This window comes from Lissotriton vulgaris, chromosome 1_1 (assembly GCF_964263255.1).
Source record: "Lissotriton vulgaris chromosome 1_1, aLisVul1.2, whole genome shotgun sequence".
Classification (NCBI taxonomy): Eukaryota; Metazoa; Chordata; class Amphibia; order Caudata; family Salamandridae; genus Lissotriton; species Lissotriton vulgaris.
In genome coordinates this window covers 754,628,741-754,700,829 of record NC_141685.1, presented here as the reverse complement: position 1 = coordinate 754,700,829, position 72,089 = coordinate 754,628,741, and positions in this window count along the sequence as shown.

The following is a 72,089-nucleotide window of genomic DNA, read 5'->3' as shown; positions in this document are numbered from 1 at the left end:
CCTTTAACTCTTTGGGGGCACGTGCTCAGCTGAAATTTCCCGCTTCACTCCGGGTTATGTGGAATAATCACATGCATATCATTCGACACGTGAAGGAAGCGGACATCCTGATTGAGAAAATAAGAACTGACAATAAAGGGTCAAGCGGAAAGGAGGTGCAGTTGGTCGGGCCAGCAGGTAAGGGGTGAGAGATACAGTTGCAGGTACGTAGGGAGAATTTAGTTGGGCAACTAATAGTTAGACCCATAGTGTGTTTCACATTTACTCCAGGTAACACCTGTTACGGTTAATTTGATTTTATATAATTCTTCTTCACATTTTTTTCTTAGAAAATGCACGGGGTGGGGGGAGGATCCGTCTAAGAGCGGAATGCTCAGGAAGAAAAGGAGGGCTCCCCGGGGAGGCATCAAGGGTTTGGAGTTGCAAATCGGGGGGGTGGGGAGGGAGCAGGGGGAAAAAGAAAAAAAAAAGATGCCCTCATCTCATAGACACTCACATAGATCCTTAATTAAACAACAGTGTGTAGAGGCCTGTATCATCATTAAGACAGTGGGGAGGAGATGAGGACTCCCTTATGACTTACAATAGTATGGATTTTATATCCTGGAATGTTAATGGTCTTCGTTGTACAAGAAGACGTAGGATGATTTTAAAGTATTTGGAACAATCTTCTGCTAAATTAATCCTACTTCAGGAAACCCACTTGAGCTCTTGTGAGAGTAAAGAGGTATTTGGAAGACTTAAATGGATTGGAGCCTTCTGTTGTTCGGAGCAGTCGTCAGTAAATAAGGGTGTAGCAATTTTAATTAAGGCTGGCTCTGGAGGCTCTGTAAGGTCATTTATATCAGACCAGTCAGGAAGATGGGTTCAAGCCTTAGTTGATTTCAGAGGAAACGCCATGACTGTCGTCTCTTATTATGGGCCAAATATAGATAACCTTGCCTGCCTGCAGAAGGTACAATTCAATTTGGCAGAAGTGCGCTCCCCGATGATCATCGGGGGTGATTTTAACATACTTCTTGATCCTCTGCAAGATTACCACTCCGAGATCTCGCCGTGCCATGACGAATATGTTACACAAGCTTGGCTTAATTGACATCTGGAGAGCCAAGAAAGGCTCGGCGTCAGGCTTCACATACTTCAGCAAAAAACATGGGCATGCATCAAGACTGGACTATATCTTGACTGATAGAGTCTGTTTAGAGGCCCTGATAGATATTAAAATTCTGCCCAGTATTCTGTAAGATCATGCGCCTATATCCTTCTCAATTAATATGGGAAGGGCTAGGACTCCAATAGGATGTAGATGGACCCTAAAAAGAGCAGCTTTGAAGGATCAAGCCATTGTTACAGCGGTCGGCGCTTCTTCCATCAACTTTTTTTGGATAACATATGTTCCGCCCTGTTCGAATTTGTTTGGGACGCCTATAAGGCCCATTTCCGAGGTCAGTTTCTTAATTTGATCAGCCTTAGTAACAAAAAAGAGGCAGCTAAGTTTAGGATAATAGAAGAGAACATTTCATCCTTGGAGGCTCGGAGACTAGTAGCAAAAGAGGATGTCTTGGCACAGGTGATCGCTGAAATTGAATGTCTATGCCTAGAATACCGAGGACTATTGGATCAAAAAGTGAAAGCTGAGTGGGCTGTATATTCAATGGAAAGTTATGAGTTTGGCGAGAAGGCTGGTGCTGTATTGGCAGGAAAGATAAGAGCAGACCGGGTTAGGAACAACGTTAACAGGTTAATAATTGATGGCCAGGGAACTATATCCTACCTTCAGGAAGATATGGAAAAAATAATGTTTTCCCTCTTCTCGGATTTATATCAAGAAGAGGCCTCTTTAGATTCTATTGAGACCTTACGGTGGCTGTAAAGTAAGGCCCTTCCAGGCCTGGCGGAGGACGGCCGTAATATGCTTAATAGCCGTTTCACAGAAGAAGAAATAAAACTATATATAAAAAAATCAAAAATAATAAAGCAGCAGGGCCGGATGCTCTCCCCGGCGAAGTCTATAAAACATTCCAGGATCTTCTGGCACCGAAACTTTGTGAGCTGTTTAATTATATATATAGCTCCCAGGGTAGAATTCCGCCATCTTGGAAAGAATCTACCATTGTGTTAATCTTAAAACCGGGAAAGGACCCCCTCACGACGGATTCTTACAGACCAATCTCCCTGCTGAACGCAGATTATAAGTCCTTTACTAGTGTTTTGGCAGGGAGATTGGCCAAGCTGGTCCCGCTCTTGATTAATCCGGAGCAGAGGGGTTTCATCCCGGGGAGACATATCCACGAATTAACCTTACAGCTGATCGGTAATATTGATCTTGCCCTGACACGGTCGGAGCCTTTAGCGGTGGCAGCTTATGACGCGGTGCAGGCGTTCGACCGTGTTAACTGGAGTTTTTTGTGGGATGTACTTACCATTATGGGATTCGGAGAAACCTTTATACAGACTATAAGGGGATGCTATGAGGGTGCCACGGCGGCGATCTTATTGAATGGTTCTCTATCACCGCGTTTTAATATCATGAGGGGCACAAGGCAGGGGTGTCTCATCTTGCCCCCTCTTGTTCGATCTCTATATCGAGCCTCTTGCACAAGCATTGAGGCTAGATGATCAAATTACACCCTTCAGAATGAAGGACTATTATTGTCAGCTGGCCTTATATGCAGACGACCAATTGCTTTATACCAGTAATCCGGCAGAGGTCTTCCCCAGAGCTGAGGAGAATATGGCAGAATATGGTCGATACTCTGGGTATTTAATTATTAACACAAAAACAGAAATAATGTGCTGGGGAGTCGACCAGTGTGAGAGAGTAACAACTAGCCAGTTTAGGTATTTAGGTATATTTATTACATCTGACCTTGACAACATTGTGAAAGTAAATCTGAAAAAGGTGGCTAAAGATATTGATCATCTATTTTCGAGATGGCAGAACCTTCCGTTAAGAATATATGGCCGCGTTAACCTGGTTAAAATGGTCATCTTGCCTAAGCTAACCTATCTTTTCAACACGATACCCTTAACATTCCATGATAAAATCTCGAGGAAGATACAGGGGAAGATAGGCAGTTTTATGTGGGCAAATAAGAACGCCCGGATGTCTTGGAAAAAACTGAGAAGGAGACTGTTAAAGGGGGGGCTGGCACTCCCTGATGTTGTGTGGTATGCTTTTGCTTTCCAGCTAAAAAATATCCGTACCCTGTTAAGCAGTCCAGACAATTCTTACTGGGGGCAAATTTTGAGTACAATGTTAGATCAGGAAGGGGGTGGTCCTGGTTTTTTGTTTAAATTTGGTGCACCAAGATATTACAAAAAGGTTTGCCTAAAGGTTTTAAAATCTGCCTTGATTCTTTGGAATAGATCTAAGGGATGTTGGGGTAGAAAATATTACTCAGATTTTGCCCCTATTTGGGACTCCCCAGGTACTCCACTATGTCTCCAGGATAGCCTGTCTCTATCAGTTAGAAGAGCCGGAATAACAATATGGCCAGATTTAGTATCTTCGGATGGGCTACTTCCTTGGGAGGTCTTACGGTCTAGTATTGGGGACTCCCTATCAAGATTCAAATACATCCAACTCTGTTCGTGGTATCAAACTGAGAAAAATAACATCGGTGGAAATTGGGACATGGAGTCGGCCCTTTTGGCCCGGGCCTATAGGAAGAAGGAAGTGGGTTTCCAATATAGGGAACTGATCGAAGCGAATGAAATCTTAGCTCCACCGTTATATTCTGTTTGGAGACTCTCCGTCTTGGAAGCACTGTCAGCGGACCTCTATAATCTATCCCTTTACTATCTATATAAATTTGTTAAATCTGCTTCACTTAAAAAGAATCATTACTACGTCATAAACAGGCTTATAACACCCCCAAAAAAATCACAAAATTTGTCAGCACACCTCCTGTATGCCCCAGATGTGACATGCTAGAGGCCGACGACATCCATGTTTTCTATGACTGCCCTATGATCAGCCCCTTTTGGGCCAGTATTGAGAGGACATTGGATAGTGTTTTAAGATGAAACTTAGTCTCAATGTTGTGAGGGTTTTTTTTGGCCTAGACACTGATCTCATGTCTGGGCTAATGGGGACACAGGTGGCCTTATTTTTTACTTTAGTTCTTATTGCACGCAGGGAAATATGTAAAGTTTGGAAGGATGTTACCCCTCCCCTACATGAAACATGGTTTCAATCTGTGCTCAGAACTGTACGTTTTGAAATGGGTACACCACATAATAGGAATAGTATGGTCTGGCAACCTTTGTTGGAATGGGCTAAAGAAATGAGGTTGGTAACTAATCCAACAAATCCAGAAATAGTCCAATATTTACACCTGGCCCCGGAATAAAGGGGTAGCCAGGTCGGCTCTGGGTACAGCAAGAACTTCAACACGGGCGCCCAGGATGGATCAGGGTTGCGAGTGTTCATTTGCACGTGCCAAGGTGAGATGAGGACAAAAAATAAAAAATATAAAAATAAATAAATAAAAAAGATAAAAACATTTTGGTCTACTCCCTTGACTCACTGTATTTTTTATGCCAGGCAAAAAGTTAACTTACCTATCTCATCATTTATTACCCTCAGCCGCCCATGGCATTTTGCCATCCATGACGTAAGTGCAGTATGGTTCAATTTATGACAGCAGTTTTGGCTGAGCAATTTGCGTCTGCTTCAGTTAATTAGGCATGTACCAAGTTATCAATGCATTGCAAACAAAACGCACAGGGTGTGTTTCCCTTGCCCACTTAATCTGCTCTCATTACTTTACTTCTTTATTCTTTCCTTCTGAGCTACCAAAACATTGAAAACATCCACTCTTAGTATGTGCCACATTTGTAAACCCAAGTAAAGTAATTCATAAATATATTTAATGGTTTCCCATAACAGATTTATGCCTGTTCAAATTTTTCCCTTTTGACTTTCGTCAACTACAGTGACTGAATAAGCCAAAGCTTAGTCATATGACGATGATCAGTGACACACTAATTTTCTATAGCAAAAGCTCTACCTACCCGGCCTCATACCTCTGCCTTATCTTGCAGTAGAGTAAGTCAAGTTTCATTCCTTACTGCCCAGGGAATTAACTTGTTGGAAAAACTTTGGTTGGAGGGTGAGGCCAGTGAGTAAAGTGGGAGTAAGTGCCTGATTTCAAGTTTCCTTAATGGGATACTCTGATGACCATGCCACATACAATCTATATATCCTGTTGATCAGTGCATCATTTCTGCCCCACTGTCTACTTAAGGCATACAGGATTTCCGCATTTCATATGTGACGTGTGTGGCATAGTATTTTATTTATTATTCATCTGCCTATTTGGAGTCACGGTAGAATGTGAAACGCATTTGAAGAAGAGCAGGGACATTGGAATTAAAGTAATTTAACTGTCCACTACAGGTGCCCCAGCTGCAGAGAGCAGCAAAGTACCCGACGTGCTGACTAGCATGCCTCCATTTATTTAAGTACAACAACTTGTACTCCATAGCGCATGGTGCCTTACTCATTAATGAAAGGTAATTTACTTTTATTTTTCCACACAAACATGTTCTGCTACTTGTTCCACCCACTATTTAATTTTAAGCAAGTGTTTACTCAGAGCATATTTAACACTGCCCTCTTCTGAACCCATTTTATAATGATTTGTTTTGGTGGAAAGGACAGTTATTGTTGGTGGAGAGGGTGGGAATGGAAGTGGGACTGGGTGTTTTGGACTTTTTCTTCTTCGACATTGGTTAGGGATGGGTTGATTTGTTTTCAGTAGGGTGGGCCTGTTGAGGATGGAGAGGGTGGATGTTTACTTGACTGTTAAAATAAAAGGAAAATATTTTTTATATCTTTGTGCCTGAAGTTGTTTTTTTGTGTTTTACTTTTACATTGCACTGCAGACGTTTTGCACAGCCTGTTTTTAAGCTATTTTCCAACGTGTATGGCAGTTAGCAGGGTATGCTGCCGTTCCCTATATTGACTACAGAAACCTAGATAAACAGTTAATTACCTCGTCTGCTGTAGAAGTTTGTTACATACTAAGTAAAGTAGTTCACTTCACCCCATAGTTCTCTTGCTCATTAGATGACATGATGGCTAGCTGTTGTTCCCTCTGTCAATCTCCCAAGACCTTACTGGAGAGTTTCCCGAGGTGCACTAACATGGAAGGCATCACAGTGTGGTCCCAATTCCACCTAGGTGATCTCCAGCTGTTGGATCAATCAAAAGGATCACAGGCAACTAACTTGAAAGAGAAACAAAGAGTTGGTAGGTTTTGCATTTACATTTATATCACAGCCTTAGAAAGACTGAGGACTGAATACTACCACCAAAACACATCACAAAATACAACATATTATAACAAAAAGTAGCAATAGTAAATTATTCTGAGCAATGATGAGTATGGAATTTGGATATCAAATTGATAAAATCCTCATTCAGGAAAAATGTACTTCAAGACAAGGTTAAGAGTTTTATTTACACATAACAAATCCCTAAATGATGAGGAATGATGTAGTTACTTATGTGTGGTTGAGTAAATGGGGCTGGTGAGGAATATTGATCAGGTAATAGAAGATCCTGCAGTGGGCTGATTTTACCACATTTGCCCCACCAAGTGTACGATCTATTTGGTGTAAATTAAGACACACCTCCAAACAAATCACACGGCACGGGGTAGAAGGTTTGGGGTTTGATGAATGGATGGAAAAGGGGATTTGGGGAAGGTGTGACAAAGACAAAGACAACACTATAACAATATTCATCAGGGCGATGAACAGCACATCATCATTATCAAGCTGTTGTGAAAGGAAATGAAGGAATGAGTATGACACAGTACAGTGAAATGCATTGCAAACAGTTCTTCTGCCCCAGAAACCCAAGTTATTAGATATCTACATTTTCTGTCTTCTAGGTTTGAAAAAATCAAATTATTGAGGAGTGAATTGAAGCCACCCAATTGCAAAAATATGATTATAAAAATAAAAATGATACTGTATTGCCAAATTGGGTAGTGCATCTGCATTCACTTCTGGAATATCCATCACTCATCGATGCCTGTCTGAACCGGTCTGGTAGGTATTGTACAGTCAAGGAGAAGGACAGAAGGAAGGTAAACTTAATGATCAGTGTACCAAGAAGACTCAGAGTCAGAGCAAAAAACAGGAGGACTCCGAGTTTCCCTTTTGCCACCAGTGCAACACACACACTCAACAGATTTTCCCAAATCAATGCACCTCTCTCCATTCCACGTAGCTGATTACTAGGCCTCAGAGTCATGGTTTCCCTTTGAAGTCAATACATTTCTTCTTCTAGTTGTTGATGAGGTAGACTTGTTCTGAATCCTTCCATTCTCCTCCTGACTCCAAGTAACTGCAACCCAGTCCAGACCCCAGCAAGATAGATGTATTGTGCACTGCTGTTGAAGAACAGGAAGATCAAGAGAATTGCAGTATTCTGTATAGATTTGTGTTTGTTAAGTAAAGTGACTGCTCTGGTGTCTGAAAAACCTAAAAAAGTAGTGGAGGGCCGTACATGTAAATCTTTGCTACTTAAGTTTGTAAAGGCCAACCACCTTCAGGAAAAATGATCACCAATCAGGCACGAAACATTGCAATGCATCAAAATCAAGTTTACTATTAATTAAACAACCTCCTTTACTGTCTACCACCACATCGTAAATATCTGTCACTCATTGCTGTAATAGTTTTAGTTACCTCTTCCAATGCAAGCATGGATAGACAATTTTATCTTTGACGCAGGCAACACATTGAAATTTGGTTTTGACACTCTTGTAAATCAATGATCTCATTGGGCAGCCCTACTTAGCAATACAAAAAAAGTATAGGCATGCAAGGGAGTCAGGCATTGTCCTCAACGTCTTGAAGGAATTGTGGAGGCTTCTTCACTGCACACAGGTCTAACTCCAATCTAGCCATATATGTGACAAAAAATGGTGGGGCAGCATAAATCCGACACAAACATAATGTTCCACCAGCAATATATATTTTTTGCAATGAAAGAAGTTCAATGAGAAGTAATTATTATTTCTATTTTGGCAGTCATTCTCCTCCTCTTTCTGTGCTGTTTTAAGAATGGTGTAATTGTGTTGTATGACATGTTGGTTCCTTTTGACAATGGTCAATCAATCTCTCCACGTTTTGAGGCTAGAGACTGGTCCTTCTCACTATAACAACTGTGCCACCTGCATTGAACACATTCTCAGCAGACACACTAGCTACAGGACAAGCCAGATACATTATTGCCAGCCTACTGAGCTCTGGTCATTGGTGGATCTTCCATTACGAATACATCATAGGGTTTTGATCCACATAGACCTCTTTTGGATCATGCATATACTCCTGGAACATCCCCCTATGTCTCCGTAGGAACTGTTCCAATATAGGTAATTTCAAAACGGGTTCAGAGAAATTACCTGAGAAACTTCAGGAGAAGAATTACCATGAGCGGGTAACTTATCAAGCACATCACCAAGCAAGGAACTACAACAGAGATGTACTTTTGGAACAAAAGGAGAAAACAAGATGGACAGAACAATCTGTATGACTACTTTTAGCACTGCTTTGAATCAAGTGAAGAAAAAAATAACACATAATTGGCACATTCTAAATTCAAACAGCCTAAGAATCACAACACAAGTGTTCTCTTTCAAAGAATGTACAAGCATTAGGGATATGCTAGTGCACACAAGACCATGATCCAGTGTCACTACCCAGGAAATTGGACTGTGGGAACTTCTGCCTGTGGTAGGCCATACCCTATGGGGAAACTGTAGAGTATGCTCCTTGATCAGTAGTTCTACGTTTATATACGTAGGACTAAAACACCCCTGGGTTCAGACAAAACATGCGAATTGTAACTCTGAAAATGTGATCTACCTGATTTTTATGTAGGGATGATGATTCGCATGGTGAAGGTACAAATAACAGAACATATGAGTAACATAAAATGCAAAAAAAATGACAAAAAGTCCGACCCACTTCTTAGAGGTTAACCTTGAAATCAGAGACATTCATGGGACTGTACTAGAAAAACTCTCTATCCTCCAGAAGGTGACGGATATTAAAACCTTTCTCCTCAAAAGAAAACGGAAATCAATTTATAGAATCTGAAGTGATATTGATGGTCTCAACAATGAGATCCTGTGGATCCAATTAACACCTTGGCTGCTAGAGCAATTTTCCTCCAGTGCTGAATTATTTAAAAGCCCCTTGTTCATGACGAGCTCAGCTCGTCATCAGCACAGCTCCACTGTGCCTCATGACGAGCTGAGCTCGTCATGAGCATCGAAGGGGTTAAGCAATGTTTAATTCAGATAAGGTTGTGTAATTGAGAGGTCCCATGGGCAGGATAACAATGTGGTTGTTGCTTATAAACTTTAAAAATCCTGTGTATTAACCCAGCAACCTTAAAGAATTGGATCTTGACAGTGCTAGTACAATTATGAACTCATTTGATCATGATACTACACAACTTTAATCTCCACCCAGTAGCCACTGAGTATAGTGACCGGACTCAGCCAAATACCATTTTCAGTTTTTTATCTTACCCATGACAGATAGATATGAGAACAGAAAATACATATTGAGACTCTGTCAGGAACAGATTTATACTCAAAACAATGTATTTCTCCAATCAGCCCCACAGCATTGTTGAGCCACCAGTGGATTTAGAAACTGACTAGGAATTAAGAAAGAGGCATTACTGAGAGGTTTCAATAGAAATGACACAAACGATTAAATGATCACTCATCCCTTTGGTTTCTCTCTCTTTGTTCATGGGGATATTCAAAAAGGAGTATTCACCTACAAGGACTCCTACATCATTGTCACAGTGGAAAGAACCTAAAAAGGAAACACCTGCGATGAGTAGTGTACTGAGAAGTAAGTATTCTCGAAGAAGGCTACAGGGAGTTCTGTTTTCCATTGTTAGCCTCCTTCCGGTTTGGGAATGACTGTAAGGTGGAAGCACTGCATCGGAACGACATGAAACTCAATTAAGATGGTTTGCACCCATTGGATTCACAACTCCATGCGGTGGCAAGTACGTGACAATTGGCATCCGATCTTTGACGATGTAAGTAGGGGGCCGAGATACGAGTGCTGAATATATTTTCCGAGTTACAATCTAAGGTGGAGTGAGTCCTGTGCTAAATCGACAGGGGAGCAGTAGGAAATAGAGTGCAAAGTAAGAGACATTTTTCACACTGATGAGGTATGAAACCGTGGCAAAGACATGCACTGGGGATTGGGCGCACATTCCCCCAGAGGAATAGAAGAGACTTTCTGAGCAAACACGGAGAATGGAATCATTCATACTGGTGGAGGAAAAACCACGTCACAGTGCTTACTTCATGTTGAAACAAGAAATGCTTTTTCCTGTTTAGTGAACAGAGAATCGAGGAAGTGGTTCAAAAACACGAGGTTTGAAAAACCTTAGAGAATCTGTTTATATAATCAAGAAAAAGACTATTTAGATATTTTTAATGTTTCCAAAAATAAACAGCAGTGTAAAACACAAAAAATGTGTTTGTACATTAAGAGGAAGGCTGCTCCTGTGATTTGTGATTTTCCCGAATACAGAGTGTGAGAACAGGGGAAGGCTTCCGCTTGCACTACATTTTGGGTAACTTAGCTGATGACACTTGCTAAGAGACATTTTGTATACTTTTTGTCCTTGTAAGAATCATTAGTGTTGTTTCCCTGTGAGTTGATAGTGTGATGGGGTCTTTTGGCATGCACTGTAGATGACGTTCATGGAAGTTCCAAGTAACAGCTGACATGCACTAGTGATTAATGAGTAGTTATGAAATACACAGCCCCTTGGGGAGCATAATAGTCTATACATATAGATTCGTGTGTGTTGTGAAAAACGTTTGGTGTTCATGTCCAGTGTTTGTCTTTTCAGAAACACTGAGAATGTCTACATAGAAAGTGAAAAGCAGGTCATTATATGTATTACGTTATTTTAATTAATTATAAAGGAAAATTTTTATTATGATCCACTGTATTTTTAAAGAATACTTTAGACAGGGTTTTGCGTGGAGACCCAATCGTACAACGCCCCTACAGCACTTGTCTTCGATACTTTCCCACCAAGTGTAGTGTTTTTGCGTTCCACATTCATGTCGCACAGCAAAATAGGAATTCTTGCTAATTTGAGTTCATTCGATATTTCATGTTTATCAAAAGTTTAGCCATGATATAATCCATAAATTCATCAATTTTTTTCTTTCAAATTCAAGACTTTGTGAATCCCATTAGTTTCAAACGTTGAGGAAATGCCTATATGGGCAATTTCGAAAGCACGTGGGAGACGCAGCCTTGGGCAGCCAGATTCCATGTTTACCCAATGCATTTCGAGCTAAAATTCACCCTTCTTCAGGGGTAGCTGCAATATTAAAACAAACAACAATATCACAACTTTTTAAACAACTATCTTTAAAAATGTTAGTGATCTTAACGCTTAAGGCAAACAAACTTCAATTTGTAATGCTACCATTCCTTTACATCCTTCTTTGCAAAGTTACATCCCTTTAAACAAAGACTAAAAGTTAAAGAACAGAGAATTAGAAACAACGGCTGATCCCCCTCGTTTCTTAACATTGTTTACAATTGTTTACAATTAACATACTTGTTACTCATAAAAGTGTAACCCTCTAAATAAACACACCAGTCTTCTAATTAATCACCCTACTCCTGAAAACATCATGATGAATACCTACTCATTCATAATATGTGTGATGTTTTGTTTAACTGAGTTATGTAGGCAAAGGCATGCAGGTACTATTTAATTAAACAGCATGGGCAGTTATTTTTTTATGTTTATTGTCACAGGGAGGTTTTTAATCACATGGGCGGTCTACGCTCCTGGGATATTTATTAGAGTAGAATGGCATGTGGAGGTAAAACTGCAACTTTCATGATACAGGTTGCAACGCACAGCAAGGTGCCATGAAAATGGCCATTTTGCCAATTAATGAAATAGGAATGAGCAGAGATTGGAGGACGGACATCAATCTACAGGCCTTCTTTTTGGCACTACTGCAGGTGATGTCTCTTCTTCTCTTGTGCACCTTAAAGCAAACAAGCAACAACACCATGTAGTAAAATGTGGCATTGTAGCACTGTGAATGAGCACAGACTAAGGCAATATTAGTTTGCTTTGTTACTTAGGTAATACAGTGCTTAATTTGTAAAATATTGAGTGCAGGTGCTCTATTTCTTTTAGGAGTCCATGCCCACTTCCCCATGGCTCCACCCATTTCCTTCACTGGCCCCACCCACTTACTCCATCGGCTTCACCCACATCCTCAACTGGCACTGCTGAAAGCCAGATGTAATTGTGCAACATAATCTATCCTGTAACCCTAGGTAGTGTACGGTGGTAGGTGGTGTTCCCCACAAAACTGAAGGTGGGATAGTGGAGTGGGTCAGCCACTGCTTTACTAATAGGACTCCCCTTAAGTGGTTGTGATGGGCACCCTTGAGCAAAAGGGGATAGAGGGACTCCTGCTTTGACTGAGGTGCAGTGTGCTCTGAGGGGGAGCTGAGTGAGTTACTTTCAGGGCTGGAAAGGCAGACACTTCCTGAAAGCGGAGTCCCGGCCACCATTGGAATGGGTTAAATAAACCCTTACAATCCAGTTGCTCAGCCCCTCTGTGCATGTTCAAACCCTGTGACACATACTAGGGGTAGGTAGTTAGATAACACTTTGAACCGCATCACATTTTGGAAAAGACATATGCTAACATGTTCTAATAGTTACGTTCAGTGTTATTTCTGTTTTGTTACCTGCTTGTATAAGTTTATAGTTGTCTTTTTTTTATTGTTTTGCACTCTGAGGCAGGCCACGAGTTGCAAGTGGCGGCGATATCTATAAAACACCACATAACACATGATTGGATAACTGCTCACGAAACTATGCTACGGTCTCGTGTAGGCAAAGTTAAAATGGACTAGTTGCAGAGCTGAGATGCCTTGCTTCAGCTGCTATATTACTTTGCTAGAATGCATCCAACCTTGGGTTTGCAGTTTTTTATACATATTCGCAAACTCGACCTGAAGGTATTGGGGTGCTACATGAGCACCAGATACATTACACAAGGGGACGTTAATTTTTGGTTGGCCCTGGGAGATTAAGTGATTTGCCCAGAATCACAGGATGTTCAGTCGACACCATTTCATTTATGCAGCGCTTAATACCTGCATTTCTCACTTTGCCTGTCGCCCTTCCTCGTCATCTTGCATCCATGATGGTGACACATGATTCATTACGTCATGAGATACATTACTTCATGTATTGCTACGATTACAATATCTTTTCTTACTTACTGACTTTTAATTATTCGAAGGCCTGCTGTACTGCACCCTGTTTGCTTCATTTGCCTAATGCTGAAGCTGCGCACTATGCTGGGGAGGGTGAAAAGAAAGTGGGGACACAGATCACATTGTTCAACTACAAGGAGAAACAGGCTACGAATTATTTGCAAGCAGTCATTGGTAATGCACTAGCGGTACTATGATTGATGATGGATGGACTTGTTATGGTTGCGAAGGCAGGGACCACTCAGGGTGTTTCTAGTGCAATGATAAGGCGGGCAGCTGCTGTGTTAAATTTAAAAATGTTTACACACTGTTCGGCTCACAGCACCAAAACCAACTCAATCAGTGACTCGGTGGTGCTTTTTTTCCACGCAAATGAAAAAAAAATCACCCATTTTTGTGAGAAAGTTTACAATCTGGCAACACTGAACACAGCAGTGATTTACCATGTGTGTGGTATCAGCTCTTCACCGGGAGTCTGGAGATCGTGTGAAGTGAGCTGATATCGTTTGTTACACACATTGCCACCGTGTGAGTTGCCACTTGGCAGGCAGGTATTTTAATAGACTTGGCCCTGAGAAATAAGTGTTGTTAGTAAGCACCGTAAACCACGGGCACAAATTAAGCACTGAAAAGAAGAGTTGCTCTAGGCTACAGGGTTAAATTACATTTGAATTGTGCAAACTGTTTATGCTATTTAGTATTGGATGTGAGCTTAATGCCCAAATAATCTAGATCCAGAATCCTGTCAAGAAAATGACTATAATGGTGCAAGTTGTTTTCAATGAAGGTTTAAAAGAGGTTTTTCATCAGTAACTGAAAATGAAGTTGGTGCATACCTCCTAGTTTTCAGTTAAGTAATCCGCATATAACAATACGTTTCAAAATTAAATCTCAGCACTGGAAACAAGATCCTCTTTCAGCACTGAAAGATGTGTCAACATTACTAGTAATTGTCAGCACAGACAGCATGCTAGCAACCCAACAGATAAAATTGCAAGAACGTTGACAGACTGCTGTACCCAGCTGCAGTACAGTGTGTCACTCACTTTTGTGTGTTACCACCTCCAGGATGCAGGACTGACATTTGCTGCATGAAACATAGGCTCAACACTAGTTTACATTGTGGTGGGTATCTTCATTTTAACAAATGCACTTCATATTATGGTCACTATGTCTGCCTGCTTTCTTTGAGTCCTACATACAGAGCAAGAAGCACCATCCTAAGAACTGTCTTGCCTGACAAGTACAGTATTTGCTTGTTTAGAACCTGACAGGTGGCCTGCCAGCCTGTTGGGTCAAGAGAGGATGTTTGCCCCATTTAGCGATCACTATCCACCTGGTGGAGATCTCTAGGATAAGCCTATCCCCCACATAGGCAGAAGCACCTTCAACACAACTCGTGCGAGCCACAATGTACAACTATGCTACGCTCGCGTATTTTTCGAAGTTTGCGCTACTTAGCACTACGCGAATTGCACGCAGCACAGTGCAAACACGCTAAGAGTAGCCTAGTGTAGTGCAGCGGTCATTTTTTGCTTGCTCGCAGTCCTCAACGTCAAGTTGGCGTCCGCGAGCAAGCAAAATGACATCCCAGCGAGACTTTTTCCTCGTTTGCGATCCGCAACATCAAGTTGCCTATAGCGAGCGTGGAAAATAATCCTCCCGGCGAGATTCTCAACCTGGGGAGGACAGGTTTCTCATTGCAAGTGGTCGCGTATGCTCGCAACCGCTCGCCATGAGAAACTACCAGTCCGTGTTGAGAAAGCTGCCGCTCGAGTAAAAATCTACTTGAGCAGCCGAAAACAACAGCTTGCATTGTGCGAGATGCCGTTTTCAATGATTGCACAGTGCGGACAAGCATCCAGCACTGTGCAATCATTCCTGAACATGCTACTATGCAATTCGCGTAGTGCTCCGTGTAGCTCCCGTAGTGCGAAGTGCACTTCACGTAGCTACACATAGCGCTACATCGCAAACTACGCCCAGGGTTAATTTTGACCAAGTTCATGCTACTCCAAAGTTGGGTGAAATGCATGACGTTTGCATGAATTCCATATGTAAATAGCTTAGCTCTAACATTCATACATGAAATCCTTTCTCACCAATCAATAAGAGCACTTTATAAGCTCTGAACATGTGGCAAGTAGATTATACACTGAACTCAGCAAAGTCATTAACCTATTAAACTATCATACAACATCCGAAAGATTCTGATAAGTAAGGAAGTAAAGTGTGCAGGGAATGCACAACGAGTGAGAAATTAGATCAGAAGTAACCCTATTTGGAACTCCTTCTTGGAGAGCTGTAGCTTGACTATTTAGTAAAGTACTAAAGTTTCTGTTTTCTCTGTATGCTTCTGCTGATTAACACAATTAAAAAGTAAAAAAAGAACGATGTTAACTGTTCTTGTTTTATAAGTAGTCTTCCGGCGGTTCATACCCATTAGCCTAGTCTTTCAAGCGTTTGGAATGAAAAATAATTGTTCGACCTGGAAAGAAAAAAAACACGTATCAACTATCATTCACCAAAGTAGAAAAGGGTAACGGAAAGCCTTTAGGACAAAGTTGACTGACAGTGTGTTTAGACTAAGAAGGTCATGCCTCAAACAATAAATGAAGGATTTATTTAGGACGTACCTTTGCTCAAGTTGGAACAACATGGACAAAGTGTGAAATACATTGCTACGGTATCCCAATGCACATCGGCATGCCAAGGGAATCAAGGGGAACCACGTAAACTGCCTAGTTAAATAAAAATAATAAGCTGGTCAGAACTACAATGTGAACACATCTCGTTGTATAGATGACCAAGGCAATGACCCCAATAGAATATCAAGTTACCTGTCCTTGTTCGAAACGGGCCGCAAGACAAATACTGCTGTGTTGGTGCAAGAGTGAAAACTGAGTGTAAGTGCTGCCCATGGTTTCTAAAATGTCAGATTGCGTAACGTGAATATGATGAAGATGAAAGACAGACAACGTTTGTGAGAAATAGTTAATCAATTGTGGGTGTGAACAGAGTCCAAAAAGACAAAAACAACAGGAACAAAACAGAAACATGCCTCTTGATGCATAGTGACTGCTCTTCAAAAACATTACTACACATAGGAACATATTCTCAAGGACTTACCAGCAAGGTATCTGCACTTTATTGCAGCCAAAAAAACGATAAATGTATCTCCCCATTCACAAACTGGTGCTAACAGCCCATATCACCAGTTTACCTGCGAAAGCAGCCGCAAACAATATTACCACCGAACACCCCGGCAACTAACGCTAATGAGATGCAGAGTAGGGGTTCCTGTGTACAAAGCAGCGAACACACCATTCCACAGCATTCTCAACGATCAGCAAGATCAGCAATGAGATCCCAAAACATGCGATAAGGCGTGTTAGCCGCAGGAATATAACACCTGCTCTGACCTGGTGTAAAGTCGTGCGACAACCTGCACCACAAAAGGGAGCCAGCCCAGAGTCACACATGAAGAACAACAGATGCAATGGAGCCTTCGAACATGCAGCTCGGACACCAAAGAGGGCCACAACACCCAATGCCACCACACACACGGCCATCCCCCCGGAACCCCTCCTGCCCCCGGACTTCCACAGAGGCAGAGCAGACAAAGAAGGCAGACCTAGAGAAAACGCACCAGCCTTACCGACCCACCGCATTGCCACTCTACAGGCTCAAAAGGACAACCCTCCTCCGCATCCTGAACATCATTGCCCACAGGCTGATTGTACCAACACAGTGAACCACCAACATAACACCTCGGACAAAGCTGCTGGCTGTGCCGCATCTGTTGGCTACCTTCCAAACAAGAAGTGCCTGAGTCGGATGAATCACACAGCCAGCCCATCACAGTTCTACTCAACTGGCTCGGATGGCATCTTCAGCATGGTACCCCAGCTACTTCACCTCCCCCACACAGCGCAGGAATGGCTGGAGTACAGGAAAGGCATCCACACCATAGCTGGCTTTCCGCATGTGTTGGTGGCAATTGACTGCACACATGTTCAATCAATCAATCAATCAATCAACGCATTTATATAGCGCACTACTTACCCAGAGGGTCTCAAGACGCTGGGGGGGGGGATCTGCTACTGCTCGAGCAACCAGGTCTTGAGTTGCTTCCTGAAAGCGAGGTGGTCCTGGGTCAGGCGGAGGTGGGTGGGGAGGGAGTTCCATGTCTTGGCGGCAAGGTAGGAGAAGGACCGTCCCCCTGTGGTGGCTCTACGGATGCGGGGGACGGCGGCGAGGGCGAGGCCGGTCGATCGAAGCTGGCGTTTGGGAGCGTAGAAGTTGAGGCGGCTGTTGAGGTATCCTGGGCCTTGGCTGTGTAGGGCTTTGTGTGCGTGGGTGAGGAGACGGAAGGTGATTCTCTTGTTGACCGGGAGCCAGTGCAGATCTCTCAGGTGTCCGGAGATGTGGCTGCAACGGGGGATGTCCAGGATGAGTCGTGCTGAGGCGTTCTGGATCCGCTGGAGTCTCTTCTGGAGTTTGGCGGTGGTTCCGGCGTAGAGGGTGTTGCCGTAGTCCTGACGGCTGGTGGCGAGGGCCTGGGTGACCGTCTTCCTGGTCTCGGTGGGGATCCACCGGAAGATCTTACTTAGCATGCGCAGGATGTTGAAGCACGACGAGGAGACGGCGTTGACTTGTCTGGTCATGGAGAGGGAGAAGTCCAGGATGAAGCCCAGGTTGCGTGCGTGGTTTGTTGGTTTAGGTGCGCTGCCTAGGGCGGGGGGCCACCAAGAGTCGTCCCAGGCGGAGGGTGAGGATCCCAGGATGAGGACTTCCGTCTTGTCTGAGTTCAGTTTCAGGCGGCTGTTCTTCATCCATTCGGCTACCTCTTTCATCCCTTCATGAAGGTTGGCTCTCGCGGTGGCGGGGTCGTTGGTAAGGGAGAGGATCAGCTGGGTGTCGTCGGCGTAGGAGATGATGTTGAGGTTGTGCTGGCGTGCGATGTCTGCGAGGGGGCTCATGTAGATATTGAAGAGGGTTGGACTGAGCGAGGAGCCTTGAGGGACGCCGCAGATGACCTCGGTGGCTTCTGATCTGAACGGAGGGAGATGGACTCTCTGTGTCCTTCCAGCGAGGAAGGAGATGATCCACTCCAGTGCCTTCTCCTGGACTCCGACGTTGCTGAGGCGTTGTACTAGGGTACGATGGCAGACAGTGTCGAAGGCCGCGGAGAGGTCGAGGAGGATGAGGGCCGCTGTTTCTCCGTTGTCGAGCAGCGCTCGGATGTCATCGGTGACTGCGATCAGGGCGGTCTCGATGCTGTGGTTGGCCCGGAAGCCAGACTGCGAGGGGTCGAGGGATCCGTTCATCTCGAGGAGTGTTCCACTTGTGCCCCCTGCATTAACTGCACACAATTATCGCAACAGAAAGCACACGCATTAAATCAATGTGCAGGCAATAGTGGACCACTAGGGACTCCCCACCAATGTCATCGCCAACCACCCAGGCATTATGCATGATTCCTACATCTACGGACAGCCCAACATCAACCGGCCCTTCCAGGATGGCACTTACGGAAATGCTCTGCTCGTTGACAAGAATCAAATGAACACACCACACACCCCAACTCCACAATGATGCAACTCACAACTCTGGGAATGCACACTTTCCAAAATCACATTCCACATGCCAAACAACAAGCCCACCCACCAGACACAACAGCACAACTTACTGTGGTTACCTTGGCTCCATGTACATGAGCCATCACCGGCATGGCACAGAAGCCACACAATAGCAGATTGTGTGGGGAGTTGGAAAACAGGCATGTGCGGAACAGGCATGTGCGGAGGAGGCAAGTGGCCCTTGAATGAGAATGTACACAATGGCAAGTGTGGCGTGGATGTGCTGGCCAGACTGCAGTATGCAGACCACAGACATATCCATGTCAACATACACTGCTGGTGTGTGGACAGTACTGGACAGTGGATGCAACCATTTCACCCCAGCAAGTGGGGAAGTTCACGGAAATTTAGCTTGTTATGTTCCCCCTGTAAGCTTGAGCAGAGTGGGCTGGCATGGGGTATGCCTGGCCAGCGTAGGGGTGTGAATAAAAAGAACTTATCTCTGGGTGTGGTTATCTTCCGGAATGCCCAACGTTTCTACCAGGGAGGCACATCTCACCCCACCACGAGGCTGTCGCCATGAGCAGTGGGGTCTGCGATCCTGTGTGCCTGCTGCACCCTGGGCCGCTAGTCCCCATACCTGTCCAGCCCACCCCTGTGCATCCAAGGCCTCACTGCTGGCACTGGTGTGTGTCAAAATGAGCTCACCACGTGACAGTGCAAGCTCCAAACCTGAAGCCTGTGACCTTGGCAGCCTTCTCAGACCATCACGCTTGCGGCGACACAGACCAGCAGTACTCCTTTCTTGTTCACGTACTCCGCCGGCAGACACAGCAGACAAGTAGGTCATACATTTGGAACTGAGTCTGGATTACACAACGGCCGTAGACACATTATCTGGCAGAGTTTATATCACTAAACTCCCTTTGATGTGGTGCCACCAAGTCTGTGCATAGCATTCCAGCCACACGTGTCCGAGGGCCATTGCTGACTCCTGCCTTCAGCCTACACAGCAGGACAGCAAACCCTGCACTAATCCAACACAGTCTGTACCAGGCAGGACATGGCATCATCGCTGCCTGCACACCCGCTCAGCTCTGGTGCATCTACCTCCGCCAACCGCATATCATCTCCACATGCCATTCCAACGTTGTGTGTCAGAGTACTAGGAGGAGCTCACAGATCAGCAATTGACCCGTGCTGACCGCCGCCTCTGGCCTACACTGCAATCAAGTAGGTCACACAATTGAAACTGAGTCTCGATAACATGGTGGGTGAGTTCATGTGTTTATAGGACGATTGATGTGACTGTACTCCCTTCGATCAGGTGCCACTAACTCTGTGTATAGCATTTCAACAACACGTGTATGTGGTCCCTTGCTGACCACTGGGTTGGGCAGACACTGCGGGCCAGTAGGTCACACATTTGGAACTGAGTCTTGATTTTCCAATGATAGAGGTCATATCATTGCACGCAAGGAGAGGAGTAAGAGGAAACGCATTTCAGTCCGGAATACGAAAGGATCATCGTTACGGAGGTGATTGCACACTACCAACAACTGCTCTGGTGTCACTAATTCTGTGCATTGCAAGTCAACAACACGTGGCTGTAGGCCCCAGCTGGCCGCTGCTTCCGGCCCACATTTTGGTTGAGTAGGTCACACATTTGGAACTGAGCCTTGATTTATTTATGGATGACTTGATATCATTGTACATGCCTCATTGCAGACTGCATCCCCTCAAAGCCCAGTGCCACTAAGTCTGTTTCCCGACATCCATGAGCACTCTCTGGTTGAACTTTGGTGGCGTCTGAGTCTATGGACTGGGGTTTGTTTTCATCCTTATGTAGCTGATCCCGACTTGTTGGCAGTAACGAGGCAGTAGCATTCCACTCCTCCATTTACTGCTTCCGTACACCAACTGCCCTCTGCATCATGCCCTGGAGGACACCTTCCACTGTCCCCTGCTACCCTCTGCCACATTCACCTTTGACATCAATGAGGACCCACTTAGTCCGTCTGGCCCTACCTCAGTGCACCGCAAGTCACTGTCCCGTGGTGGTGTTCCTGTGCCGGCCGCAGTGCCTCCTGGGCCACTAACTCTTTTCAGCTCAAATCATGGCCCCTGTCTGATGAGATATTGGATGGCCTCTGGGTCAGTGGGCGCTGCCTCCTGCCTCAACTGCGTTACACCAGGGCTCACAAATCAAATTGAGTCCTGACCGGCCCGGATGTCGCTTCTCCATAGGAGGCACACGCCACCACCGCCAGGACCACCTCCAACCGCCAACTGCCAGAGTCAAAACAGTGGTCCTGACAGACTAATGGAGTTTTTCACACCTGTAGTGGATGCCATCATCTGCCTGATACCCTGCTCAGCACTCCAGGTGCCACTAACTGAGTGCACCGCAAGCGAAGGACCTTTACTGATTGAGTTTTGTGCCATGGAGAGGTTACGCAGCAATGTCAACTTAGTCAGTGGGGGAGACCTGGGACGATGATGAGGGAGATGATGCAGATGTAACACACCCCACTGCAGCAGCAACAGGTATATTCCGAAGGAACACAATCCTAGACAATTCTTTCACATGAGCACGCTCAGCTATAGTGCCCCAACATCAGTGCACTGCAACTCACGGACACTTATGTTTGCATATTGGGTGACCTCTGTACTTGCTCCGGCTACCACCATGATCCTTCACAGTTGTTTATCTAATGCTGGTGTTTTCTATTTCCATTTTAATAGTGATCACTGTTGAAGTTGTTGCCAGCATCAAGCACTCTGTGAGGGCTGGCTTATACTCACCCCACGCCCATCCAGCACAGGCATCACTGTACATGTGACCCTGGTAATAAAGAGTCCGGGCGCACGTGCCCGTAGCCAGTTCCACAAACTATCTGAGTGTGTCTGTGTGGTCATTATGTATTCATGAGGGCCCCGGGCCCTACAACATTACATTGTGCTCTGTGCAGCGGAGGCAACCATGTCACCCACGCAACATATAGCTTTGTCGTCACCCACTCAAAACGTAGGAGAAGTGGACTGGGCCATTGTAGGCAGGTCCAGCGTGGGTGTGCGTGTACGATATTAGCGGGGCTCTGGGCGTGGTTCTGTACAGGAAATGTGCAAATGCATGTGTCTCTGTTGTAGTGTGGGTATCCTTTGTGGGGTGTAGGTGGAAATTAGACACCCACGTTTGTGTACTATTTCGGCTTTCATGGGCTCTGACCCCACCCACACCTATTCGGTCACCTCCTTTTGGCATTCTGACACATGGCATTGGAATGGTATGGGCGCCTCGGTGATTTGTAAGCCAGGCTTGTTGGTGAGTGCTTCCTGCTGTGTGGTCTGTGCAGGAGTTGGGCTCTTCTCTATGTGGCTTGGCTGCCCTGCTCCTGTGAGTGGGTTGCCTACAATGTACATGAGCTGTTGTAGGGCATCGGTGTCGAGGTGTGGTGGTCCGCTCCAACATCGCTGATGAGTGGTCTGGTAAGCTCTACTGGAGGTGTTGTGTGTCCCTCTGCAATGTGAAGGGAAGATGCATGTTGACATTGTGTTGACAAGTATGTTGGTGCATTGTTTTTGTTTACATGCAGACTGTATGTCAATGTACATTGTGACTGTTTGTGAGGTGCTGGATGTTGATACGGGACATTGGACATTTGGACTACCTGACGGATGTGAGGTTGTACGCGAACATTTCCATCTCACAGTTTCCTGCTATATTAAATATGATTGTCCTGTTTCTGCGCATGAGCGGACCCAGTTGTGTACTCTGTTCTGCAGTATCGGGGTTGCACATAGTACCACATTGTTGTCAATGTGGTTGTGCTGTTCTTGCAATGAGTGTGTGCTGCAGTGTGCCACAGGTATCTGGGACATGACCCAGGGTTGTGGGTGTGCAGTGTGCTACACATCGTTGTGCATCTGTGCCATTGTGCCAATATCCTTCTGCCCCCCAGTCCCTGGTCGTTCCTCACCCTGTCGTTGTTGTGTCAGATCCTATCGAGCTGTTTCTGGACTCCCAACTCCTTGCACCCTCTGCACACTGTTGACTGTGGCCTCTGTTTTCTCCAGCTCTTCCTGTCGGGCAGGACTCCCACCTCCTGTCGTCATTGCTGCCTTATTGTTGACAGTGGGTTTGTGCTTGGCTTGGCTTTTCACATCATGCCAGTGCCTCTTGGCCTACTCTATTGGCCTCCTCGACACTACAACTGCATTCACGTTGGTCTAATTGTGGGTCAGTTGTTGGTAGTGTTCTGTCACCTCTGTGACACTGATCTGGTTTTCCTGTGGACTGCAGCTTGTCTTCCTCTCCTTCTTTTCCTTGGCCTTCCCCGACCCAGTTGTTCCTTGCTGGTGGTCTGTGGGGCTTTTGGGGTGTGCGTTGACCTCTGCCCTCGGTCTGGGTGCATCCATGTTGCTACGCACTTTGAAATTCTTTTGGGGTGTTCTTTTTGTTGCTTTTATGGTGCATTTTCCCACCTGATGCGTGGGATATAGAGGCCTGTCGCGTGTTTTTGCTGCTATGTGTATCAATATTGCCCTCATTGCAACTTTTTTTGCGTTCGTGTTTTGCATTTTTGCAGCATCGTGTTGATTTTATTGCGGACATTTCATGCGTTGCCGTGGGACTATCGCACGGTGCCTCCGTGTTGTGAATACTTAATTAACACAGCGTTATTTTCCCGTGATAATTTGCGTTGTTGAAAGTTGCGTTAAGCTAATTGTGTGATAGTTATCACACGTCCTTGAGAATATCCCCCACTGAATATAAATTCAATGCCACAGAACGCGGTAGAGTTACAACGGATTTGAGAGGGCTCCTTAACATATGTGCACTTAAATGAAAAATACAAACACATCCATATTTGTAATAGACCCGGCACTGAAAAATACATGCCCCGGTGCTAAGCACCGGAAAGCACTGGCACAAATTAAGCACTGAATAATAAAACAACCACTTTAAAGCCAAACCATACCACATCATTCATTCAATTAAGTTTTATTCAACAATATATGTCATGAAAGCAAGTATACAGTTAAGTAAAACATTTTAGCCATAAAATAATGTGATTCTTTTTTTTAAATTAAAAAAAAAAAAAATCATGAATGGGCAATCATAAACATAAGTTAATTAATACTAATTGTGTTAAAAAGGCAAATTCATGTGATAGTGAATAGTAAAACAGCATGAAGGAAGATTAACAGTAAATATAATATACATTAAAAAATGTTTCCTACATTTAAAATATTTAAAGCTGTTAAAATAGCAATAGCTCATAAATAAGATACCAGCCCCACAAACAGAATAATTTTAATTTGTGAGCTTGTCAGAGCGCGTGCTTCGTATGTGCTCTGATGACCCACATCCAACTCAAAAACTTGGCTGCTGGGATTGCGAGACAGGGTGATGGGTCAGAGTGCAATATTCTCATGACGATGCTACTCAGTCTAGTACCCAAATTCCTACAAGTTGGGGTGAGCCATACTTTACAGGGGTCAGCTAAGCAGGACAGACAAACAATATGTGAGCATATGTTTCTTCAAGATCCACGCAAATAGGGCATTTACTGTTACCTGACTAACCCATTTTGCAGTAAAGGATTTTAATGGCAAAGAGCCCACTCTAAATTGAAAGCACAATTTCTAGTCAAAAGGTTTAGTATTCCATGCTTGGCCTAGGTTTAAAGGCTAAGAAAAAACGTCAGCGTTGTACTATCACTTTCCCTGAGTGTACTTTGGGTCACCAAATCCCAGTATCTTTCCTTTATGATTTCTTTTGATGGACACTGGATGCTCGATTGGTTTTCCCACAAATTAGGCAAACCAATGTTGATCAGGGAATCTCTGACGCCACGTAGCCAACTGATTTTGGGAAAATAGTCTGTCCTAATTATATCCCTGAGTCCGTCACCATAGATTGTGATTTTCGGTGTGCAACAAATTCTATGCCAGTACAAAAAGGGGTGTATCCTGGCTTGGTCAGCCAGTGCTTTCCTACCTAAGTCATACAACAATGGCAACATTGGAGTGCTTTGAGGTAGACTAGTGATCTTTTGAAAGAACCTATTTTCTGCAATGGCTAACTGAGTAAGGTTTTTGAAGCCCCAAAGTTCTGCCTAATAAAAAATCCAAGGACCAGATGTAGGAACCCTAATACCGGTCGGTAACGGCCGAAATTACTGAATTTCGGTCGTTACCGACCGGTATTAGGCCTTTGGGATATAGGTGGCTACATTTCAGATTCGGTAATTTACCGAATCGGTAAATTACCGAATTCTTAAATACCGATTTGGTAAATTACCGAATCTGAAATGTAGGAAGCACTCATGTGAGTGCTTTTCACCTGTAAGGATTCGTTATTTACCACCAACTACAAGTTTGTGCTAAATTACGAAAACCCTAAAAAAAACAATTTTTTGCATTTAATAACAGTGCCATGTGGCAGACATACATGCCCTTAGGGCATGTATGTGTGCCACATGTGCACCCATGCACAATTCAGGTGTGCAACAGGGTGTCAAAGTGACACCCTGCCACTTTTGAATGCTTCCCCCCCTTTTACCGAATCGGTAAATACCGATTCGGTAATTCCCATTCATTCCTATGGGCCTACATTGTACCGATTCGGTAATACTTACCGAGTAGTTACCTACATAGCATTTACTGATTCTAAAATGTGTTCCCGAAAACTCGCCTGTAGAGTGGTGAGGGTGTCATTGGCGTTTATCCACTCTTGGACCTTAGCCAAGAAAAGTCGAGCTACCACCTTTTGAATGGAGTCAATTAGGCTACTGGGCCTGTAATTCCTTGCAGGGATTTGTCTCCTTTTTTGTACACTGGGATAATCTTGACCCCTCTCCAGGAATCAAGGACAGGTGCACCAAGGGCAATTGCGTTTGCAAATAGCATAATTTAGCTGCTCCATTTATCCTTGTCATGTAGGAACATGTCAGCCGGGATACCATCAATGCCAGGCGCTCTTCTCCCTGTGAATGCACTAAGGGCAGCATTGACATCAGTTAGGTCAAAGACCTCATCAGAATAGTATGAATGGGAAAGTGAGGAAGCATTGACCTCATCTTCATCATCATCTTTGGCATATTGTGATTGCAAGTGATTAACCCATGAGTCCTGAGCTACATGGTTTAGTGGCAGCAGTGGAAGCCCTCCCCTAACCCATTTAAGCATATTCCAGAATAATTGTGGGTTATTTCTAGCACATGCTAATTTGAAGTCCTGCCATCTATTTTCATCCCATCATTTTTTTGCCTTTTGCTGGTCCCTCCTATACTTTGTCCTAGCAGTCTGTACTCTGGATGGTAGTCCCGTTCTAATAGCTTTCCCAAGGACTCTTCATGCTGATTTGCATTCCTCATTAAACCAATGGTATGGCTGCTATTAAGAGATCTTCGTTGCCCTGGATGGTTTTAGAAAATTGGAGTGTAATTTTTCAAATAACGTATTATGGAGCACAGTTATAGCCTCAGATGAATTAGATTTGGTGAGGAAAACCTGCATTTCAGGTAACATGTGCTCATTGTTCATGGCAATGTTAGATAAGATATCTGGTTTCTCAAAGATCATTGCCCATTTGAGTTGTCGCATGTCATTTGTGGTTTGCAGATCAGGAGCAATAAGTAAGTTAGGGGGTTGTGAAGGTTTGTGTAGGCCCTTAAATTCAAAAGCTGAGCATAAAGGATTATGATCGCTGTCCACACAATCCTGCACAGCCATATCCTTCATTTTAGATTAATTAACTAATAATCAATGCAGCTTGCATATGGCCATTATTTATTGCATTCGCCCCGTGCCAATCTGAACTGGCTCTTCCATTTGCCACTCCCAAGTCTTTTCCTGAACAGATAGTTTTCATTTGGATAGCCACTTCTGTCCATCCATTTGTTGGTGATAGTTCGAGACTTGGGTTACCCCATTGAGCATCTTCCTCCCTCGCAAGATTGTGCTTCTCACTACCAAGGGGCTCAAAAGTCGAGTTAAAGTCCCCTGCCACTACCACTAATGAATCTCAGGAGTGGTTGTCTAAAAGATCGTTGAGGACCATCAGGGTTTCCCACCTCCACCCCCCACTGTGCCCTTTCACATATGCATTGTCAATCTATCTCGCTAAGTGGTAACATATCCTTGTGGGGTGACATAGTTATTTGCTTATTTATTTATTTATTTTATTTATTTGCATACTTATAACGCGCTGGGAATCGACTCCCTGAGGAGTATCTCCGCGCCTTTTTAGCAGCATCTGAGACCAAGGCCTGCTCTAACAGTATTAAGTGAAGACTTAGTGGGATTAATAGTTGAACAAGAAAGTTTTTAATTTTTTCCTAAAAGGAAAGTGTTCCTTACAGGTTCTAATGTCATAAGGAAGATCGTTCCAAAACTTTGGTCCAGCTACAGACAGAGCCCTTCCACCTTGTCTGGTCTTACAAAACCTGGGGACACATAACAGCTCTTGATTACCAGATCTCAGAGTTCTAGCAGGGATGTAAGGGACAAATTTTTTTGTTAGATAGTCAGGACCTTTACCAATGAGACATTTATGGATGATGCAGCACGTTTTAAACAAGACTCTCTGTTTCACAGTGAGCCAATGTAGTTGATTCAGTAATGGTTTCGAGGGTGTACGTGCTGGGGCATTCAAAACCAAGCGTGCTGCCGTGTTCTGCACAACTTGGAGTTTGTTAATGATGCCCTCATTGGCGGCTAACAGCAGCCCGTTACAGTAGTCCAGTCTGCTCAACACAAGCGACTGAACTAGCGTTTTCCTGGTGGAATCAGGTAACAGGGGGAAAACCCTTCGGAGAAGACCAATCACATGGAAACAGGAGCCTACCACTTGATTGGTATGATGTTTAAAAGCGAGCTCCTGATCCAGTTTGACCCCGAGATCTTTTACCACCTCTTTGGGTACGGGGACTGGGCCAAGGTCTTGAGGCCACCAGTCGGGAGTCCACAATCTTTTGGCCTCTCCAAAAAGCATTACCTCAGTCTTTGAGACGTTACACTGAAGGAAATTTGCTGCCATCCATTGGGCCACCTCTTTCATCCCCTGGGCAAAGGAGCTGCGTACCTCAGGAGTCATGATTTTAAAGGGGAAGAGAAGTTGAGTATCGTCTGCATACGATACAGGAATAAATCCGTGGGATCTCATGATGTTAGCCAGGGGTGCCACGTAGATGTTAAAAAGTGTAGGGCTCAAGCAGGAGCCCTGTGGCACCCCCTTAGAGATCTCCACCTCCTCTGACTGGTACGGACCCAGTATGACTCTCTGAGTACGCTTGATGAAAAAGCTCCTTAGCCAGGCCAACGCCTTGCCACCCAGCCCGATGTTAATGAGTCTGGAGGTCATGATATCATGTGACACAGTGTCAAACGCCGCTGACAGATCTAAAAGCACCAGGATAACGGAATAACCCTTATCCTGTAGCATATGGAGATCGTCAGCGACGGACAGCAAGGCGGTCTCAGTACTATGCCTGGGTCTGAACCCCGATTGTGAAGGGTCAAGTCCTCCTGCACTTTCTATATATTTGGATAAGTGCCGATTTACAAACTTTTCGGCGAGCTTCCCTAAAAAAGGGAGGAGTGAGATAGGTCTCAGGTTTGTGAGGTCGGTCCAGGGAATGGAATTATTTTTGCGTAGGGGTCTGACCAAAGCTTGCTTCCAGCCTAGGGGGACTTCCCCCGTGCTCAGAGAAAGGTTAAGTACCTGCTGAATACTTACACCCAGCTCCTCAGTGAGAAGAGTCATAACCCGTGCTGGTATGATATCCGAGGGGCACCCGCTCTTAGTTTGGGTGATAAGAGTGGTTATCTCCTCCAATGATATAGGTGGAAAGGCTTCAAGCTTACAGGTCGTATTTCCTATTGGGCTAATATGGGGCTGGACCAAGCTATCAGCATTGCTCATAGAATTCGAGGTGGATTTGGTGGCTAAGATCTTCGTATAAATGCCATCTATTTTTTTGACAAAAAACTGAGAGATATTATTGCACAATTCCTGAGACTCAATTCCATCCGTTTCGCAAGCCGAGGGTTTTATAAAGGTTTGCAAGATCTGGTAGAGAACTTTAGGATTTTTTCCGGCTGCTGACAATTGGGTTGCAATATGATGTTTCCGTGCAGCCCGAATAGCTTTATGGTAAGCTTTTAATGAGGTCCTGTGTGATTCTTTGTCCTCTGCCTTATGAGTGGCCCTCCAACGTTTTTCTGACTTCCTAGCAGTTAGCTTTAACTGTCTAAGATCGTCAGTGAACCAGACCTCTTGTTTAGAAATAGGCCGTGGTTTAAATTTTCTCAAGGGAGCAACCTGGTTAATAGTCAGTGTTAAGGCTTCATTGAATTTGACTAATGCGGAGGAAACATCATCTCCACATTCATCCCAGTTGGGCTCTGTGTATTTACTTCTGAAACCCTCAGCAGTTAGTTTGTTCCAGGGTCTTCTGACTTCTGCCATCGTCCTCTGGATGCCCTTTACCTTATAGTTAAGGCGGGTGTAAAATTCAATGATGGCGTGATCAGTCCAGTCCACTAAAGTGGGAGGCAGACATTTAATAGAGGTGTAGTTGCATAGCACAAGATCTAGGGTGTGTCCGGCAGTGTGTGTGGGTCCCTGATTCATTTGGTTGAGGCCAAGCGAGGCTAGATCGGTCAAGAGTGTCTGTGCTTCAACACATGTGGCTATTTCGCTATGGACATTGAAGTCCCCTACCACAGTAAAATCGGAATTGCATCGTATGTGGGGGGCCAACACTTCCACAAGTTGAGTGGAAAAATTCCCAAGGGGGCCTGGAGGTCGATAGACCAGTGCACCTTTCCTGGTGTACTTAGTATTTGGGTTGATGGTAAAAATCAGGAGCTCCATTTGCGGGTTACACACCGTTTCAATGACCACCACCTCTATTTCTTGTTTGAAAATGATGGCCAGCCCACCACCAGTTTTAATGGGGCGGTCCATCCTCACTATTTTGTATCCCAGCGGCACCCCCATAGTGATGGCTGGAACAGTGTGGGGTTTTAGCCACGTTTCAGTCAAGAAACAAAGATGTGGGCCCTCAGAGGTAATGAGATCCCAGATCTGAGTTGCATGAGACACTAGTGAGCGAACATTACAGAGAAGGTTCTTACAAATCAGAGAAGAATCATTAGCAGGGCATGGATGTTGTATAGGGACGGAGGTAGGGTGCAAAGGGGATATAACAGCATTGCGACTAAATTGTGTGTGACATATATTGCAAGAAAAAGGTCCCTCCACACATATCTCCGCCCTATGGGGACACAGAGTGGTAACATACCTGCCCACGTCCCGCAATGTCTGGCTAGAATACGTGTATACAGGTTGATGGAGAGGCTCCGAGAGGGTGATGGAGCCCGTCATAGCCACCAGCCCCTAGCCACGTCCTGCCGCGGACGGGCGCAGACGGGCTAGTCTTTGGCTCGTCTTAGGCGCAGGATTAGGCGCCACACTGCGCGTCAGCCATGACTAACAGCATTTACAGTCACTCAGAAAACAACCCAATTTCAGTCTTTATCCATATTTAAAAATAAATACAGACAGGAAAATTAAGAGTTTCTGACTGTATTTATCTGTACAAATTAGTAAAAACAGAAAACAGGGAGCCAAGTATATAAGCATTGTTCATCACAATCCTATTCTTAATTTACATATACTACAATGGTCCTCAAGCATAAAAATAAACTGATACTACATCCATCCACGCAAGCCTATGGTAAAGGCACACTGGCTGGATACACAAAATGGCTTCCAGCCACATGGTAAAACGACAACTGTGAGCAAGGAGGCATCGGGAACAAAGAATACATGCAAGCCTATGGCAAAAACTCACTGGCTGGATGCAAAAAATGGCTGCCAGCCACATGGTCAAACAATAACAGTTAGCAAGGAGACATGGGGGCCAAAGAACACATGCAAACTTATGGGAAAAACACAATGGCTGGGTGCACATAATGACCGCCAGCCGCATGCGCAAACAATGACAGCGAGCAAGGAGACATGGAAAGCAAAGAACACATACAAGCCTATGGCCAAGCCTATGGCAAAACACACTGGCTGGATGCACAAAATGACTGCCAGCTGCATGGTCAAACAACAACATGGAGCAAGGAGGCATGGGAACAGAGAACCCATGCAAGTATATGACAAAAACACACTTGCTGGATGCACAAAATGGCTGCCATCCACATGGTCAAACAACATCAGCAAGCAAGGAGGCATGGGTAACAAACAGAGCACATTCAGCCCTAAGGACACAGACTCCTCAAAATGGCCCCTGGCCACATGGCATGCAGAACAAAGACATATGGTGGCTTATGGCAAGCACACTCACTGGCCAAACAAAGCAGGAATGGTAACACTGAAGAAAACACAACTATCAATTCCAGCAATGCCACATATGCACAAGTATACCAAAAATCATAAAATACAAAAAAAACACCATATTTCAAATTAAATCCAATATGCAAAAGAGGGAGGAGGTAGAGGGTTGCGCCAGGTCCACCCTCCTATACTAGTGAAGGAAACAAAAAATCTGAGGTCTCGGATAAGGAACCTAGTTGGTAAAGTAGATTGTCATCGGTGAAAGATGTAATCTTGAAAGGAAAAATTTCCTTTCTTGAGTCCCCTCACTCATCTGTGTTTCCTCACGGTGACATGCTTCATCATAGGGGCCATCCCAACCCACTGCGGGTTGAGGCGTGCTACGACTTGCAAAAATACAAAGGAGCACTTGTAGTGAGGAACTATGTTTGGTGCGGTGATGTGTGTGGAGTGGAGTGATTTAAAAATACCTAACTAGTGGGCGGAATTACTTTTTTCTTGCTCCTAGTTGATATATTAAAAGTGGGGTGGGTCTCTAGGTTTGCCTGGTTAGCAATGAGTCAGGAGTCCTAGCAGAGTGCCAACATGTTTCGAGCTTACCCCCTAGCTCTTCCGCAGGACACCACAGGCACCAGCCCTGTTTGTACCACTCCAAAGTGCAGTGAAAAAATGCCAAATGATGAGCATTTAATAGAAACCATATTCATACGACATATGATAATGTTCAGTAGATATCTGTAATAAAGAAAAAACGATGTTAAGAGGCAACAGCCTGCCCTCTGCATGTTTTCTTAGAATAATATTCCCCAATGGTAGTGCCTAAATAAGAATATATGCACCAGTCTGCATATGAATATATACAATTGTGATTCCTCATGCACCTGTGGTCCTAAAGAGGAAAAGGTTGCTGCATTTGGTGCGCGGTGTTTTGAAGTGACTCGGTGAAAATAGCAATTGACCCACGTTAGTGAAAGTGGCACATTTAAACACAACAACGGACAAAACACATATATAAAACATACGTTTTAACAAAGCTAAACTGAGCCTCATGGTCAGATCGAGGGTCTAGAGAGATCCACGAAATATCTAAAAACGGAAGAGAAAGTGCGATTACTTTTCCGTAGGTAGCGGACACTCATGGTGGTCTTCCCGGGCAGTACTGTGTATGTCAAACACAGTTAAAGCCCTGGTTCCGGTGCCTGTAAAGGAACGGACTTACTTGTACCGATTATCTCCTTGCCGGTTTTCTACTCGGCTTCCCTCGAGACCGGATGGTGCCGTCTCTCTGCGGGAACCGCTATTAGCGCCTCCATCAACAAAAAGACGAGGGCAGGGACCAAATACCCACAAAACACTGCATCAAAAGCAAAATAACCTAGGGACTAAGCAAGAAAACATAAGTTTAGCTACATCAACAGCGGCCCCCGAGTAGGGGTGGGCGGAATTTGCATTATCGCGTTAAATTCCTCGAACACGCGTAATTGCTGGTTTGCGATGCTTTTTTACTGTTCCCAATCCCTGTTTGCATGCTCGGGGGGCAATATCTTGTGATCACGCATTTGAGAACGCGAACAAGCAAACATTTGGGGCAATTTCTCGTTCCCTGCGAAACACGAAATTGCCCAAATTCCGCAAATTCCGTGAGCAGAACAGAATTTTCCACCCAGGCCTACCCCCGAGCCCATGGGGGTCATTCTTGTACCGGGGGGCCTTCTGATACAAATCAGCTAGATTTCTGGGTAAACTTGAGGGGATTCTTTCAACCCTAATCAGACCAGGGCTAACTAAGATATCTGATATAGAAGAAAGGCTACAGGGTCTAGAAGGGGCTGTTAAACGCTCAGTGGAAGCTACACACCCTCCTGTCAGACATGCCGCGAAACAGAGGTTAACGTTAATAACATCTAGGGCTGCTCTGCCCTGAACGCTGCACACAACACATTTGTAGCTCACACTGCGCCCATAGACAGTCCTACACCCAATCCTGACCGTGAAGTTGCGCCAATGGCGTACTGCATGCGCTCCGCTCAACAGCTCAATCGATCCCTCTTAGAGGTTGGCGGTGGGACCTGTATCGAAGCGACCCATCCTGCGCGAACCACAACTCAGGCGAATCACGTAAATTCTATTAGACCACAGACTAGGGAGCAAATAAGGGAGGTCAATGGGAGACAGAAAGACAGTTATCTATCAGAGCCAACTTTTTTATATCTTCCACCAGAGGCTTCACCTTATACTGTTCTCACAAATGTACCCCCCTTACAACAGGGAGTCTTCGAGCATTGGTCGTCCCTGAAAAATAAGGCACTACATGCACTCTCTATCAAGATGGGCCACACTCATGTTTTATTTTCTGAGTTTAAGATAACTCGCCAAATCCCCTGGGTAGCTTGCACACCCAAATCACTGGAAGGAGGCTGGGTTGTGGTTACTTTCAGATCTTCGGACCTGGTTTGAAGTATCTTTGAAGTGTCTAGGCGCCACATGGTTGGAAACGAGGGAATGTGAGTAGTTCCCCTAGGCTTCTTTTACCAACCATCTTTGCTGCCCAATCAGGTCTCTGTATTTGACAAGAATAGTGGTATGCCACAATACAGATATGGTATTCCAACATTCAACTCCTTTGAGGCCCTCTATAATCTGGATGGGGTAGATTGACGGGCACCACCTTCAGGCAATATTGAAGGCAAGAGGGAGCACCAAGAAATTACCACCCCGGATACCGCCCAGCATAGGGGTCTACCATGGAATGAGGAATTAACTAGGTCCCCAATCCCCAAATACTTAGAGGGGTGTACAAGTGGAAAGGCAAACCCTGGGGACTTAGTGCATTCCTCTGAACACTACATGGATATATCAGGGATATCAATAGAATCCATTCTGGATCTCCCTAATGTAACAGGGCTGATCAGCATTACATCCCCGACAACACCAGAATCTACAACGCGTACAGTGGTGTCCTGGAATATCTCCGGGCTATGCTTTAAGGTTACAAACCCAGTTTGGGAAGCGTGTGTGAGGAACATAGACATTTTACAGGAGACATGGGCAACTGAACCTTTACACATAAATGGTTATAAAACATTCAGTACACCAGCAGTGAAAGGCCTGGGTGGGAGCCCAAAAAGTGGGATCTCCACATACATTTCAAATAAGTTGCTCTTAAGCAAGATCATGTTTCACCCAGGGGGAAACCATTTTCATATGTTTGAGTTACTTTCCACTGCAACTCACCGCATATTTTTGATCAACTTAAACCATAATACTACCCAAAATGACCTTGACTCAGTAGCGGAAGGCATTCTGGCTACAGTCATAAAAATATCCTATGGGAAAAGCAAAGATACCATGACTGCTGATGGGCGATTTTAATTGTGGACTATGTAATCATTCTGATAATAGATTGTGCGGTATCCTTAATGACGTTGATATCTGTAGACACTTTAATCATTCTAAGACATTCATTTAATGACCTCATCTCTAAACTAGATATTTGGTTTGTAAATGAGATCTTAACCACCCCAGTTGGTTTTCTGTCCAATTTCAATGGGAGAGGCTACGCCACTACCATTGATTATATATTGATCTCACCCATACACACGCATCTGGTCCTTTCTTTTGAGGTAAGCGACATTGCTCTAAGCTAGCATTATCCGTTCTTCTTAAAGTTTAAGACACGCATCTATTTTCCGAACACGCCTGATTTGCATACCCGTATGCTGGGAACGGTAGAATTGAATAAAGTAAATGAATTTTCATTAAAGTGGTCCAAGATTGATGCTGGCCTGCTAATTAAAAATGTTCTAGTAAAAAGCAAGCATGAGTTAGAAATCTGTCTAAGTGCGGATGCTTTGGATGCAACAATAGTGAATTGTTTTGTGGACATCACTAGGGTGGACACAAATGTATTAACTGCTCATTTCAGCAATCAACCTAAATCCACAGGTTGGATTAATAAAGAATGCTCCAGGGCATATGGCAACTTAAAAAGGGCACTGCACACAAAGCCAAGATCATTGCCTAATGTCCGTCAAGCTTGCCTAGATTATAGAAGAGCAATAAAAGAAAGAAAACAAACCCTTCAAAACGATGCTTGGGACTCTTTACATAATGCTGCCGAGCAGAAAGATTGTACTGCATTCTGGAATGTCCTGGGAACCCCCTTCCTAGCCCCAAGTAAAGGCCCCTCAGTGGAGATAGCTAATATGGAAGAAGCATGAATTACCCACTACTCCAAACTATATAATGAATGAGGGAACTCAGTGAGGCATCAGGATGATTATAATATTGAAAATTGCGATCATTTTGATTTAGTAATCACCTTGGAGGAAGTGACTAGGGCCCTGGCTCAAAGCGCAGACGGTAAAGCACCTGGGCCTGATGGGGTAACAGTTGACCTGTATAACCATAACGTCTCCCTGTGGGGGCCCTAACTGATACAGGTTCTTAATGCCAGCATAAATGTCTACCCTCCCCCAGACATGGGCACAATCAATTATAATTCCAATTTTTTAAAAGGGTAATCGTGAAGACCCAGGATGCTATAGACCGATTTCCCTCCTAGATTCTATAGTTAAGGTACTAGAGAAAGTTTAATTTGGAACACTTAGCAGACTGGGCGGAGGAAAATCTGATTTTATCCGACCTGCAGTATGGGTTTCGTGTCAGCCTTGGCACCATTGAACAGTCCTTAAACCTCACATTACTGATAGGCAAGTACACAAGAGCGAAAAAGTAGCCTATATATGGCCTTTGTTGACCTCACCGCGGCCTTTGATTTGGTTAAGCGTAATAGGCAGTGGGAGGTCCTTGAAGGGGTGGGGGTTGGCGCACAAAATATTTTGCTCCTGCGCCAACAGTACAGTGAAATGTCATCTACCTTTGGCCAGAAGGGAGAGTACACTGAAGCCTTCCCAATCAGGAGGGGGGGGGGGTCAGACAAGGCTGTGTGCTGGCCCACTTCCTTTTGGACTTATATATTAATGGACTTGAAGATGCATTGCTTCTCCATGGCAAAGACTTTCCTCAAGCTGGTGGCCGGTCCATTCCCGCACTTTTCTATGCAGACAATGCCGTATTGATGGCCCGTACTCAAAACGGCCTCCAGCGAGCCCTGGATATTTTTAGCACATTTATGAGCGATCTTGGTCTTGAAACTAATATATCCAAGACGGATGATATGAGGTGTAAGCAAGGGACGCAGAAGACCCGTGAAATGTTCATAGAAAGGATAAAGTTAGCCTCTACAAAAAATGTCTCTTACTTCGGTTTACTAATCATCATAATTCCTGTGCCCTGCCAAATCCACCAAAAAATTAGCTTTCCCAAGATCTACGGCTGGTTTATCAACCTTTGCCAACAAGTTAGGATGGAAACCTCCCACAGAACTGTTTCATATATATTAAGCAAAGTGTGTTACCATGGCAACCTATGGAGCGGGGGTGTGGGGTTTTGTGGAAATTAATCCCCTACAAATATTTGAAAATGCATTCACAAGGTACATTCTCTCTGCTCCTCCTAGTATACCCACCTTTATTTGCCATGGGGAGTTAGCTCTCCACCATATAGCAGACATGTTAAAACTAGAGCCGATACTTCTGTGGCATAGAGTCTGGTGTAAGGACCAGACAGAGTTGAACAGAGTGATTCTAAAAGACACTTTAAGATTGGAAGGGGCCCTTGCAATCCCTTGGATTACATTTGTATGTGATTTTATGAACTAACTGGGACACCCTGAAACTTTTTTAACCCCATCCTCAATGATGGAGATTTCAAGAAAGGCTTTAAAGAATGAGGCCATCCAGTTCTTAGAAGCGTAAAGATTGCATGGAGAATTTGTAGCAAAAATAACCGTGAGACACATCCATTGTTACATACTACCATAGGGATGGAGCCCTATCTATTTTTCGTTCCAGGAAGGTTTGATAGATTTCTTCTTACTAGGTTAAGATTGGGTATCATCCATAGATTGTTGATATTCCCTAAAATGAATGGCTGATCCTATACTCTAATACTGTGCCCTTGTGATAACATTTCTGACCAATCCACCATGCACCTAGTCTTATTTTGCTAATTTTACGTAGAGCAAAGGAAAGTTTGGATTATTCCTTTTTTAAGAAAACTTGGGCTCAGGCAGTGTCATATGGATACTTCGTTACATATATTGCGTTAAGTTAGCATGAGTGCATTACATGTTTAAACAGCCTTTTTTCCTTTGGCTTCAGTTTTGCACACGACACATACTTGTTGTTGTCGCCTTCACCCTAGAAGCGGTGAGGTGGTTTATTTGAGAATAATATGTTATTTCTATGCTATCAGCTTTGCCTGGTACACTTGGTACAACTGTCTGCACACTGAGAGCTGCACACTCTAAAATTAACCTAACACAAGGTTGCTGGGAGGCTTGATCCTCGCACCACATTAGACATAACACAAATAATGTTGATGCCAACATTTTGGGCTCTACGCGGGTTTAAGATAGAGTTACACGGAATGAACGTAGACACTTGGTGCTGCGCATGAAGAGAGCTGGTAGCTGTTGATGTGAACTGCTCCTACTGACATTGAGAGGTATGGGGCCGCCCTGCTAAAGCCCGAATGAGACCTTCTTAGATATAAAATAATATGCTAGATAGGGTGCGCGAAATATAGGTGATATAGATTTCTATAGAAATTGCATTATAACATGCTAGCACCTTTTGCTTACTATGGATTAGTGACTATGCTGCTGACTCTGATTTTTATAATCTGCATTTTGGTATTATACAAGATACTGCGTTTGAGAACTTTGCATTGAATAATAAATATTTCAAACTTGCACTTGTGTTCTTTGACTCTCCGTTTTGGTTTGAAATGATTATATAACGAAAGAGTGTTCATGTGTTCCACGACTCCTGAGGTATTCTAAAGATCATGTTCTGGTTTGTCTAAGACATGAATCATTCCATAATGATCCATGAGACACTGTAGCTAGCTAGGTAAGGAGATTTCTGACACTGAGATGAGTTTTTGGATCATCCTAACTCACTGAGGTTCTAGATCTCTATGCACAGTTCTGTGGGAGAACGGAAACCCTGCTACATGGCGCCCAACGGTTTGGTTGGCCTTATTTCATGACACTCGAGTAGTATATCATTCAAACCTTTACACCTTCATTCCCGTTTCCGGTAAACGGTGGTGTCGGAAAAACCTACCTATTTTTGAAATAGGTCTTTTCAAGCTTGAATTTTTCTAAAAACGGTTTCTTTGAATTACTAGCCAGTTGTGCTACATACTGCTCTTTGTATCTTTGAACTTCCTGTGCTAAACATGTCCGTGGACATAGCGCAGCATAGCCGTGTCGCGGTTCGCGACCACTTGCGGGCATATAATGTACCTGCGGAAGGCTTAGCTGTGGTTCTAGTGGTGAGTGCGGAACATGCGTACCCGTACGAATTGTTTTATTCCTGGGTAACATTTCCGGGTGTGGACGCTAATTCGGGTGTCTTCCATTCATACACTGCCACAGATGTACCGGCGGCTTATGCTCCGTACAGGGCACTGGAAGTACCTATCGACGCTTGGCAGCACGGAGTTTGGTTTGGTGGCGCCCTACCCCATTCTTTAACGGCTCCGAGGTTAGGTCCTTTGTCCATTCCGGGCACAAATTGGCCCGCTTTGGGTGGATTTACTCCTCATTAAGCATGAGCGAATTTTGCGGATCTCGCGTTCGCGAATTTTGCGGATTTGCGGATTCGCAATCCGCAAAATCCGCGAATTCCCGCGAATTTGCGGATTTTTTTTTTTTTTGTGTTCGCCCGTGTTTCTGCCAGTTCGCGAGGGTTTTGTACACTTTCGCAAATTGCGAACTTACCTGTCGGGTCGCAAGTTTCGCGAACTTGTTGTTTCTACGTGTCCAGCCTGTTTGGGACACTCTTCTTCATCACTGCCACTCTCTGTCACCACTGCCACTCTCTGACTACTCATGCCACCCTCTGGCCCACCCATGCCACCCTCTGTTTCATCACCACACCCTCTGGTTGTCCAGTGTACATTATTTTCGGCAAAGCAAAGCACACCTTCCCTGCCTCAAGTGACCTGAATTAATTTGGGGCTGATTCATGTGTCACAGAATATTTTTTTAGCTGGCACCTGCTTCCTTAGTGCGCCCTGATTAGTGATCTTTTGCACTTGCTAAGTGCTTTCATTGTTGCAAAATTAGTTACAACACCTGCCCTGCCCCAACTGACAATAATGAATTAGGGGCTGATTAATGGATTTTAACTTCCAGCCTGGCTCCTGCTTGTCTCCCTTAGCTGTAATTCAGGACCTTTGTGGCATATGTGTAACTATTCTGAGGTTCAGAGCAGGGTCACATACTAGTTTCAACTGGCAACTGAACTCTGGAGGGGCCCCTCAGGAAGCACTCCAGGAAATGGCTACTAATGATGAGCCTGAACTTTTGAACCTGGTAAGTAGTTACTTTCAGTTTTGCTAAAATCGTATTTCTGCAATTTTGCACTTATTCGCGGGGCGCGAACTCACGCGAACAGTGCGAGCAGTGCGAGCAAAATCCGCTGCTCGCGGATTTGCGGATTTTGCGGGAAATTCGCAAATCTCGCGGATTGCGGATTTCCCGAAAATCCGCAAAATCCGCGAGCGGAACGGATTTTCCGCCCACGCCTACTCCTCATCCTAATCGCGCCACTTGTAACGTGGGTGACCTGCGGCGTCTTCATGAGGTCGCGGTTGGAGTGATTAGAGCGCTTGTTCATTACATTGGTCGTAATATTCATGGCGCAGCCCCCGCAGGTGCGCAGCTTCGGGCGGAACAGGCTGGTTTGAAAATCAGTCCTGTCTTGGTGAATTCCGTTATGGGCAGAAAGCCAGAGAATAAGGATGATTTTCCTTACTGGCTTGCCGAGAAATTCGACCAACTGGAGGCTGTGTTTCCTAATACGACTCCGGGTGAAAAACACCGGATTCTTACGCTTAGTTTACCGAAAGATTTAGCCCCTGAACTTGCTGACTGTGAAACATGGGGTAAGACTTTTGCAGCGGTTTACTCGAGGTGCTATGGCACCCCGTCAGTGTCAAACCTTTCTGAGGTCCTTAAACGTGTTCAGGATGATCACGGACCGGAGTCGGCGGTCGAATTGGGTATGCGCCTGAGCGGCTCGTTTGAGACGGTTTGCGGTCTTATCCTTGCAAATGTCAAGGGGGATGCAGTGAACTTTCAGGTGGCCAATGCTCTGGCGTTAATTCCCGAGGCCGAGAAACCCCGTCAGCTGGCAAGAATTATTGTGGCGGCTTATAAAATGGTTGGCCGCACTTCTAAGGGTTTGAAAGCTTTTTCTGAAAAAGAGAGGAAGCAGCCCCAGGGACAGTCTTCGGAAACAGGTGGACAACCCAAGTCCAAAAAACAAAATTGGCCTAAAAAGCAGAAGCAGGGTAAGCAACAACAACAGCAGACACAGGTTTCTGGTCCTGCACCTTCGCAGCCTGCGCAGTCAGATCGAGTTTATGATTTGCGTGATCGCGCGATGATTAAAACGCCAGAGAGATATCAGGCTTCTGACCAACGCTCTCCTCGTTCCTTTCAGGAATCATCGGCTCCGTCAACCGGTGGTGGAGGGGGCGGCAGGGGCAGGGGTGGCCAGCAAGGACGTGGCCAGCCCCGCACGTGAAGTGAAGGGGATCAGCGGGAAGACTCTACGCCAAAGAGACCGCAGTTTGCCAAGAAGAAAGTCGCAGCCTTAACGGCGCATCGATATGCCCCAGATAGTGAGAACGCGGCTTCGGAATCTGACGTGGGCTCTGACCTTGCTGGACAGCGCGGCGGAGATTACCATAGTGAGAGAGGCCCTCCGTCCACTGTTGAAGGTGACAGCGACTGAGACTTTTATTGTGATTGAAACAGCAGATACGCATGTTGCTCCCCCTGAAAGACTTTTTGAAATTGTCCTGTTAATTGAAGGTGACATGCAGCGAACTGTAAAAGGGGTATTTTGGGAGAATCTTTCGGATACGTATGACATTTTGCTTTCGGAGGCTGACTGGCCCCCACCTTTTGTTCTCGCAGCTCCGCGAGGGGAGGAGGTAATCCTCCCCAGTTTCGCGCACACTGTACCGAGAGTGGAAGCGCTGCATTTTGCAGAAGAGTGGGCTCTGGCGCTTGCGCCGGCTGTGTACCGAAATCAGTGTGGCTGGGATAAATTGTCCCCTAGCCATGAGATTCCTTTACGGTCACAGCCGCAGCCACAACCCCAGTATCCCATACGGCGTGAAGCTAAAGCTTCGGTCGCGGCTATCCTTGAACAATTGGAATATCAAGGTGTAATTGAAACGTGTGTGTCACCAATGAATAATCCCCTTTTTACTGTTAACAAGCCGGACGGCTCGTATCGTCTAGTTTTGGATTACCGGCATTTGAACTCGCATTGCCGTAACTGTGCAGTACAGAATACTCACGGCTCTGCCCTAGTAAATAGTCTTGAGCGTAAACGGTTCAAAACCACGCTTGACATTTCCAATGGATTTTATGCACATAGATTAGATGGTCTAAGTTCCCAATGGACCAGTTTTACGTGCGGCGGCGTACAAAAAATGTTTAAACGACTCCCAATGGGATATAAAAATAGTCCTGGAGTGTTTTCCGCCCGCATAGTCTCTCTTTTGGAGAGTTTCGATCCAGTTGCATGTTCGTATGTGGATGACATTTATCTCACAGACGACGAACTTTGGGTGCATCTGTGTCGAGTAAACAGCATAATTTGTAACTTTGCAGACATGGGTTACAAGTTTAACTTTGCAAAATCACACATTGCGGAGTACACAGTGTTGTTTCTAGGTTATGAACTTAACCATGAAGGAAAGGGATTGGCTCCTCACTTCCTGGAGAAGTGCGCGCAGTTGCGCTCTCCGACAACGCTGAAAAAATTACAGTCTTTGCTGGGTTTTTTAAATTTCGGGAGGACATACATTCCGGAATATGCCCAGCGTATCAAGCCTTTATATGCCTTGGTACAACCATCTTTTTCCAAATCATGCTGGCTGCCTGAGCATTCAGCCATTCTGCAGTCTTTGCAGGCTGATTTGCTCACTTCTGACTACTTACAGACCCGTGATAACCAGACCAACCTGGTGATAAGAATTATCCCTGGGACGGTGGGTTTCACGTACCTGACTTTTAATGAGGGGGATACTGTACCTATTGCTTACAAGTCACACTTGTACACTTCGGCTGAACTGCGTTTTTCCACTGTGGAGAAAGTTTTAACGGCTGTGCAGATGGCAATTCTTAAAGGACGTGCCCTGTCGCAGGGAAAGCGCATGTTGGTTGTTACCCCGTGTCCTGCCTTGGAGGCGGTCACGAAAGCCAGTGTACCGAATTCTAAAGCTTTGCACCCTCGGTGGATTCAGTGGGCTACATCCTTGACATCTCAGGATGTCACGTTTATTTTTGACGCCGCTTTACGGTCGGAGGAGTATTTACAGTATGAATTTGTTCATCCTGCTCCTTTAGCAATGCGGCCGTTGGAGGATTTCCATTGTATCATTTACACGGATGGTTCGGCGCAGGTTGCGCATGGCTCTAAACATGCCTACGTTTCCGCTTGCGCCATTGTGGTCGGTGCCATGGTGAACGATGAGTTCAAGTCCAGTGTCGTGCACACGCAAACACTAGGAGACTGCACCGCACAATTAGCAGAGCTCCGTGCTCTTATGCTCGCATTGGAGTACGCTGATCCTAGTGTGACGACTTTAATCGTAAGTGATTCTTACTACTGTGTCCAGTCTTACAATGAGAACTTGTTCTTTTGGATTCAGAATGATTTTCGTGATTCCAAGGGTAGCACAATAAAACATAAAATGATCTGGGTCCGAGTGGCAGAACTTAAAGAGAAACTGCCGCTCGTGTTTGTGATTCATACTCTAGGCCACCAGCGCGTGGGGGTCCACGCTGTTGGCAACTCGCTTGCTGATGAAGCAGCGAAGTCAGCGGTATCAAAATACTTAGTTGCAGCAGTCACGAGGTCCAAAAGCAAAATAGATGATGACATCTTGGCAGCTGTGGCTGCCACGGAGAAGGGAGGTAAATATACTGCGGGGTTCCCTTCGAAGTACACATACCACTTAAGTCCCGATAAGGTTCCTTATGTGAAAATTCCTGAAGTTGGAGAGCGTTTAGTTCCCAACTCGGATCGCAGAGCGTCTCTGATTACAGCGGCTCATGAAGGTGTGGCGTCTGCGCATGCGGGCGTCTCAGCCACTGTATCTCAGCTACAACAGAGGTTCTGGTGGCGGGGACTGTACAAACAGACGCGCGATTATGTCCTTATGTGTGACATTTGTCAGCAGATTAAGCCTTCTACTGCTGCGCGTCCGCCTCAGACACAGTTGTACATCTCTAATAAACCACTTGGTTGTGTTTATTTGGATCACTGCGGTCCTTTTTCTTCTGATACTGCGTATAAATACATCTTAGTAGCAGTTGACTCATGCACACGCTTTGTATGGGTATGGCCTCATCGAAGCGCTGATTCGCGAACTGTCATTAAGGATTTGCGTGTCTTTGTGGGAATCTTTGCTTGTGGTGCTTTCCATTCGGACCAGGGTCCGGCTTTCGCCTCTAAGGCGTATAAGGATGCTATGGTTTCGTTGGGAGTACAGGTGAAGTTTTCAAGTCCCTACAGGCCTGAGGGCAATTCTGTAGTAGAAAGAATGAACCGCGACTTAAAGCAATCTTTGACAGCCCGTGTTATAGGCACTGGTAGAAACTGGCTGACCCACCTCTATGGCGTGCAGCGTGCGCTTAATAATCTCCCTAGAAGGTCTCTGGGTGGGCGGACTCCATACGAAATGCTCTTTGGTATCAAGATGTACGTCCCTGACCTTGATGGTGCAGACTGCCAGGCCCAGGCCGCGGCCTTTGACGTAGATGAACATTGCAATGTTTTACAGGATCTACAAAAGACCAGAGACAGTCTTGCAAAGGAACACTTGCCCTCCACGTCGGATGATGCGTTGCAGATCCCGGTAGTTGGCTGGCTACCCCAAGTTGGAGAACTGGTTCGAGAGAAGATCGATAACAAGAAAGAGTTTGGTCCCTCGTATCGAGCGCCGGTTCGAGTCCTTGGAGTGAAGGGCACAAGAACAGTCATTTTACCACCACTTCCAGGTCGTAAGGAAAACAGATTTATTTCTATTGACAATGTCAAGACACACAGGGTGGCCGATTCTTCATAGCATGACACCGGCTGTATCCTGTCCTTCCATGGTGAGGCACTCTGTGCTGGCTATTACATCTGGTGCAGATCAGGAGGTGTCCCTCGAGATGCCTGCCATATCCAGTCCTTTATTAAATACTATTCCTGTTACTAACATTGATGAAGTGACATATGCAGATCCTGCTGATTTATCTATGTCCGATTTACATGCTCGTTTGGCTAACCAGTCCAGATTCTCTTTTGACTCTGATTCGGAACTTTCAAAGAAACCATCGACTATTGCAAAATATGCCACGTTGTTTAAAAAACATTTTTTAATTCCACCTTGGACATACATTTGGCTGATACTATTTTCATTTTATCTTTTTATGTCAATTGGTTTTGTGTTTTATTTTTTCCGCCTGATCGATGGCCATTATGTGAAAGAAAGAACAGGAATTCGGTACCTTAATGGAACATTGGCCCCTCTTTCCTCCTCACATTCAGCACACAGACTAAAGAGAGACTTACATTCAGTAGAGATTACTGCTTGGCCTGTCCTTGACGGGATTGTGTGGGATGCGGTTAGGTTTCAAATACATGGCCCCACAGAAGTTATTAATGTTCCTAATGTGCTTAGAGTAAACATGGGAGATGTGATTAAGCAAAATATTCGTTCTGATGATTGGGATCTTCAGGCCGTAGAAGCATTGTTCTCTGATTTGAAATATTATGCGGCCTTTGATGATGAGGTTTGTACTTAGATTCTGTCAATTATGGTGATTTGTTTTGTTATCAACATTATGTAAATCATTTCTTACACAAGACAAGTTCCAGGAGGGTTCCTCTGAATTACACTCAATGGGAACATTGCCCTACTCCTTTACAAGGGAGCTCAAGTACATTTCTGGGAAAATACTCTTACTTTACAGATTTTAATCAATCAAATCCTGAGTCGTTTTATTTTAAAGTGAAACAGAAATTCATGCCCAAAGTTAGACTAACTGATACAAAATTGCTGTATTCAAAGTCCTTTCTAGAAAGGTTATCTGTGGATGGCTATGAGTTATGGAAGGATGCTATTGACCTTAAATCGGTTTGGGGTACCAAAGATTGGCAGGTACAAGGCACTGAGGCTTTGCATCGTGCATGTCTCATCCCGAATCACATGTTGTTTTTAAATTCTACTATTTCCCAAACAACATGTTTTGGATTGGCTACATCTAAAAAATTAAATACCCCTACTATCCCTGATTTGGAAGAATATTCAGGTTGGAGTAATTTCACTACATTATCCATCAGTGGGATACAAGCACTTTTGCAGAATTCCTCCTTTAATATTTCCAGTTTTGATCCAGATGGGTGGCTTTTGTGGCAAAGAAGCTCTGATTCTTGCCAACGTCGTTTTTTGGGTTTGTCTGAAGGTTTTACACACATCAGGCCAGATCCCAGGTTTGAAACAGATCACACTGTTACAACTTATTCAGTAGGCAAATTGTGTCAGAACTGGTTACAACATTCCACTTTGGCTGCAGTTAAACTGCATCTGTCCCAGTTGAATGAGAATATAGAGCTAAATGATTTTATAAAAGGCCCGACTAGGGGTAGGTCTAAACGCTTTATTTATGCTGTTTACAATGAAATTTGGAAATTTTCACAAGTTGAAGCAGCTAAACGCCTGAGGGCTATTGATCAAGCAAATTTGGAAAAAGTGCTTGCAGTGGTCGATAACAGTATTAACATGCTTTCTTCCAGAATTTACACATTGGATAATATTGTTTCTTCTGTTGTTGATATTGTGCATGATGAAGTGTCCACGTTATACCATGGTCAAAATCAATTGCGTTCTGTAATGCAGTTTGCCTGGACTCTACAGACAATTAAGGCTGGTCGAGTTCCCTGGACCTCATTGAACGTTTCATCCCTTTTCGCCCCTTTTAATCTTACTGAAAAACAGCGCATGCTTTCAATGCGTGATGCATCATTTTCTATGTTACATATTGAGAAGCTAGAATCCTTGCCTTTTTCTGTTGCTGAAACCACTACTGCCACGTGGCTTATTCATGGTTTAATTACATTACCATTTCCTTTATATAAATTTACTAACTGTATGCGGTATATTGCTATAGGACGATATGAACCACTAGGCAATGCATTCCTACATGAGGCATGGTCATTACCATACACATACAGATGTCTGAAGGATGGGAAAGAAGTGAATCTTAATGGTGAGGAATGCACACAGTCACCTGACCATTCATTAATATGCAGACACATTCAGTTACACGGTTCTTGTAATCAGGACCGCCCAAATTTAGCATGTGTTTTAAAAGGCACGCCAGTTCCAGCAGTGGTTCCCACATTCACATTATTAGCTAATGGTAGTTATTTGCTTTTAAACAACGAATTATGTTGTGGTTTATTAATTGGTGTGGCTTATGTGGTAACTGTATCAGAGCGTGTGGTGTGCTGCAAGAATGTTCTATACCCACCCACGCATGGGTCTTTAGATGTCTCCATCTGGCCACGGATTCCAACCTTGGAAGCAAAATTCAATGGTTTAAGCAGAATAAGGGCCCTTTTGTCTCAAAAACAAGTGACCCTGAGTTCGGCCCGGGAAACTTATGTCCTTCACATAGCTAACACCCGCACAGAGGTGCAGGCGCTTTTAAATACTGATTTGCCGTTTCATTTCTGCGAGCTGGTACACCAGATTTTTAATGCTTCTTCAACGACTGGGCTTGCACATTTTTTCAAGTTAGTAAGCAGTGGCCTCGTGACTACGTTTGAAAAAGTTTTTGGTATCATTCCCACGTTTTTCCACACTATTTTTTCGAGTTTGTTTGGTGGACTACCTGTGTTGCTGGCTGTAGCCGCAGGCATTCTGTTGGTGTTTTTCTTCATAAAACATGGATGCCCATCCTGCGCAAGACGCCGTTCAACGCCTCCTGACACTGTGCCGTAATCGGATGCTCAATTACTATGGAACATTGCCGCTTGCAGCATTAAGCACGGCCTATAGATTGTCATTTCGGTTCACCGACTTCACGTGTGTCCAACCTGTGTTTCACTGCCTGAGCTGCGAGTTCGATTGGGCCATTGATTTGTGCCTATGCTTGAGAACTGCTCCTGACGTCGATTTTGATCAACTAATGCGTCCCGTGGTGGCTCATGAGCTGATCTGTTCTGGCGGAAGAGTTATGGCCTTGGCAGCGATAAATGGAGTTTTGGGCCAATGGGAGATCTCTGCAGCGGCGGATGCCTTTCTGACACACAGCGATCTGGTGAACCTACCGAGTTGTCCTCTGGCGTTACAGGAGGATCCGATGCTGGAGGAGCACGTATGTTCTTTCCCATTGCTGAATTGGATTGCTGAACTATTTTCGGATGATGGCAGTGATTTCATACTGGAGGCTGTTGCAACTTTCTTTGCATATACTTTCCATTCATGACATGCCTGGGAGGAGTGCTTTGTTGTGAAATATGACTTTCCCCTCGCTGACTTGGAGAAATGGAGTGTGTTCAGCTGATGGAGAATTCAATCACGTGATGTCGCTGAGGATAACGTCATTGTGGCACATGACTTTGGATATCGGATAAGTGCCTTGTTTTTTCTCTTACAGACATTTGGATTGATGCGGCCTGGTCCTACTTTCATATTTTTGAGACCTGGCGAATAACTTTTGGTTCGAAAGTTTTGCTTTTATTTTTAGACTTGAGGCCACTGTAGGCATTCATACATATTCATTCATACATATTTTTAGCTTATTTTAGCTCAAGATTATTGAACTTTGCTTTCAATTTTTGCATCTGATTTAGTATTGCCTTTTCCCTTATGTTTGACGGTGCTCGGACCAATGGGGGGGTGTCATATGGATACTTCGTTACATATATTGCGTTAAGTTAGCATGAGTGCATTACATGTTTAAACAGCCTTTTTTCCTTCGGCTTCAGTTTTGCACACGACACATACTTGTTGTTGTCGCCTTCACCCTAGAAGCGGTGAGGTGGTTTATTTGAGAATAATATGTTATTTCTATGCTATCAGCTTTGCCTGGTACACTTGGTACAACTGTCTGCACACTGAGAGCTGCACACTCTAAAATTAACCTAACACAAGGTTGCTGGGAGGCTTGATCCTCGCACCACATTAGACATAACACAAATAATGTTGATGCCAACATTTTGGGCTCTACGCGGGTTTAAGATAGAGTTACACGGAATGAACGTAGACACTTGGTGCTGCGCATGAAGAGAGCTGGTAGCTGTTGATGTGAACTGCTCCTACTGACATTGAGAGGTATGGGGCCGCCCTGCTAAAGCCCGAATGAGACCTTCTTAGATATAAAATAATATGCTAGATAGGGTGCGCGAAATATAGGTGATATAGATTTCTATAGAAATTGCATTATAACATGCTAGCACCTTTTGCTTACTATGGATTAGTGACTATGCTGCTGACTCTGATTTTTATAATCTGCATTTTGGTATTATACAAGATACTGCGTTTGAGAACTTTGCATTGAATAATAAATATTTCAAACTTGCACTTGTGTTCTTTGACTCTCCGTTTTGGTTTGAAATGATTATATAACGAAAGAGTGTTCATGTGTTCCACGACTCCTAAGGTATTCTAAAGATCATGTTCTGGTTTGTCTAAGACATGGATCATTCCATAATGATCCATGAGACACTGTAGCTAGCTAGGTAAGGAGATTTCTGACACTGAGATGAGTTTTTGGATCATCCTAACTCACTGAGGTTCTAGATCTCTATGCACAGTTCTGTGGGAGAACGGAAACCCTGCTACAGCAGTATTGTCAAGCCATGCTTTTACTCCAACTATTAAAGAACGAGCACATAGCATGGAGGGTAGCTCAGTTCTTAAAAGCTGCACTTTGCATAAGGAAAAGTATTTTACTGGAATAGTTTTGTATGTATCATGTTTTTCTTCATTTTTTTTTAAAAAATGTGTTTTTATTGCAGACTTAGAAACAAGACCTAAGAATAGGCCAACCAGTAAACTTACGGCATCACAAAAGGTTAAAGTGACATAGATATCGTACACAGCCATTTAGCCCACATCCCGGAGGCTGGGCGGCGCTCCAAGTCTACCGTTCTCGAGAAGATGCCTCAGTGTTCGCCTTTCCCGGGCATTCGGTCAGCTGCACCATTTAGTATCTGCTTTTACCCCCCTAATATCCCACCCTCCATGCACCATCAAGCAGACGCAGATTCCTCATGGGGACACCGTCAACAGCTCTTTCCCGCTCCAATGCAGTTCCACCCATATCGCTCCATGGACCCCCTCCTGGATCCCCCTAGTAGTACTTCCCGGGTGCCTGCCTGCATTCCTCGGGAGCCCCCCTCATCGTGGACTAGTCCTAAGTCCCATCCGCCGGTTCCTCCTAAACTGTGTCGCAGTGCTTAACTACCACCCCCCCTCAACTGCTGCGGACGCGGGTGCACATAATCCGTACTAACACTGGAGCATGCTACTTATCAGGAGTTACTTGCAATCACTTAATCTACATGGAGTCCTGTTCAATCATTGCCCCTCCCCTTCATCCTCTATCATGTAGTCACGCAATGCCTGGACCACCATCTCCCAGGCTCGCCATTTCCAAGCGTTTCTCATTGCCAGTCCTAGTTGCTTGTCACATTCTAATAATACTTTCACAGCCTGACCCTTTCAACAGCTCATTCATCCATCTCCTCACTGATGGGCCTTCTCTAGACTTCCAGTGCCAAGTTATCTCTCTCTGAGCTAACATGAGTCCCAGGTCAATAAATTTACTCGTGATTTTCGTCTTCTTAGTATGAGGGAACCAGAGCAGTAGACATGCTGCCATGCCAAAGTCCACCTCCCTATCTGTTACCACATTCAGGAGTTCCCCCACTTCCGGCCAGTACGCCCCTAGTTTCGGACATCCCCACAACAGGTGATCCAGATCAACCTCGGGCGCCAAGCATCTCGGGCACATCATGCTTTTCTTCTTTTAATTATAAATTACCTGTACTATTTATATTGTGTAAATAATATGTTGCGTTTTTAATTTTATGTGCTTTTATGACTGTTTTATATAGCAGCCGAATAAAGCTTTCCTTGACTGACAAAAAAAAGACAGAGAGTGATGCTTATGCAGTTTGTTTTAAAATGTAATATCTTTTTATACTGCTTTTATTATTTCTATGCTGTGGTCCTACTTTTAAGATCGATCATGCATGGTAGTAGTAGTGATGCTTCCAGCTCCAGATAGAAAGTAACCAGGAGATGGGGAAAGCACTTGGAGGAGCCTGCAGGGGACAAGAACAGGATGTTGGAGTCTCTTACTGTTGGAAAAAAAGTCATAAAAAAGGCTCATCATTCTAAAAAAACAACTTGGGGAAGAAAATCCATTCAAAAACGTTATTTCGAGTAGAGTTAACTGTGTCTTGAGCACAAAAACTACTCGAGGTGCGTTTGTGATTGGCACTATATTGTCGGAAGTCGTGCGAGCAGGTGTGAAATCTGGTGAGCGCTCCCTAGCAGCCCAAAAATATTCTGGCGCTCACAAGTGAACACTAAAATCAAATCCCGAGCATGCGAACGAAAACAGAAACTCCGTTTGAAGTGCTCACTGATGATGCACAGTCAGAGGTTGTAGATGGTGGGCAACAACAGTCATGTTTTGGGACTGCCCCCCTCTGAGAAATCAATATATACTTTGAATATAGAACCTGTACTGCATTTCCTTGCTTGCAGTCAGATGAGTACTCAGTGTTACATATTAACAACAATAAAATGTAATATTCAAGTCCTCGGTTCTTGCAGGCTTCAGTATCCATCCCACATGTCTGCAGCTGAGGTTGCGGTGAGCTCAAGCCTGCTGGGTCACACGGTAAAACCAAGTGCAGCCGGTGTCTGCCTGTGCACCCACCCAGCCTCAGTCTTTTGAGTATGGGGCACAGCACTGGTGCACACCTGTCTGGCTCACTTTGCACACAACTCCTTCCTAACTTGCTCTTGGGCACTCTGCTCTCTCTGGATCTTCAAAAGCCACTGGTCAGATTCACAGCCTCCCAAACACTGGACAGACCCTCCTCTTGCGAGGCCAGGCTGCTGTTTACCTCTTTTAGCATGTAGGCAGGCTATTAGGTGCTTCAGGGCAGATCCACAGTGCTTCCAAAAGAAAGTGAAAATTTCATGTAAAGTCCCCTCATTTGTGGGAGACTGGCTGTAAGGCAGACACCAGCTTTGGTTAGAACACAGTCCTTTAAGTACTCGTTGGAGCACTCCATTACCTGGACATAAACAACTTGAAACTGGAACAAAGTGGGCCGTTTTGAATCCCATTGCTATACATAACTTCAAAACAGGATATGTGGATTCACAGTCCCAAACTGTAGAACCTGTTGTGGTGATTCTTCTTTCAAGTGTCCTCCTGAGGCTGCTCCCCAGACTCAGGCTTTGTGTAGAGTGATGCTTCTCACAACAGGTAGTACTGAGTCTGTCTTTAACCAGAAGTACCCACAACAGAAGCATGAGGCGTGAGGATTTTGCACCTGGCTGTCATTAGCCTAAATGAAGGGCTAAGGGACAGACAAAGAGCAGGCCAACCCTAGAAAACTGCTTACCTCTTGCAGCCGAGACAGTAGTCCCACCCTTCTCCCTTACTATCCACCAAATGTCAGTGCTCATGAAGACTATTCAGAGGTTCCTTGGTAACAAAAAGCCTCATGGAATTTATAAATGTAGATCTGTCTCATCCTCTTCAGTTCAGTGAATGGATCTTCTTCCTCTAGCTACTGGAATGCAAGTAACACGATTCCACTCTCAGGAGAGTAGCTCTTATACTCAACGTTTGCTATATAAGGCCTGGGGCAACCAAAATGGCTCACACTTTCCTCCATTACGCAGTCTTGCACACACACAGTTCATGACCGCTCATGTGTTACATGCACTGAGCATGCACTTGACATATGCCCAGGAATGCCTGCACAGGGAGCCAGGAATACACAAAATAGCAGAACTTTACACAAGTTAGCCAGGAGGTCTATTTCCCAGTGACACTGATAAAAAGTTCTTGTCACACTACTTATTTTTTTCAAAAGCATGGAATGCTGCTACAGAAAATGGGCATCCCAGAGGAAATGGAATAGCACAATGCCCTAAGTCCCTGACTTTGGAACGGAGTCTGGGCTTTGACTGTTGCACACTTAGAATTTTCTCAGCTTTTACAATTTCATCAAATTTACATCACTATCTAAAGAAGTGCAAGTGCTAGATTTGCACAGTACTTTGTGCCCAATAACTTGCCAAAACATGTTGGCTGAAATGTTTGGGGATCAGTTTGAAACTTACATAGTGACTGCATTGTATTCGGATGTGGACTGTGCCTAGAACAGCAGCACAATATTCTGGTAAACATGCAAGACCGTCATCGGCTACTAGTATCACTGTTGATTGAATATAAAATAATTTTTTAGGTCTCCCCTACCGACAACTTTAGCTCGAGTCATCATGACACACCACAAAACATACAAATTAAAATTGATATAGAAACAAAATACTTTTTCACACCCCATGTCTGACATCGGAGACTGTAGTTCAGCTAGCTTTAGAGTATGTCTAAAACCATCAAATGTACTGATATAAACACTCTATTTGGATACGCAAATTGGCATTCATTCTCATTTGTTTAATTTATTTTTTATATTTTGCCCTGAGGGACCTTGCCACCATACACTCAATGTGACCTCATCCTTTACTTTGTCAGTCCATTGTTCCCTGGTGCTCTAGTACCATCTCCATCCTACTCCTAATTATTAAATACTTTTTTATTTTATTTTGTTTTTGGGGGGAGACACCTGCTAAGTGCCACTGGGCTCCCCAGTTCCATTTTGGTTTACAGTGCACTTTATTTATGTTTGTAATTATTATTTTTTTGTTCTGAAATGATTTTCTGACTCGTTGGAGTGGTAAAATATAAAAAGGGGAGACAAATACTGCTGGTGTATCACAACGAATGCAGACACATACAAGCACACAGTAGCCATGTTAGAATACTTTTCAGCAATCTTGAGATGACTGCTGACAGCTTGCTTTCATTGTGTAGTACGTAGGCGTTGTCCATTTTGTAGTTTTTTTGTTTAGAAAATAATAATAAAAAGAAGAATTGGCAAAGTCAATTGTGTCGGCACTCACCTACTAAAAGTAAACCTCTTAGCTTTGCCAGTGCTAGCTTCAAATTATGGATGGAAAACTGGGAATACTTAGATCCTCCCAGCCAAATCAGCTCCTTGGAATTAGGCCCTGAGCCTGACTAAGATTTGTTGTGCTAAAATCTTTTCAGGGCAAATAAGAACAGTTGTCTGATCCACTGCTCATTTCTGACCTTCTGCAAATTTAGGGCCAAATTTCTCATTACGTTCCGTTGGTTAGCACTAAAAAAGGGATGCAAACTAACACAAAATTAACCAGAAAAGAACACAAAGGGTCATATTTACAAGCCCCCATCGCCACCACAACATCACTTTTCTCAACGTTGTGGTGGCGATAGGGGCTTTGCCTTATTCATAAGCCAGTGTTAAGCCACTAAACGTGGCTTAACCCTGCTTTGTGAATATGGCGACCTTTCACGCTATACTTAGCTTGAAAGGGGTGGTCAATGGGTATTGTGGTTGGTGCTCCACCCATTGATTTTGACCGTTTCTCATATTTACAAGGGTGGGGTAAATATTAAGCCCCAAATTTAAGACCAAGGAAAACTTGGTCTTACCCTGGCGAATGAGAAGAAATGTTCAATTTCTCCTCGGTTTTGCTGTTTCCATGTGTGCTGCATTGTGCAACACACATATAAGCAGCCAAATGCCATTGATTGTTACCCTGGGCAAAGTACTACGCTACGCTCGCATAGTTTGTGCTACTTCGTACTATGCAAACTGCATATAGCACAGTGCAAACACGCATAGCGTAGCGTAGTGCAGCGGTCATTTTTTGCTTGCTCGTGGTCCTCAACGTCAAGTTGGCGAACGCGAGAAAGCAAAATGACATCCCGGCTAGACTTTTTCCTCGTTCGCGATCAGCAACATCAAGTTGACGATCTTGAGTGTGGAAAATAAACCTCCCAGCAAGATTCTCAACGCAGGGAGGTCAGGTTTCTCATTGCGAGTGGTCGCATTTGCTCGCGACCTCTCGCGATGAGAAACTACCAGTTTGCGTTGAGAAAGCTGCCGCTCAAGTAAAAATCTACTTGAGCGGCAGTAAAAGACAGCTCGCACTGTGCAAGATGTCATTTTCAATGATTGCACAGTGCAGACAAGCATCCGGCACTGTGCAATCATCGCGAACAGGGTATTACGCAGTTCGCGTGGTTCTACGCGTAGCTCGCGTAGTGCGAAGTGCACTTCGCGTAGCGCTACTTCGCGAACTACGCCCAGGATTAATTGATTGTTTATGTGCAGGAAGTTGTAACTATGTCACTATGGTGCAAGGGTCCCTGCGTTTGCACTAGGCAGCTAAATTAGCCGCAGCGCAGACAGAAATGCAAGGCTTCACCATATTCTTGTAAATATAGTGCAGCCCTGCATTTCAGGAATGGCAAAGCGCAGCGTTAAACCAAGGAGGATGACGCCGTGCTCCACCACTTCCTTGTGAATATTCCCCCAAAGTTGCTTTTTTCGATAATTTGGGCTGTCTTCGGTGTACCATAGGTGTTACACAGGAGTTCCCAAGAACCCACCCAGGGATTCTGATGCAAATCCCTATCTACCAATATTGGTAGACTGGGATGTGGACCAAAAATGCACTCCTCTTCGAGGCAGGCATAACGTTTAGTAAACGTTTTCTTTTCAAAAAGCTTTTATAACTCTGCACGTGCGCTGGACTGTTTAGCACACATACAAAGCTATAGAAGTGTTAACCTCTGTGAAAGCATAATATTTTGTATGATCAGACACTTGCACCATAATGAAAGGCTGTGCGTGTTGGTGCAAGGCACAAGCACAGAGGGAGAGAAAAACAGCATCATGTCTTAGAAGATATGTTACTATTCTGCTCTCTGCCTGCCTTTTACATGACACAGTGCAGCAGCTTTGGTTGCTGCACTGTGCTACCTTATGTCAATGTTTTGTAAATGTGTTGCGTGGAGTGATGTGCTTATAGGGGATGTATGTCGTTACAACGCATGCTTTTTCCACGCATGCCTTTACAACGCAGGTTTTACAACGCAAGTCGTTATAACGACTTGCGTTTGGGGGCGCTGGATAGTGAATAGTTTAATTTACTATTCCAACTCCAGTCCCTGTGGATAGTAGGGAAGGTTTTGGATAGTAAATTTAACTATTCCCTATCCTAAAGCGCCCTCCAGCGCAAGTCGTTGTAATGACTTGCGTTGTAAATCCTGCGTTGTAAAAAGTACTGCGTGGAAAAAGTTTAGTCGTAAAGGAGGTTTCCCGGTAATAAGCATAAGAGACTTGTCAGTTCTACAAAAATTTAATTAGGAATTTGCTTTCACCAAATATGGGTAATGAAAACTAAATGCAACTATATGCAAAACGATGCATGGCTTTTGTGTGGCAGGGTTCTGCAAATGCATTTGTGCAATGGACTAGACTATGAAGAGGTGCACCAATGGCTGAGGTGGCAGAGGCACTGAGAGGTGTATGTGCAAGGGAAGTGCACAATCTGAACATCACTTTTACCGACGTTCAGTGGCACATTACCCTGCCCCTGCATGTTTACAAAGAGGCAATAATGTTTGTATATATGGTACCCCTTCACGCCGGTATCTGTGTGAAAGGGGCAAGGAGTGGGTGTTGCTGTGGTGCACTCCACAATACCTATTGCTTTTTAATGCTGCACCAGATTTCCAAGGATCTGTAAATCTGAGGCAGCGCCAACAACTTATGCCATGCCTTGCCATTTTTCCTCATTTTTGCTTTTTCTAAGAGTGTTGCATTCTGAGCACACATTGAAAGAGCAAAACACCACTAACCCTTTGTATGCTGATGACGGAACCGCTCCGTCATCAGCTGCGGTGGCGCTGTACTGATGATGGAGCGGTTCTGTCAGGGCCCTGCCGCGGCACCTGCGCGAATTCCGCGCCTGCGCTGGGCGTTCTATTGAGCGGGCGGGGCCATGACGGAACCACTCCGTCATGAGCACAGCCCAACCGCGGCTGATGACGGAGCGGTTCCGTCACCAGCATGCGGCCGCTGAGTGGCCGCCCTGCCCCCTTAGCACTGCGGCGGAATAGCCGCCGGAGTGAAGGGGTTAATTATTGTTTTGTGCATGAAGATGTCCCTTTAAGCACAAAAATAATCATTAAATAATTCTATAGAAGTATCCAATCGCTATTATTGATTGTTTATGTGCAGGAAGGGAGACCTTCCTTCACATAAACAATCTTCCCTGCAACACAGGCACCCTTGCACTATAGCATAAGGGTGTCTGTGTTGGTGCAAGTGCAAGCGCTAGGGAAAACCCAGGGGTAAGCCGTATTCTTGTAAATACAGCGCATCCCTGCATTTTGGAAATGGCGCAGCACGGTGCTGCAAAATTTGCCGCAGCTCTCTGCCATTTACTTGTACATTTGCCCCGATTGCTGAGTCATGGCGTGCCTACCATCAATTCCCTTTTTAGTCAGGGAAGCGACACTCTTCATAATGGCAGTAATTGGCACAGCAAAACAATTACCATGGTGGCGTGGTGGACCTGTTGACCGTTTGTTTTTTGTTATTTTCTGATAACAAACTCTCAAAGTAGGTGTTGGTGCTTGAAAAATAAAAGATAAAGCTATGTTTTTGGTTCACTAGGAGTTTTCTCCAACCCTTGGGTCGCATTTTGTTGTTTTTCTGTCCTACATGGAAAAATAAAAACGCTGGTAAAAATGACATATGGGGCATGACATCTGTTTCCACATCCATTGGCGTTTGTGCAGTGCAACAGTTTTCTGATGGTGACATCAGCAGAACTCTCAATGTTGTGTAATACTCCAGTGCTTTGACCCTTAAATGAGGAAGGTGAGGCATGAGGTGAAAACTTAAGGCTGCTAAACGAGCATGTCATTCCAGCTCCATTAGTACCACTCTAGGTGGAGGTATATTAAGCGCCTAAGTTTTTATCACCCTAACGCCCTCCAGACTCTGAAGACAGCATGCTCACTCTCTTTGCCCTATCCTATGCATGCATGCAGCACTTGGATATTCTGTGACGTGCATTCAATAGCACTCCCCACCCTTCCCCCAAGCTGAATTCTGAGTGCTAACACACCTGATCAAATTGCCAAAAAATAATTATAAACACGGTGTCTGTTATTTTAGTATTAATTATCTAATGTCCTTGGGGAATCCAGCACTTAATAGAATATATGCACACTCATACTTTGCTGACAACCTGAATACCTTATAGCCTTGGTATTTGAACAATTATTCAGATACCAAACTCTTGTTTACTTTGGTGTGACCGAATGTCTATTTGCAATAATGCAATTAATCTTAAAGCAACAGTTCTTCCTAGAAACAATCCAGAAAACCTTTTTCTGCTTGGATCTGAGAATCGTACTTTTGATCTTTGTTCACAAGTCTTTCCATTATGTCCGAATCCAGTTCTACGTTTTTTTTAACATCTGCATCTTTTGTTAGAGTAGTACAGGAGTATTCATTTAGGTACTCCAAAATTAATTTGTGAATAGGCACTACAGGACAAACTCCAAATCAAGTCCAAAGTTTCATAGGAATAAATGTGAAAGTTTTTTTTTCATAATAAATGTTTTTACGTTATATAAGCATTAACAGTGAACACGCAATTGCTGTGAACTGTGTTATATATGTTTAGAATTACCATAACTAATGTAGGCATGTGTATAAAATGGCTTACTTTGGTTGCCATCTTGATCCTTGACACATGAACTTTTTATTTCTAGGCAAGCTGAATTTCAACACTGTTGAACATGGTGTATTATTTCCTACTTTGTCATGAGAAGAAATGTTTTCTTTTTGTTTTAATTCTTGTGGCATGTTTTAATTGGTATTGAATCATTGAAAGCACCTACAGAGTACAAGCTGGTCCAATGTATCTCATATTGGTGCAGATAAAGGTAAGTTAGAAGGATGTTTTGAAAAACTGAATTGTGGAGGAGCCTGAGAAACTAATGAGCTTAATATTGTATATTTTTACTCTACCTAATTGGACCGTATTATAAGAACTATGTAATGGTGTAGCAGAATTTAGAATTTGTCCGATTTTAAGCTAGCGAAGAGTAGAAAATGCAGCAGAAATGCTTTGTACACTTTCACGACAGTTTAGAGAAGAGTAGGGTACCCTCTTTATGGGAGAACTAATTTTCCTTTCTTTTTCAGGAGACTTTATGATAGTTTGTCCTCTAACTTATGAGACTTTGATGAACTAATGGATTCATATATTCATTATTGTTTGATACTAATTCGATGATTTTGCCTTATGTAAACCTTTAACATTGAACCCCTTCCGTGCTCATTACGGAACCACTCCGTCACGAGCCGCTGACACGCTGTGCTGGTGACGGAGTGGTTCCGTCACGGCGCAGCCGCCCCGCCCACGCTGCAGTAATTCCGTGCCTGCGTGGCAGTTCTACTGAGCGGGCGGGGCCGTGACTGAACCACTCCGTCACAAGCACAGCGCGCCCGTGGCTTGTGACGGAGTGTTCAGTCACGAGCATGGCGGCGCCACGCGGCCCCCCTCCCCCCAAGCGCCGCAGCGGAATTACCGCCGCGGCCAAGGTGTTAATAAACCTTCATGGTGTGAAAACGTAACCACTCTCTGTCTCCCTTGTGGAGACTAATGTGCATCATGTTATTTAACTGCATTGATATGTTGACCAATCTCAGTTGCGAACTTTGATTCATCAGAATGCTCTTTATGTGCAACACATTTGCACAAAGGATAGTGCTATCTATTTCCATTTCATAAAGCTTTATTCGATTTTTACATCATAAAAGCATACATCATCAGAAATGCAAAACAGTCATACATTAAAAAAATAATATACAAAAATTCAATTAAATCTCAGAAATGGAATTTAGAGTTTTAAAACCATAAAAGATGGTCATGTACATACAGCATAGACATCATTAACAGTTATTAAGGCACAATGTTTAATTTTCCGTGCTCTCAGAGTCCATGCCCACCCTAAAAGTTTTGCCACAGCAAACACGATGGGCAGTGAGGTATCTGTGCGCAAAATACGATCAGCCTCCGCAGCTACCCTAGTACCAAGCAGCTTGCAAATTGGTAAAAGCCAAACTCGCCTTGGGGCAGCATAGATACCACAGACCCAAAGAATATGCGCGGTAGTCTCAGTGTTGACAGAGCATTCTGCGCACCCAGCTTGCGGGCTTGAAGACCACTTCTTAGTAAAAGATCCGACTGGTAGGGGCCCCACCCTATACTGGAAATACAGTTTTCGATCCAAAGGTTTCGTAATTGCATCCCAGTATTGTTCCAGCCTTGGAACAAATTTGTGGTCCAAGAAGCAGCATGATAAAGAAGACGATTGCAATTTAGCGTTATTCAGTAAATACAATTCCCAGAACTTGGTCTTAAGAATAGCTTTCGATGGAAAGATAGTATTAGCAGGGTCAATCCATAATTCAGACAATCCTAACTCCTGTAAAAGGTTTCTGACTACCTGGAGCCATTTGATTTGATGTGATGTGTCTGATTTGATAATGTCTAGGAAGCCCTGGGCATAGCCATCCAGTTGGGGAGTGGTCCATAGTCTCCTCCAGTACAGGAGGGGACGTAATTTAGCTATGGCTGCTATGGGTTTCATACCTGGATCTAACAGTAGCGGACACATAGGAGAGCTCTGGGGAAGTCCAGTAACATTTCTTAAAAACCTATTCTCTGCAGTGGTAAGGTTATCAAGATTCTCACAGCCCCACACCTCAGAGCCATACAAGCTTGAGCTGACGGCTTTCAGATTGTATATTTTGAGGGCGGGCTGATAGGCTTGGATATGGAGCATTTGTGCTCCTGAACAAGAACCCCAGCTATCTGTCTGAGCTTTAGTGAGGCTAAATCGATTTGCCGGTCCCACTTCATACTAGCATGGAAGTTAACACCAAGATAGGTAAACTCATGAACTCCTTCTAAAGGGCCCTCCTTCATTGCAAAACCTCTTGTGTTTGCCTTACGTGCATTAAATGCCATTAGCTTGGTTTTGGACATGTTGACCTCCAATCCCCTCTCGCAACAGAAATCCTCAAATATTTTGAGGGCTTTCTTAAGTCCACTCGGGGTTTTGGAAAGAATCAACGTGTCGTCGGCAAACATCAAGATGGGTACCTTGACACCACCTAGCATTGGGGCATCCGTCGGGTTTTTACTCAGGCAATCTGCAATACCATTGATATATAACGTAAACAGGGTGGGGCCAGAACACAGCCCTGTCTCACACCTCGTTCCACTGGGAAAGATTCCGTCACATCCCCCTGTCCCACCCATCTAATTTGGGCCTTTTGTCTTCGTGGAGCCTGCTGATTAAAGGTTAGGAGATCCAATGGGTGGCAGCACTCCAGGACTTTTTCTGCCTCAAATATGGCATCTTATGCAGGAAGGCTAAGAATTAGGTAAACATAGAGCCTGAATCTCCCCAGCACCAATTTAACATCTTTCTATGTATTAATCAATCTACCTTCACTCCATATGTCCATTTGACCACTGTCTATGTGTCCTTTCCTGTACGTTTGTTGTCTGGTACTGCATGAGAGCCTGTATGTGTGTATGTGAGCCTCTATATATTTGTTGTGTGCATAGATACCTGTACATCTGTTGATCTGGTGATGGAGGCGGCTGTTTGCCTCATGATCTGTGTGCATGGATATATGGATATTTAGGTCTGGTGGTGGATTCATAAATGCTTCTATAGGAGAGTGTTGCATTACCTTTGAGTGGCCATGGGTGATACTGGACTTACTCCAGCTCTGAGCTGGAGTATAGTTACAACTGTTTTATGCCACATTTGGCTGAAGTAGCTTTAGAAGTGCAATTTGAGAATAGGAAGGGGTTTGCTCTTTTGTGAGTAGGTGCATGTCCCTCTCTATAACCCTCCATTTCCTTCTCTTAAACCATCCTCCCAACACCCACTCCCTTTTATTCATAAATATTTCCCATTTTTCAGCACTCCCCCATCCTCCCACATTTAGTACTAAAAAGTACACGTACAGGTTAAGAGATCTCTGCATTCAGGGCAGAGATCTCTGAGTATAAGAGATAGAGGCGAAGACCTCCATGAGTAGATTTGTGAATACAATTCTGTAGTACAGTATTAGTACTATTCTACAACTACTAACATGCTACAACATGAAGTTGGTGACTAGGGCTCTCTGTCACTGTGCACAGCTTTTAGGTTGGTAATGTGAGGTTCAGAAGGAGGGCGTTGACAGGTATGCCACAGGTGAAATTGATTTTTCTTGCCATGTCCCTTTCATTGTGTGCAGGCACAACAGAAAAGCAAAATCATTGTGGGCATATTCACAAAGGGAACTTTACATGAGAAGAGTTTTACCTACCTCTAGGTGGAGATCTGAATCTGGTTGGTATTCACCTTTCCAGGTGCATATGTCCTCCTAGTAATAGGATGTAGGCGTTTCTACTCCTTATACAAGAGAATGGAGCCTCCTACTAGAAATTATGGGCCAGATGTAGGAGCACTAATACCGGTCGGAAACGGCCGATTTAGGCCATTTCCGACCGGTATTAGGCTTTTCAGATGTAGGGGGCGTACCGAAACGTAATTTTACCGATTCGGAAATTTTACAGAATCGGTAAATATACCGATTCGCTAAAATACTGAATTGGTATATTTACCGAATCAGTAAATCCATATATAGCTGACACTCCTAAGAGTGCCACAGGCCCTTAAGAGTCGGTATTTTACCCCTGCCCCCTTCCCATTTACAGACTCTGTTTGGGGATTCTCTCCATGAGCAGTAAAAATCTCAACCAGCGGTACAAAGAACTCTCTTTTTTAAGCGACCAGGGAAACACCATTCATGTAATCCAACTCAAACACCTGACACACAATACCTGTTCAAACTATTAAATACAGCACACACCATAGTCTCTGCCCTCTTTGTCTTGGGTTGTCTGGTTTACTGAATGTAACAGAACAACTATAGAATATGAGATGCAATCAGCCTTAAAGAAGAGGAGGAGAAATGTTACCAAGTAGGAGAAAGACATTATAGCGACACTTATAGTGTTCAATAGAAAGCAAGTCCTTGACCTGCATATATATACTCTCAGTGGAGTGGATAAAGTAGCTACCTGTTATTACAAGAATCTACATGGTCTGCCTACATACACTCTCAGTGAAATAAAAAAAAACGACAACATGGTTGTGATTTGATAGACTAAGTCAATGCAGTGAAGGTGGAGATACATGCAGTGGGGAGCCTCAAGGAAAAGGTGCAGGATGAGAGAATGCAGGTGAAGGGAAACTTTTTCAAGGTACATTTTGCAGATATTCTGCCTTTGAGGCAGACAGGATCCTGTCTCTGTCTCGTCCTCCTGGAGGAATATGTCCTCACCAACAAACACTATTGTTGTATTCCTATTTGATGTCGTTTTTAGAACCTCTGATGTCATCTAGAATGCTGCAGTGTCAGGAGCTCATTCTGCTGTGGGATGCTCCTGCGTTAACTGCTCTATTCTACCTGTGGATGTTAAGTTGTCATTCCTGTAATAAAAGCTGTTTCCATCTAACCTACGCTTGGACCTCTTCACTACATAATTTCTGGCGACGACTGGGTAACTACAGCTACTACTTCTACAAGAAGGACATATTGGATGACAACGTTCACTTTTCAGCTGAATATCACGGAAACTGCCTTCGTATTAGCACTGCCAACGTTTTTACTATCGAGCCTTGAACTTGCCACCTTCAATGTGTTAGCCGTGAGTTTTCTATACTTGTTTTTACAATTTGGCAAAATATTTCACATACCGAGTGTTATGTTCCGTTAAACGCATCCTTCAAACTGTGTGGAACCTCTGCACCCGCTGTATCTGCACCCGCTGCATCCAGGCAACACGGAGGAATCTTCATTGCGCCTAGCAACGCCGAAGAGCTTCCATCTTCAATTGCCGATCGCTCCATTCCGGAAATCTAGTGCATTGTGGGTATTACCCTTTCACCTTCACAACGTCTGACATCACAACGTGCCGCCATTTTGTTTATTTACTTTGCGGATCGGAAAGCAATTTTCACGAAGATGTTCTTCTTTTCATCATTTCTCCATCATTTTGCCTCGTTTTTCTAGCGGGTTTGCTGCCTAATGGTTTACTAACAATAAGGTACTGGAATCTATTCTTTATTTTTATTTTTTTATTTTTTTTATTTTCTTGTCAATTTTAGTCACAAAATACAAAAAGCATGTCCAATATCTCTGCTCCACCTCATTTCTTACAAAGTGCTGGTGATCCCAATATTGAATGGGATTTATGGCACCCAATGTTCTTAGCCTATGTTGAGGTTTTAGAAAAAGATGGATGTTCGGCTAAACGCAAGTTAGCTCTTCTCAGACACTGTATTGGTGGAGCTGGCATTAAAGAATTTGACAATCTTCCATCACTTGATGATGCAGGAGACATGGATGTCTTTGAAAAGGCTTGTGCACAGATGAAAATTCGTTTTGGAAGAAAGATAAATACTGTTATGGAACGCTTTAAATTCTATTCCCGTGTTCAAAAACAGGATGAATCTATTGAGGACTATGTCTCTGCTTTACGATCTCTGGCTTGTTCTTGTGCCTTTGAAACCATCTCTTACGAACAAGTTCTCAGAGATCAGATAATGATGCGCACCAAAAGTAAGAAAATTCAAGAAAGACTTTGGTTAGGCACAGAATCTTCTTTGAGCTCTGTCATCAATATTGCTAAAGGCATTGAGCAATCCGAATTGTTTGTTTCGGAAATCAGAGGTCAAACGTCCAAGTCTCAAGTTACTGAAACCGAAGTTGCGTTAGTAAAGAATCAAAATATTTCATCCAATTCTAATAGGTTACTTCCTAGAAAAGACAATGAGAAGAAAGTGTTTGAAAATAAGAATATTGTCGAAAATAAGTTTTCCTACAGGAAAAATGTTTATTGTTACAGGTGCGGTAGTTCTAACCATATAGGAAATTATAGAGGATGTCCAGCTTGGGATAGAGTTTGGGTCAAATGTAAAAGGAAAGGACATTTTTCTAACGTTTGTCGTTCTTCCCAAAGGGTCAACTACATCTCTCAGGAAGAAGAAGAAGTTTTACAAAGTTTCAATTGTATTCTATCTGTGGATGACTCTGAACAGAAAGAGTTTCCTTCTTACACCATTTTAGTTGATAACCAGCCCATTCTCTTAATGATGGATTCATGTTCATGGTACTCCATTATTGGTTTGAATCTGTTTAAAAATCTCTGGGGGGATAGGAAATTGTTGACTTCTGATATATCTCCAGGCGGTTACACTGGCAAAAAAATAGATATGGAAGGTTTCTTCTGGGCTGATTTTCAGGTTGCTGATAGATTTGCCAAAGGGAAAGTTTATGTTGCCACTAAAGGTGTTGCTATCTTCAGTTGGCCACATCAACGTTTACTTGGCATTAAACTTGATCCCAATGCCAACCCCCCAGTCTATTTGGGTGAACCATTTGTTTTAAGTATTTGCGATGCGGGAGATAATTCTCTGTTTGTAGAGAACACTAAGAAAATTTTCCCTGATGTTTTTAAGGACACCTTAGGTAAATTTGTTGACTTTCAGCACAGGATTATTCTGAATGATAATGCCATTCCAGTCAGACACAGGGTCAGAAATGTTCCATTAGCCTATCGGGAGAAGCTAAAGGACATTTTGAGTGATCTGGTATCTAAACAGATTATTGAACCTATAGAATCGTCCCCTTGGGTTTCTCCCATTGTTTTATCACTCAAAAGTTCTGGCGAGCTCCGTCTATGTGTGGATCTCCGCAGTTTAAACAAGGAGATCTGGGTAGATAAACATCCTCTCCCTAACATCCACAAATTAATTTCTTCCCTCACAGGTGCTACTGTCTTTTCAACCATTGATTTAGCTAGTGCCTATCATCAGGTTGAGTTACACGAAGATTCAAAAAGACTTACAGCTTTTGTGACTCCGGAAGGCATGTTCCAGTATTTGCGAATGCCTTTTGGACTCGCCAGTGCTGCTTCTGTGTTCCAACGCCTGATGAAAGAGGTTCTTCTTGACTGTAAAGGAGCTATCGAGTTCCAAGATGATATCCTGATTTTTGGGGTAGATGTCAAGGAACACGATCACAATTTGCATTGTGTACTGTCTAATGTGCAAAAGAAGGGCCTTACCCTAAAGTTTAACAAGTGCAAATTTAGACAATCTAAAGTTGAATACTTAGGGCATGAAATTTCCAGTGATGGTATAAAACCTAAACTAAATCATGTAAAAAGTATCACTGATGCTCCCACTCCTCTTTCAAAGGAACAGCTGTTGTCCTTCTTAGGACTTACCGAATTTTATGGGAAATTTGTAAAAGATTACTCTACCATTGTACATCCTTTGCGCTCTTTACTAAAGAAACAGGCCAAATTTGTGTGGGGTACAGAACAGCAAACCTCTTTTGATCTTTGAAAAGCAAAATTGTCAATGCTCCCTTTCTTAAACCTTTCTCTGTCCACAAAGATTGCATTGTTTGTGTAGATGCCAGTAATGTAGGGCTTGGTGCCGTTCTTATGCAAAAGGATCGTTTTGGTGAATATGTTGTATCCTATGCTTCTAGGACTTTACGGGACGCCGAGTTTAATTACTCTACCATAGAAAAGGAGCTTCTTGCTTGCACTTGGGCCACTCAGCATTTTCGACAATTTCTTTGGGGTACGAAATTTACTTTGAGGACTGACCATAAACCTCTTGTCAACATGTTGTCAGCTGGTGGTGGCAGGACTCTCACTGCTCGTCTGGCTCGTCTTGCTGCTAAACTGCAAGAGTACCGGTGTGAAGTTGTCTATGTCCCTGGACGGCTTAATGTACATGCAGACTGTATGTCACGTCTCCCTGTTAGTGAAACTTCTAACACGGTTATTTCTGATGAATGTGGTGTCGCTTTCTCTCTCTGTGATATTAACCTAATTGGCGGTAAGGATTTAGAAAATTCCATCACTGAAAGTGTTTGGTCCGATGCTATGTGTCACAATGAGGTTCTTGCTAAGGTTAAAACTTTCTTGAGCTCTGGTTGGCCTGAAGAGAGGAAGTTGTGTGGTGATTTAGCTTCTTTCTTCAAAGTTAAGGATGAATTGTCAGTAATCGATGATATGGTTTACAGAGATGACAAAATTGTCCCTCCCCTCAATGTCCGTGAATCCATTTGCATGTTGGCCCATGAAGGTCACATGGGGATGTCCACGACTAAAAGAAGAATCCGAGAGTATTATTGGTGGCCTAGTATGGACGCCATGGTTGACAGGTGGGTAAGGAATTGCTCTCCATGTTCTTTGAGCGACAAATCTGTGAAACCTATTTCTTCTGGGTTTTCTCCTATTGAATTTGTTTGTGGACCTTGGAGGAAGTTAGGAATTGACATCATCGGTCCTTTTAATTACCAGTCAGGAAAAGATATGTTTGCCGTGGTACTCGTGGATTATTTCTCCAAGTGGCCCGAGCTAAAAATCGTTGAAAAAGTCAATTCTGAAGTTGTTGTTGAATTTTTAAATGAAGTTTTTTGTAGAGAGGGTTTACCTGAAGAAATTGTCTCCGACAATGGGCCGCAATTTGTAAGCGAAGTTTTTTCTGCTTTTCTAGAAACTTGTGGCATTCTTCACAAAAGGGTTTCGAATTATTCTCCACAATCCAATGGCCAGGTGGAACGCTTTAACAGAGTGATTAAGGAGTCCTGCCAGTTGGCCCTACGGAGTGGATTGAAGTGGAAAAAAGCTCTACAGGCCACTTTGTTCACCTATCGTATGTCCCCCAACTCTGTTACTGGTTTGTCCCCCTTTGAAATGTTGCGTTGCAGGAAACCTGGTACCAAGATCTTTCCTTGGTGGCTTAAGACGAAAGATTCTGGGTATTTAGAGTTGGATATGAATAGAATTAGAGACCGCGTTGGTAAATACCAAGACAAAATGGTTAAGAACTCTTCCCCGAAATTTGTTTCGCCCAAAATCTCTGTTGGTGATTTGGTCAGGGTGAAGTTTGGCGGTATCATTCCTAAAGGCATATCTAGGTGGTCTTCGCCTGTCAAAGTTACAGAGGTCTTCAGTAAAGCTGTTAGAGTAGAGGGTGGTAAGATTTGGAATTTCAGGCGTATTTCAGCTTGCAGGTCAAATGTCATAGATGAGAAGCATGTTCATTCAGATCCTAGTTCCTCTGATTCTGGTTTTCATGGTTCTCATGAAGCCTTTGACAATCTGCATTCCTCTCAGGTATCTCTGCCTCGAATTTGTCCTAACAATTTTCCTTTACAGGTCGTTCCGTCTAATGCTCATGATGTTGTTTCTCAAAATACTGTGCCTCATGATGTTGTTTCTCAAAATGCTGTTTCTCAGGCGTGCTCTTCCCAGCCTGTTAGTTTACGCAGTAGTTCTCGTGTAAAACATGTTCCTGTAAAGCTTAAGGATTATGTTTGCTCTTAATGTTTTTTTTTACTTTTCTCCTCCTCCTTTTGTTTTATTTTTTTTTCTTTTTTTTGTAGGGTTTATCGTTTTTTTTTTTTTTTTTTTTTTTTTCGGTGAGAGGTGTGTTGTATTCCTATTTGATGTCGTTTTTAGAACCTCTGATGTCATCTAGAATGCTGCAGTGTCAGGAGCTCATTCTGCTGTGGGATGCTCCTGCGTTAACTGCTCTATTCTACCTGTGGATGTTAAGTTGTCATTCCTGTAATAAAAGCTGTTTCCATCTAACCTACGCTTGGACCTCTTCACTACAACTATGACCAGTTATATTGCCTGCCTGTTCCAGGGAAACCCACTGACTGTCAGGTAAGAATTCTCTGTCGCCTCCAGCTCTTGTATCAGTACTGAAGGCACTCTCTCCTTCCCCCTACCATACACAGATAGTGAGACATCACACACATTTGTTTAATAACACATTACACTTACTAACAACACAATAGACTTAAAATTACTTCAAATATACCTGACCAATCTACTGACTAACACATATTTTAGCAAATTTTCTATCTTCTCTCTCTCGTCTCCTCAAATAATTATTCCTCAAAAGGAGAGCCAATGCAACAGATATACCCCAACATAGTCAAACAAATGCTTTTTGGTCTGTGACGTGCCTTCTTGTGTGGACCTGGTTGGATTATGAGAATTACATTACTTCTAATTACAGAATGTATAACAAATATAAAATGTGATTATATGATATTCAAAATTAAATTTTTGAAATGTATTTTCCTATTTCACCCTATGTGGTTATAGTGACATTACTTACCTCCATTGACTTCTATGACAGTGTGTGGTTGTAACAGTATATGGTGCTTGACTTACTTGAAGGCATGGATTGAGAAGATTTGAGGATGCAGAATATTTAAATGTAACTTTTGTGGATAGCGATTTCTTGGTATTCCCTAATTGCGATTAGCAAATTGCGAAATCGCAATTAAGGAATACCTTCCCGTTCATTCCTATGGGCCAGGAGACCCATAGGAATGAAAAGGAAGTCATTCTCAATTTGTGAATCACAATTAGAGAATCGCAAATTGAGAATAATTTCAAGGGCATAAGGGTGTCATAGGGACACCCTGATGCATCCCTGAAATGAGCATGTGTGCGCATATGGCGCACATACATGCCCTAAGTATGTGCGCCAAATGGAATTTTGAAAATGCCAATAAGTGCATTTTTCAAAGAAATCGCACATTGGTTGCTTGTTACATAGCATTTAAGGAATCGCAATTTGCAATTCCTTAAATACTTACGCAAAATTAAGGAATTGCAAAATCAGCGTTTCCTTAATAATGCAATGCGAAAAAGGCTCATACATCGCGTTTTGCGATTTTGTATTCGCAAACGCTGTCTTTTTGCGAATCACAGCATTTGTTAGTAAAAAATTGTTTGATACATATGGGTATGTTCTATTGTTTGCAAGTCTGTCGCTAAACCCTTCCTTCAAGTTCCATAAACCCCACCCATTTAAAAGTAAATATTTCCCCATTTTCAAGCCAATCTCCTTTATTGCTCTGACATTTGCTACAAAAATTAAGAACTCAGTGTGTGGAGATCTCCGCACTTGTGACAGAGGTCTCTACACATAAGACATAGGACAGGTGGAGGTGGAGATCCCTGGCTTGAGTTCTGTGAATACCATTTATGAGTATGGGAAGTAGTACGATAATACTAATACTTCCTTCGCTTGCGAATAGGCCATATCCATGGTCCTCAAATAGGCAATACTATGGGCCATAGCTCCAACCAATGGCTTGCCCCTTGTGATCCATGTCACTGCCAATGTGACCCCTGGCCTCAGAGATAGCATAATCAGTGCCAAGAATTTAGGAGTGACTCGCTTTTAAGGTTATCAGGGCTCTGCTCTCCTTAAGACATTCATTAGCATCTGAGGTAAGTAGAAAAAGACTTTTAAATGCATCTGATGGGAGTGCTTGTTGGTGATAGTATGTTTGCATGAGAGAGGCGGTGCATTTGTATGAGTGAGCATGGGTGTGTGTGAATGAACATGAGTGAGTGAAAGTTAGTGACAGATAGTGAGAATGAGTGAGACAGAGTGTCAGTAAGTGAGTAATGGTGAGTCACAAGAATGAGGGACAGTAAGAGTGATTGCAAGAGAGTGAGAGTGGGTGAGTGAGAATGAATGAATGAGTAAGAACAAGTATGATGGAGTTTTAAAGAGTGTGCGTGTTACTGAGAATGGCTTAGATTGATTAGCAGTGAGTGAGTGTAACTGTGAGTGAGAATTAGGGAGTCAGAAGGATCATGGTTGGACTGTAAACCGACATCAGCCCTGGCATAAATGTTCAAGCCAGCCCACATACTGCAGGAAGCCACAACTAGAACACGGCATGGAGGCTTTCATATATGGGCAATACCCATTCAGCCCCCTAGCCTGCAGATGGAACAATTCGGTAGAGGATGAATGGCCTCTCCAACCTTGAGAGTGAAAGAAAATAAATGAGAATGGGTGACGGTAAGAGTGTGTGCTAGGGGAATATGAGTGAGTGATAAAGTATGAATGATTTAGAGTAAGAGTGAATGTGAATGACAGAGAGTACTAGCGACTGAGTGTGAATGAATGAGTGAGAATGAGTAAATGAGAGTTCTGGATTGAGACTGAGTGAACGTGAGTGGGAATTAGTGAGAAAATATGAGTAAGTCAGGGTAATAATGCATGAGAGTGAGTGTGAATGAACAAGGATGAGTGAAAGTAAAACTAAGTGCTAGTTAGTGAGTCCCAATTAAGGAGTGCAAGTGAGTATGATTGTGAGATAGTGAGAATGACTGTGGCTTGAGGACATTCTTGTCACAGGTGGCACCCTTTGTGAAATGCTGGTAGTGCACTAGAAGCAATGATTTTTACAACAGAGGATAACCATGGTATATGAGGGGGGGGGGTAAGTGGGGGAGGAACAATCATGTCAAAATGCTGGCCCTGACATACTAAAGGTACTTTTTGACATAGGGTCACTCATGGCGTATGGGCAGTCTTTGTGTCAAAATTCTACACTGCCATAATATGTACAATTTTTCACATAAAGGGCACACATGGCATATTTGGGGGACCCAGGACCTTGGTGCGATGAAGAACATTTTTTGATATATTGGTGCCACCACTGCACATTTGTTTTAAACAATATAGTGTACTCTAGGGGAGAGTCAGTTTTTATTGGAATGGAGCACCATGAATATTTATTTTTAAAGCGCCTGTTCACCAACTATCCCTTTTTAGGTCTCGCCTACATAGCACACATGCGCAGCATAGGAAGATCTTTAGCCGTCGCTCTGCTCTTTTTGGAAGCACATACTCATGCTTGTGACGGCATCCACCTTACAGGAGCGAGCTGGTGCACGCCACAAGCATGAGTATGTGCTTCCAAAAAGACCAGACTTCGCGCACACGCACCACTGCCGAACTTGTTTTAAATAGTAGTGCGCTCATGGGCCATTTGTTTCAGTTTGTTTTGTCGGGTCACCTGCACTTTCCACAAGATTATATGGACATTCTAAAGAAATCCGAACATCCATCCACCAAGTCTTTCTAAGCACTTAAATGGAAGTGGCATCCGGTGCATTCAGAATAACTACAACCCTATCAGATGTCAAGAACACGCTGTACTTCCTTACCTCTTTACTTGGCTTGAGCAGGGCACTTTTTTCAGTTAAGAATGATCTTGTAGTTATTACTGCTTATAGACCATGTTGTTCACAAACGTCTGGGAGCAAGATATGTTCTATGCTTTTAAGATAACATTCCCACATGGAGCTTAATGTCATCCTCTCTAAGCGTACGTTTTCTGAGGGGTGCATGGAGCTGCATGTATTAAGGTTCTCCCATCAGCAGCTCCCTTCTCATTTTGCGTCAGTCTTGTCTTTGTAATACTTTCTTGCTCGTCGCAGAGCTGCGCACGCACACCATTGGCTGCTTTGGTAATGGCGCTGGCTTCCTCTTTTTA